Source organism: Passer montanus, unplaced genomic scaffold (genome assembly GCF_014805655.1).
Source record: "Passer montanus isolate IOZ18808 unplaced genomic scaffold, ASM1480565v1 scaffold10, whole genome shotgun sequence".
Classification (NCBI taxonomy): Eukaryota; Metazoa; Chordata; class Aves; order Passeriformes; family Passeridae; genus Passer; species Passer montanus.
Window position 1 is genome coordinate 29203973 of NW_024356505.1, and position 60948 is coordinate 29264920.

At 43.3% G+C, this 60948-nt stretch overlaps 2 protein-coding genes across 3 annotated transcripts; one reads left to right on the forward strand and one right to left on the reverse strand.

The window, feature by feature from the left end:
* Positions 1-23476: 23476 nt before the first annotated feature.
* Positions 23477-43353, reverse strand: MAP3K8 (mitogen-activated protein kinase kinase kinase 8). 2 transcript variants are annotated; one of them, XM_039712985.1, is made up of 8 exons: positions 40367-43353; positions 38968-39328; positions 35658-35822; positions 33937-34198; positions 31287-31393; positions 27363-27515; positions 26485-26731; positions 23477-24886 (listed from the first exon to the last, which is right to left on the reverse strand). In XM_039712985.1, the coding sequence occupies exons 1-8, from the start codon at positions 40414-40416 to the stop codon at positions 24753-24755; spliced, it is 1479 nt and encodes a 492-aa protein (XP_039568919.1). In that variant the 5' UTR covers positions 40417-43353; the 3' UTR covers positions 23477-24752. The 2 variants fall into 2 exon arrangements, with proteins under 2 accessions (XP_039568919.1, XP_039568922.1); XM_039712988.1 differs by lacking the exon at positions 40367-43353 and adding an exon at positions 40202-40342.
* Positions 43354-48479: 5126 nt separating this feature from the next.
* On the forward strand, positions 48480-60000 carry LOC120502447 (mitochondrial poly(A) polymerase). Its single transcript, XM_039709892.1, has 8 exons — positions 48480-48648; positions 49209-49442; positions 49761-49985; positions 53049-53260; positions 55524-55750; positions 57191-57283; positions 57382-57455; positions 59115-60000. The coding sequence occupies exons 2-8, from the start codon at positions 49335-49337 to the stop codon at positions 59451-59453; spliced, it is 1278 nt and encodes a 425-aa protein (XP_039565826.1). The 5' UTR covers positions 48480-48648; positions 49209-49334; the 3' UTR covers positions 59454-60000.
* The last annotated feature ends 948 nt before the right edge of the window (positions 60001-60948 follow it).

Sequence of the window (60948 nt, forward strand, 5' to 3'; positions counted from 1 at the left end):
GTGATGCAGAACTGGTCAAGCTGCCTTTGTGGGATCCATCCCAGTGAGATCCTATGGAAAATAGCCTTGAGGAATCCCAGCTCAACACAGGCAAAAGCTCAACTAGAACTGGCTACTGCTGTGGAAGATAATGGAAGTGTTTTTATAAATACATTAACACCAAAAGGAGGGCCAAGGAAAATCTCCATCCTTTATTGGAGTGATGGGGAACATTGTCACCAGGGCTGCTCCCATTCCCTCAGTCTTTAACAGAAAGACTGTTTATTCTCAGGGCAACAACCCCCTGAGCTGCTGGACAGAGACAGGGAGCAGAATAGATCCCCTCCAATCCAGGAGGAAACTGTTAGTGACCACTGGGGTGCTTAGACCCCCACAGGTCTATGAGGCTGGATGGGGTTCCCCTGAAGGTGCTGAAGGGGTTGGTCAAAGAGCAGAAGAGCTTGCCAAGCCACTCTCCATCATTTATCATCAGTCCTGGTTAACTGTGAAGGTTCCAAACAACTGGAGGCTAGCCAGCATGACCACCATGTACAGAAGAATTGAAAAGAGGATCTATGGAGCTACAGACCTATCACCCTGGCCTCTGTGCCAGGCAAGGTTATGGAACAGGTTATCTTGAGTGCCATCACATGGCATGTACAGGACAACCAGGGTTTAGGAAAGGCAGATCCTGCTTGACTGTCCTGATCTCCTTTTGTGACAAAGTGAGCTGGTCATGAAAGGGCTAGTGGGCAGGGAAAAGGCTGTGGATGCATCTACCTGGACTTTAGTAAAGCTTTCAATACTGTCTCCTACAGCATTCTCCTAGAGAAGCTGGCAGCCATGGCCTGGGCAGTGCACTCTGTGCTGCATTAAAACTGTCTGGGTGGCAAGGCCCCAGGAGTGTTTGTGAATAATGCCACATCCAGTTGGCAGCTGGTCACCAGTGGTGTTCCCCAGGGCTTGGTGCTGGGGCCAGTCCTGTTAATCAGTGATCTGGACAAGAAGCTTAAGGGCACCCTCAGTCTGTTTGTGAATGATAGCTGGTTGGGTGGGAGTGCTGATCTGCTGGAGGGCAGGAAGGCTCTGCAGAGGGATCTGGACAGGCTGGATCCATGGGGTGAGGCCAGTGGTATGAAGTTCAACAAGGCCAAGTGCTGGACCCTGCACATGGGTCACAGCAACCCCTGCAGTGCTACAGGTTGGGCTGAAAATTGGCACAGAGGGAAAAGCCCTGGGGGTGCTGGCTGACAGATGGTGTCATGAACTGAACATGAGCTGCCAGTGTGTCCAGGTGGCCAGATGGCATCCTGGCCTGTGTTAGAAATACAGCATGGCCAGCAGGACTAGGGAGTGATTGTCCCTCTGTGCTTGGCACTGGTGAGATGCCCAAGTGCTGTGACCAGTTCTGGGCCCCTCATTTCATTGAGGTGCTGGAGTCCAGAGAAGGACAGTGAAGCTCGTGAAAGGTCTAGAGAATTACTCATATGAGGAGTGCCTGAGGGAGCTGGGGGTGCTTAGGCTGGAGAAAAGGAGGCCCAGGGGTGATTTTTCACTCTCTACAACTGCCTGAAAGGAGATTGTGGCCAAGTAGGGGTTGGCCTCTTCTTGCAGGTAACTATTGGCAGGATGAGAGGACATAGTGTTAGGATGGGTCTAAGTAGGTTTAAATTGGGCATTAGGAGGAATTTTTTTCCCTGAAAAGGTTGTTAAGCATTGAAACAAGCTGTCCATAGAGGCAGTGCACTCACCGTCCCTGGAGGTGCTCAGAGAACAACTGGATGTGACACTCAATGCCATGGTCTGTTTGACGAGGTGATGATCAAAGGTTGGACCCAAGGATATTGGAGACCTTTTCCAATATTAGTGATTCTAAGATCCCATTGTCTGCAGTCTTTCATGGATGGGAGACTACCACAGAAAATTCTAATGTGCGCAAGGGACTCGGCATAGAAAATTTAAATATCTCCTCCATGGTCACATATCAAATCAAGGAGAGCCCCTTGGGCCCCAGGTGTGTATTTTTGCCAGTGCTGCCTGTATCCTGACATGGAAACACAGCTAAAAATAAGGAGGGTGGTGCCCTGTGGGGCTTTTTCTCCATACATGCAATCAGATATGCCTTTTATCCCTCTCAGCCCACTTCAGACAGCACATTAAGCACCCTTCTGTCTGGTGTCTGTCCCACCACACCTCCAGCCCGGGAGCCAGTGGAGAAAGGCTCCCCTGCCCTCAAACGCCCCTTGGAAAAGGGCTGGGGAAAGGGAGGGAGGAGTGCTGGGGCAGAACAGAGACAGAGCGATGCTCAGAAATCCCCAAGCAGAATGCAAAGAGGAGGATGATGCCTGATGGATGTGGGGACAGCATGGTGGCACTCACAAAACACAGAGCAAGCGCAGAGCTGGACATGCAGAAATGGGCCTGGTCAGGGCTGAGGTGCTGCCAAGCCAGGAGCCAGGCCTGCCCCCTCCAGCGCCAGCAGGAGCCCAGGGAACACCAAGCTTCCTGACTTGGAGACTACACAGACTATGCAGGCTACGCATAGTCACTATAACTTATATATAATATGTATAACTTACATTATATATATACACACACACACATATATTATATGTATTGTATATATATATTCTATATTCTATGTTCTATGTTCTATGTTCTATGTTCTATGTTCTATGTTATATGTTATATGTTATATGTTATATATCATATATCATATATTAGATATTAGATATTAGATATTATATATTAGATATTAGATATTATACATTAGATATTAGATATTGGATATTATATATTATACATTAGATATTAGATATTGGATATTATATATTATAAATTAGATGTTAGATATATTTATTATATATAATATATTGTATATTTTGTATTATATATATAACATATATAATATGCATAACGTATATAATTTATAACTAACTATGCAGACGGGGCATAATGGGGCAGTTCTCCAGCCTCTGACAGCTTAAGGCACACAGACTTCACAGCGGTGGTTTCATCTCATAGCCATCCAGACTAGATTATTTTTAAATAAAAACAAAATTTTCATAAGTATTTGCTGACTCCAACAGGTAGGGAGTGTAAAAAAACCCAAGCTATTGCAGAATTTGGGATAATTTGCAAGCTTTAGTGTTGCAAGAATATAAATAGAGAAGTGCTGTTATTTAAGGAGGAAGGAAAGTTGTATAAAATGTTTTAGAGGATGGTTTAAATGTCTTTACATATAAGAACTAATTTCCCTGTCTGAGGATTTTCACTTTAGAGTCACACCAGACAGAAAGGGTTTTTTTTAGGTATGTATTAGATTATCAGTTACTAAGGTTTCTTTTAGCCCCCAAATAAATTATTTTATGTTAGACATTTGTAAGCTTTCTAAGATTTTAATTTTTTAATGAAAGCATTATCAGTGTTTAGTCTTGTAAATGCTTGTATATGGAAGACACACACAACATCCTTGCAAAACCAGTTCCCAAACCCAGATTCCCTGGCTGGTTCACTCGCCTGTGCAGAAAATGTCAATAGGTATTCCCACAAGATCCAGCATGAAAACCACCAGAGAGTCTCCCAACCCCCCCAATGCCAGCTCTTCCCACTTCAATCCCACACAAAAATCTTAATGATAAATGTGTTATTTTATTATTATTTTCACTTAGTCTTCAACAGAAATAACACTTTGTGCTCAAACAATGGAAAAAACCTGACCACCTTCCCCCAGCTCACAGGAAATACAGTGTAAAAGATTCATCAAGGTGAAGTTTCTGAAAACTTTAATGGATTTAAGACCTGCTTCTAAAATCAGCTGCTAATGACAGACTTAGAGACCCCTAAACCAAGTTACAAAATCATAGTTAAAAAATTATTAATAGTGAAAAAAATACCAGAAAACTGCAAGTGACTGAGGACTCTTTTCAGTGGAAACCACTGAAGCTAAAGCTTTGCTAAGATGCCAGTGATAAGTGGTTTGTGTACAAGTTTTATCAAGATACATGGTCCAGGCTTGTAGAAGACAGGGCCAATGGCTTGTACATCAAGGAAATGACGTTGTACACTGATTATTATTTTTATATGTCTTGTTGTTGCTATTGAAACATGAAAGCACTTATCTTTATGTAGTTTCCTCTATCTGTATCAACTAGCTGTAAACTCTGTTTGATTTTCCAGGTCCTTTTACAGTGAAATGTTATTTAAAAAGGACTGTAGTGTATAGAGAGCAGAGCAGCCAAAGGGCAGTTTTAGATTCGCAGGCTGAAGAAAGCTGTAGCATGGTCAGGCAGGGAGGAACTTACTGGGCATTTTTCTATAAATGAATAAAAACTTTGAGAGAAGTTAGCTGATCTTTTTCTTGCTGTATTATTTCTCTTCACCTGGAACAGGCATCCTTTGCCAGCAGCAAAGCAAAGCTGTTTGCAGAAAACAGCTCTGCTCAGTCTTCCTGATCCTGTCTGCAGAGGAAGGAGGGAGGCAGCAGGATGTGTTGCACATGTGTTGAAGTCCTTGCATTGTTGTCCAGGAAGTGATATGAACTTCTGGGAAATCCATAGTTCCTCTTTAATATGTCAGCAGGTCAACAGTGTTGTGCAGGCTATATCTGGCTGTGCAAGCAAGGTGATGTTTATATGGTGGGAGAGTGATAACAACACCTGGATAAGTTCTGATTCCTTCTGGAAATATCATCTTTCCATATGAATGTAAGCACAGGTGTTGACTTAACTTATCCTTACTGGCATGCTTTTGTTACAGGACACCAATTCACTCAGCAAATTCAACCTGTAAGTGTGGGATGTCTTCATCTTTGCTCAAAACCCAGTACAGCACTTTTCCTTTGTAACACATTTTCAGCTTGAGAACAAGTGCTCTTAAAATTCTGTCCTCAACAAATGCTAGAGAAGTCTTTGAAAGTTTGAAAGTCCGAAATGATGCAACATTTTTTCTCCTTTTCTCTGCCTGGAAGGCAGACTTGGCTGCAGCAGGGTTTTGAGGGGGGCCTCCAGGAAGTCCCTGGGTGCTGCCCTCCCTCCCTCCCAGCACCCCCACATGGAGTGGGTGGCTCACAGTGAATGTCAAGGACCTGCTAAAGGGCAGGTGAGGTCAGGGACTGTGTGGGCCACTAGTGGGAGAGGTCAGAATAACTCCTTATGCTGCTTTTTGTCCTTTCAGTCCTCTCCTAGGGCGTATGCTCTAAAAACCCATTATATCACAGCACAAGGAAGTGCTGCCACCCTGTGAGATGCCAGCACAGCTCAGGCCTTCAAGCAGAAGGAGTAATTGAATTATTTTTCATTGCCACGTGACAAGAGCCAGGGGCAGCCCAGCAGTCTTCCCAACAAGAATTGGATCAATATTCAAGAAAGACTTGAAAAATTATTTTTTCTGATTACAATGTATTCAGAAACAGCTGGAATTGGCAAGGGAAAGGTATTTTCTCATATCTTGAGGTTATTTGCCAAATGTTGAAGGAGGGATCCTGTATAATATTCAGTCTGTAGGTTTTCTCCTGTGCCTTTCAGAACGAACACACCACATTCAAGGTTTTGATCCCTTTGGCCAAAACTGCAATAATCAACATTTGTGTTTTGAGACGTTTCAGTGATAAATGGGTTGGGGTTGGGGGTCGAAGCTACCTTTTTACGTTCATCCTGCACTGCTGGCTTGGAATGCACAGGAAAACCTCTGCACCTATTGGGCTTTTTTCTGGCCATGAACATATTTCCTAAATACTACTTTGATGCAGTGACACAAGCTAAGAATAATCCCAAAGTACTAGTTTTATAGTTTTAGCTAAGATTAAAGCATAAATAAATTAAACCCATCACTGCGAACTGGGAATGAACTTTTTTACAGTTCTGTAGCTCTCTGTAGCTCTCCTTATTTTCAAAGGCCACTTCCTTCAGTTTATTTATTTTTATGCCACCTTTTGTGGCTTTGTCCCTTGCACTCCACCCTGAGTGATCTCACTAGAAATTCCAGGTATGTCTCAACATCAAATTTGGAAATTCTCCCAAGTCTCCAAAAAACCTTCTCCCTGCCCTACTTCCCCAATCACTTTCCATTTGATGATAAAATGTGGTTCTGTCAGTGTTCTTTCCAGTGCTGTCCCCAGGCACCAGAAACATGCTGTGGCCAGTCTGATCTCAGCCTACAAGAGCAAATGTCTGCTTCCCCCTGTGCTGTGCAGAGAGAACCAGCTGGGGCTGAGTCACGCCTGGTGAAACTCTGGGCGGTGTTACTATAGGGGAAAAGTCACTTGGAGGAAAGTGAGACCAAAAACTCAAGGGAGAAGTAAAATGCTCCCTATCAGCAGAGGTGCAGAGAGTAGAAAGTGCCGGATGGGTTTTGGATGGTTGGGCAGTGTGGTGAATCAGCACCAGAACTGTGCCTGGAAACCTCTCAGTGCCCCCCAGCACCAGCACCAGTGGGAGCTCAGAGATGCACTTGGGAACACCATGGGGAAGTGGATGAAGGAAGAGACTGGAATGCAAGAAGAGAGGTTTCAAAAGAAAATGGAATTGGGGTCTAAAATGGGATGGAAAGTAAGCCACAGTTTTCAGGGTGTCCATCCACAGCACACTGAGCCTGCAGGGCTGGGGTTGGAAGAAGCAGCAGTGCTGCAGAAAGCTCTCCAGTTCCTATCCTTGCTGTTCATTCTCATATTCATTCAATTTTATTGTGATGGCATTTAAAAATCACATCTACTCCCAGGCAAGAGTGAGACACTGCAAGGGGATGGGGACAAGTGCCAGGAGCAGGGCCAAGACCCCTCATTCGAGCCTCGTAGCAGGGCTGTGCTCACACTCACTTTGTGAACTGCACCAGGTGAGGCAGCAAGGAAGGGCATAACAATGATGCTTTTATTGAAGGTTTTGTATTTTTTTTTTTTTTTTCATTTTGGGAGTCTAGATCCTCTTGCTCCTACTGCACAGTTATCTTGGGTCATCTCTTAAGAGTTTTCTGTTTAATAAAGTTCACTTGTAGTGGATTAAATTTACGTCACTGGAGAGTTGAAAAGTGTTTATTGTTTTCTAATCAACAGCTTAAAGCGTTCTTTTTGCATAGATATTTATGTGCTTTGCAGTTCATCTTTCCTCTTTGGGTCACATTAATTCTCGCATCTGAAGTTTGTTCGATATTTTGTGGCAGTAACGCACATAAAGTGCTTGTCACACCAAATTGCCAGGATATTTATATTCCTAATTTAATCCGTGAAACACAAAGGAGACCATGCTGCTTTGGGGGTTCGAACGGAGCACTCGGTAACCCTTGATTCGTGTCCCCCGGCTGCCACAGCCGCAGCTCAGCCAGCGGAGCAGAGCGCGACAATGTGCCAGCTGCAGCCCGCGGTGGCAGCGCGGAACCCCCGAGTCCCCGGCAGCCGTGCAGGCTCAGGCACAGCCTGGGGGCACGGCATTCCCGGGGGAAAGCAGCAGCAGGGCCAAGCCGCCCGCCCCGCAGTGCCGGTCCCGCAGTGCCGCTCGCACCGTGCCGGTCCCGAGCGCTCCGGCAAGGACATCGCTAGATGGCGACAGAAGTCCTAAAACCGAGTCCCGTCTCCGGAGGGCTCGCCCAGGGCTGCGGGTCAGGTTTAGCCGGAGCCTAAAGGGGCAGCAGCTGCAGCCGGGGCTGCTGAGGGGTCTCCTTGGCTCTGGGCATCTCCCCTACTGTGCCTTTGCTCCCAGGCATGCACCCAGCACTCCGGGCTGGAGATACACGGGCAGCTGGAGGGCCTCTCGTGTGCCAGCGAGGCAATGCAAGGTAATCACTGATCACATCCCACTACAGCTGCTGCTGCTCCTGAGCTTGGCTGAGTAACCTGAGCTTGGTCAACAGAGCAGAACAATAATGCTGAGGTGCCCAGGGTGGCATCTGCCGTGTCACTTGGGAGTGCCAGTCGTGGGGCTCACCAATCAGCCTTCCCCACAGTGCATCTCCATTCTGTGCTCAGGCTTAGGCTCAGTTTAATTCCATGCAAAAAGGGTGAGGAGAAAACAAAATAATAAAAAAGGTCAAAAGAGAAGAAGCCAAGAAAAATTAAATTTAACTTTATATAAGATAAAAGCCACCTTCAGGGAAGTATCTTGCCATTCTGGGTGTTAAACCACTCTCTGAGGAAGCTGTGGGAAGCATATCTCCTTATTATATGCTGTAAACATGATTATTTTGCTTTTCTGTATAAATGAACCCTGTGATTCATTGCTGTCACACAACTTGCTGAGACTTTCAGTTCCAATTGAATTTTTAAAAAATGGGTGGAGCAAATTGTTGGTGTTTTCTGACCCATGAGGCAAAACTGTAAAGTCACAAAAGAACCCTTTTGAAATTTTTGAAAGAGCATCAGAATATTACAGAAGTAATTATATTACTGCTGCTTGCTGTGCCCTGCAATGGGACCAGAAGTGGTATCTGTAAGTGATGGCAGGTCACCCCCTCACAGCAGGACCTGTTGAGGCACTGGAACTTGACCCCAGCTCCTCCAGCCATCTGTAAGAGATGGCATGTCACCACCTCACAGCAGGGACAGCAGGACCTATTGAGGCACTGGAACTTGACCCCAGCTCCTCCAGCCTCCACAGCAAATCATCTTCAACATGACATTCACGGGCCTGCAGGGACGTGTTTTGACAGCCTGTATATGTGCCCTTGCTCCAGATTTCCCTAGGAAGCTCAGGAAAGGTCTGCCCCCTTAAGAGCAGATTGTCCCTTCCTGGCAGTCACGGTGGAATGTGGGGACAGGGAGGGTCTGGTGGCCTCTGCAGCATGGAAACGAGTCCTTTCAGTGCCAGGGTGAAAACAAGGACAAAAGCAATTTCCCAGGGGCTTCATGTTCTTGTACCACCTTCTAAGTGCCCTGTCTGTTTTATCCTGAATCCTCACATCACACAGGTGGGTCTGGATGAAATTGGACCCAGTGAGCTAGACAGATAGAAGAGACCATGGTCTAGATGACAGTTCCAGGTCTCAGATAATTCCAGATCTCAGCCAGAGAGTGTATCTGCCTAGGCTTCCAAGTTTTTATCTTCTCAATGGCTTTATGAGCAGGAAAGTGCAGGAGAAGAGACCATGGTCTAGATGACAATTTCAGGTCTCAGATAAGTTCCAGGTCTCAGCCAGAGAGTGTATCTGCTTAGGCTTCCAAGTTTTTATCTTCTCAATGGCTTTATGAGCAGGAAAGTGCAGATGGACACCAAGGTTTGGGGAGCAGAAGGGACCCACCAGTGTTCTGAGAACCTGCTGCAGAGGAGGGAGTTTTACCAGCTGCTGAACCACCCTTTCAGCCATGGCTGGGACATTTTCAGGAGAAAGAGTCTTTGGTGGCACTGAGAACAGAGAAGAATTGCCCCTGCAAAAGTGGCTCAAGCACTGCAAGGCCCAGTAGGCAGGGCACTGCCCTGCAGGAAATGCATCAGGGAGCATCTGCTGTGCTGGGGCAGACAGCCTGGCATGTGCCCCATTGCCAGGCTGGTATCAACATGGCTTTTTTTTTGTCAGGATGGTGCTCACAGGTGACAGCCCAAATAGTTGCTCTGTTTTTCCCCAGAAGTGGAAACCCAAACCACATACTCCCCCACCCTCAGTCACTGTTCATAAGCCAGGTGTTTTTTTAGAAAACATGTTGTTGGGCTGTTTGAGAGAATTTTATGGGGTTTTCTGGTAATGTTTTTCACCTCCTGTGGTAATTCAGGTGTGTTAGTACCCACCAAGCATCTAACTGTGACATAGTTAAATGCTGGAAATCCTGGAACATCCCAGAAGCCATTAAAAGCACATTTCTGTGTTTGTAAGGTGGTTTATAAAAAAAGAATGCAATCATGTTGTGTCATTCCTGACCTGCTCCTCAAACTGGTAATGGGAGCTGAAACAACCTGAGAACGGGAGCAGGAACAACCTGAGAGGGGAGTGAGAAGAGGCACAGTGCAGTGGTGGGAGGGCTGGGTGCAGCAGAAGAGCCCTTGGTGGGCAGCACTGAGGAGACAGAGGGCAGAACCCTCAGGGTGCATCTGGTGTGGGTGAAAGGGCAGAATGTTACCCCAAAAGGCAAGGGCTGATGCATCAAAAACTCATCCACTGTCTGGGATGGGTTCCTGCCAGGACCAAGGATGTGCATCCCATGGCTCTAGAGGGTTGTCTGAGGAAAGTTGGAATTGCACCACCTGCTTTTCATAGCAGTGGAAACCGCTCAGAAAGCCCTGCTTACCCTGGCAGCACTCAGGAAAAAGTGTTCTGCCAAAACCAGGGGCTTGGGGTCAAGTGCCCCCTGCCTGGTGCCAAGGCAAGATCCTGAGAATTCCTCCCTGAAGGACATGTGTACCTGGGGAAAAGGGAAAAGGAAACTCCCTCAAGCTCCCAAGCTGTGTTTTTGCCATTCACAGTCAATGTCAGTCACTCAGATAATCTCTGCATCTAGGTGGGCACTCCCCAGCCAGACTGGAGGCAAGTAACCTGTCTCTCACTCCATACGCTGGCAGAAATAACTGCAGTGACACCAGCCTGCTCCCTTCAGGCTCCACCGAAAGCTCAGGCCTATCCAGGAAGTTTTAGGGTTTTTTTCCATTGGTAGTTCAAAGGAGTGAACGTAATTCTCTTTCTCTCGTCACTAGCATTTTCGTGTGTGCCAGAGCTTCTGGTTTCCAGTTACCACTGAAAGCAGAAGTGAAAAACAGAAAGAAAAGCTTTTCTCAGGGTATTTTAGGTTCAAGTGAAGTCAGAAGGCTTTAGAAAAAAAACAGGGGCACTATGAGATAATTTGGTTTGTTCTTAGCTAAAGGCAAATCAAACTTTGACACTTGCCTATCCCGTGGACTAGCCACAAATTCTCCTCCCTCTCAAATACCTGCTCTGTATCAGCACCCACAGCTCAATCCCAGTTTTGCCTAACAGGTGTTTATGAATAATAATATTCTGCTCTTCAGCCAGAATTTCTGTCTGAAGGTCTCAAAAGAACTGCAAAATTTACATTTTGCTAAAGTAACAGCTGAGTAATAACAGAGTCACTCTTTTGTACAGATTTGTGTTAGCCACCCAGAGCTGCAGTGGCAGAGATGAAAACAATGCTGAAGTGCCTCAGCTAGAGGCACAGCTGTGCTTCAGCAGTTCACCCAGCTCTCCTCCCAGTCGTTCTCCCAGTTGTCCTCCTATTAGAGACCAAAGATGCACAGGGGGACCAAGCCTTGACAGAGCCTCTGGTAACTTCAGTCACTCAAATATTATGGGAAGTGTTGGAATAGATCAGACAGAAAGGCTCTGATTTTTGCTGTTCCTCTAAATCAGCTCAGTGTAAAACACTGCCATGCAGTGACAATGGCCAGGACCCAGAAATCAAAGATGGACAAAGAGGTTTCATGAAAAAAAGCCCAAAAGAACAACTGGTCAGGATGGAGACATGATACGCAGACCCATGTGTCTGCCTGCACACTTCTTGTGAGGGAGGAATGACAAGTTTCTGTGCAGAGCAAACATATTTGGCAAGAGGAATGACACCCACGAGAAGATTTGAAAGTGCAAATATCATCTGAGAGCAGTGAAAGCCTGAGGGTTTTCTTTGTTAGACCAAATGACTCTTCATACTGGAGTAGGTCAGCACAACTACAGCAGACTCACAGCAAAGAAGTTTAGGTGATGCCCAGTGGAGTTTTCTGGGCACAGAAAGGAGTGTGAAGCCCTGACTGCAAAGTGAAAACAAATTGATATTTCAATACTTCATGCTGTAATGACATTTTGGCAATGTGAGAACTTAAAAGACATTCACAACATGAAATCTGTGTAGCTGAAAGACTAAACTTTAGAGGCTGGATCTGCTCTAGCTGATCCTAGCTGATCCTTGATACTTTAAGTTAAAAAAAAAAAGAAAACAAAAAAAGAGAAAACTTTGAAACTTAGATCTGGACAGGGAATTATTCTTGCAGCCTCTGACATATCATCAGAGGAACTTTCCATTCAGCTCCAAATTTAAATTGCTGAAAAACTTAATTTGCTCTGCCTACTCTTATTAGACAGGAAGAGCATAGTAAGATAGAAGAGTAAGATATACAAGAAGTATAGAGGGTGAGAGAACGTGCATCAAGGAGAAAGGAAGTAGTCATGCTGATAAGGACAACTATTAAGGAAATGGTACAGAAAATGAGAGAATTGTGCCTGTTTCCATTAAGAAATAGGAAAGAAAGAAAGAAAGAAAGAAAGAAAGAAAGAAAGAAAGAAAGAAAGAAAGAAAGAAAGAAAGAAAGAAAGAAAGAAAGAAAGAAAGAAAGAAAGAAAGAAAGAAAGAAAGAAAGAAAGAAAGAAAGAAAGAAAGAAAGAAAGAAAGAAAGAAAGAAAGAAAGAAAGAAAGAGAAAGAAAGAATCAGTCATACATGTATGCAGCCAGCCCAGGTAATAAAACAGAGTATCTTGATCTTCCAGTGAAAGGTGTGAAATCAGCTAGTGCAGAGATATCAGCAGCAGAAATCTGACTTGAAGCTGTAGGGTCAATATTGAGCAGGGAAGAGAATAGTACAGAGGAAAGGACAGAAATATTTCCTCACTTTGGGAATGGGAAAGAAAGTTATTTTGGTGTGTATAAAATCAGTTTGTTGCACTGGTCATAAAGAAGTTCTAGCAGGGCAGTATTAGGAATCTGTTATAAATTTCTTAAGGTTAAATTTGCTTTGTGACAGAACTCTCTCAAGAAGGGTCAACAATGACAATTTTGGAGACCAGCAGGTTTTTTTCCCTTTGTACTGGATGTGCCTGGGAGCAGGCATGTGACATCCGTCCCTGCTGTAGAACCAGACATGTCACTGCCACAATTCACCCCTTCTTCTGGGGGAATCTGTTGCATGCCCAAGAGGTGTCTCTTTGGATTCATGCTCACAGATCATGTAGAAGAGAAAAAACACAGAGCCCTTGGTAGCCAGAGCAGCAGAGAACGGGCTGTGGGCTGGCAGGACAATTCTCCATCTATTCTCTATCTTCTCTATGGAAGTGTTGACAAGCTTAGAGGCTATATGCTATCCGAACCTCCAGCAGGCAGAACATGCAGAGGCTGTTTGGAGAAACACCCCTTCAGAGAAATAAGAAGGTGTGGAAAGATTCCAACCCTAATGGGATGAGTTGGTAGCTGAGTGAGAGTTTCTGGTGTAAGCAGGAGCCTACAGAGGCAAGGAAAAGGCAGATGAGTTCATGCCTTGGGCACCTCTCAGTGCAAAGGGAAAGTGAGAGAGGTCGTGAGGCATGCAAGATCAGTCAAAGAATAAACAAAACAAACAGCAAAGTATGGGTTAAATGAAGTGGAGAAAGAAGTCCCTGGTGGGAACTCTTCCTCTTTTGTGCAAGGGCTGCTGTGTGGTGCAGCAGTGCCGGGGGTGTTGCACAAAACCAGCACTACTGCACAGACATTTACCCTGACAGTATTTTGACTACATCCTCTTAGTTGCTCTGCAGTTCTAGATTTCCTCCAGTTTCTAGGGAAGTCTGATCATAAAGAAAAAATAGACATCATTTAGACATGATCAAGGGCTGGCATCAGCTGATCAGGTTGGACATCAGTTCCTATGTCCAGGATCTGGCTTCAGACACCTTCCTCCTTTGAGCTCTCAGGAAATCCCCAGGCTATAAGGGTTGAAAATAAAACTAGCCTAGATTTACCAGAGTACAGAAGGACACTTGAAAATATAATATGAAAAAAAAACCTTTTCTCTGCATTCAGCTAAGTCTGAAAGTGGTTTTTAAAGCAAACTTTCCTCACTGTCACCTCATTTCTTCATTCATCTTATACATAAGAAAACATCAGCCCGAAAGAAACTTTTCCAAGAAAATTGTCAAGAAGGTGCAAAATGGAAGAAGCTCCTTGCTGAGGGGTCACCTCCGTTTCTTCCTTCATGTGGGCTCACATAGTCCAAGAAAGGTTGGTGGTCAGGATAAGCAAGTCACAGGGAAGGTGGGCAGGGGAGCATTAACATTTTGGAGCCCATGAGTGCTCACTCCAGCTGCTGCAAGCACACCAAAACCATTGGGGCATCAAGCAGCAGCCCGGGAGAGAAGGCAAAGTCTGGATCTCATTGCTCCATACAGGAGAAGGATAACAGCAGATGGGATCTGGGACTTCAAAGACACGAGACAGGTGAAGCCATAGACAGGGATGTGGCTCCTAGAGTGGCCAGCACCATGCTGGGAGGAGCATGGAGTGGATCTGACACAGGCACCTCCTCAATCCTTCCAACAGAGCACTTCCCAGTGCTCATCAGCAGAGGCAGGAGAGGACCTTGTGCTGCTCCTGCCCCAGCCCAGGGGTGCTCACAGTGCCCACACTGCCCAGCCCTGCTCAGTGCAGGTCCTCCTGCATTCCTGTGCCTCTGCAGAGATCCACGTAACTCATGTCCATGAGGCCAGTTCTTACAGCTGGGATCCCTCAGCTGTGGCATTTGGGTTTTCTTGTATTTCTGAACTACTTAATCCAGTGCTGTCCTTCCCTCCTCTGCTCTGGGGGCAGGGAGATGAAGGAGTTTCTGTGAGGTATCTTTTAGCTTGTCTTATGCAATAGGTTAGACAAAATGATAACTATTCCTTTCATCTTTTAGGGTTCTGAACCATTTCTTGTCTATCTCACACAACTATTCCATTCCTTTTGCCCCCTGCTAGAGCTTTCTCTTCTGTCCAAACTGCAGCAAGGCCTGATCCCCAGGACATCTCCACCAACCCTCAAGGACTCCCCAAATCCTTGTGAGGAAAACACTTCAGAGGCTGGGGATCCACATGGGGGGGAGGCACAAGACAAGGAATGTGCCATTGTTGAAATATCCAGCCCAAACTGGGGAGAGCTACATTCCCCCTGCAGTCCTGAGGGCCAGAGCTTCCCTCTCCATGGGGGAGACCTTTCAGCAAGCAGGACAGAGGCAGGAAGATGTCCTGTTCCTGGCAGCAGGCCTGTGCAGCCAGTGGTGTGACACAGGGAGCCAGGGATGCCCCAGGAGCGAGCCTGTGGGAGCTGTGGAGATGAGCCTGCCTGCACCACCTGGGATGGGAAGCTGTGTGAAGCTCACCCCCAGCAGCAGCAGCACTCCTCCTTCAGTGCTGCCTGCTGACCCAGGCGGGCTCTGGGGGGTTCTGAGGTGCCTGCCCAGGACTGTGCTGCCAGTGCTGGGGAGGAGGTCATTGTGAGGGAGCTGCTGTCCCTGGGTGGCTCAGGGCTCAGGGGGCTGAGGCACAGGAGGAGCTCAGCATGGCTGGGCTGGGGCAGGCTCACTGCAAGCAGGCACTGAGCCTGCTCTGCTGCCTAGAGAGCTCCATACAGACTGGTGAGATGTGGGCAGGGGCAAGGCAAGGGACATGAAAGCATCACCCTAGGAAAGGCTTTTGTGCAGGGTAGCACAAACTGCACTGTTCCCTTCCTTAGAGAAAACAAGGGCTTTAAAGCGAGGAACACCAGCCTGCTCAGCATGGCACAGAGACCTGCTAGCTAGTGTCCTGAAAAGTGAGCAGTGCTAATTAAAGGCTTACTTCAAATAAAAAATAAACTTATGTGGCTATTATTAGTAAATGCAGCAGGCAAATAAACAGACTCAGCCTACATCCTGTGTCTCTGGTCAGCTTCTGCATCCCCATTTCCCTTTGGTGCATGCATCACCCGATGGCTCTGACTCACATGCTGGCACTGGAACAGCTTTGGATGTACTGTCTCGTGTCCTGAGAGGAAATGAGGTGGAGACACTGACATGGCTTGGAAAGTGGAAATAGTCTTTAATCATTCTGCTCTGTATTCCAGCCATGTGCTGGTGCCCCCACAGGAGACACGCTGGGAGGCACACAGCACCAGCTGGAGGGTAGCACAGCACCTGATCCCAAAACCATTGGCTTCCCAAAGTGCTTGACACCCAAGCCAGCCCAGCACTGCCAGAGCAGCTGTCTCAGGGCAAGCACAGGGCACAGGTCACTCCTGCCCTTCAGCACATTTTGGCACACAGTGCACCTATGCCAAGCGCTGTACCTCTACCTAGGGCTTGTATCCTTCCAGGCTTTCTGCCTGCCTCCTCTCCCAGGAAAACCCTGCAGGGGCTGGCAGGAGAGAGGAGAGTGGCTTTCATACCACAGAGCTATGATGTGGGATTTTCTGCTCAGAAAGGCACTGAGGTCCTGGCTGTGCCTCTCCCTGTGACTTTAGGGGAAGAGGGGACAGAAGGTGACAGAGTCAGGCAGAGGAAAGCGTGGGGGAGCAATGCCCCACAGCACATCAAAACTTTCCTGAGTGGGGGAAACAAGTCTCCTTCTGTAGCTTCATCCAGGCACAAGCAAAGTCCTGGTAGAATTGAAGGGACAGAGTATAAAAAACACTATGTCTTGAGAGGGTGAAATTTATAAAATCCATTCCTGAGATCTTGCAAGATCAGGTAGGAAGCTGAGGAAATCAAGCACAGAAGAGGAAGGATCCCAATGCTCTGGGGCATCAGACAGAGGCAAATGCTGAAGGGAGACAAGGTTTGCCTTTTTGTTCTGCTTTTTTTGTGTGCCAGCCTCTACTCTGTCTCCAAAACATGGGCCAATGGGCAACAGGGTACATGGTAGCCCAGCTTCTTTCTGCTTCCCCTCAGGGTCCAGGTCCTCATGGATCAGGAAGTATCTCTAGTCCAAGCCCTGCTCCACATGGGGCAGACTGCAAGGTCACACTCAGTTATTTGGGCTATTCCATTCAAGCTTTGAAATATATCCCCATGTCTGTAAAAATAAATTTCCAAACTTAAAGTGACCATATAAATTAGGCTTGAATTTGTGTCTGCAATCTTATGCACAGAGTTGTTTGCTTGTACTTTCAAAACTCTGTTCTGAAACTGTTATGTCACTGTCAGTGCATGACTCCAGCTGAATAATCCCTCAAGGGACTTGGGAGAGGAGCACCCGTCCACCCGGGAATGTTCAGGAGACGACTCATCCTCAGCAGGCCCATATTTAAGAGCTGGACATGTTTCCCTGGTGTCTAACCTCTGCCTCATTTCTTAATCTTTCAGGGGCAGAGGTGTTCGTGCTGGGACAACGTTTACAAATACAACACCATGAGTATCATTTCAGAGAAGATGATCTGTCTTCATGGCTTCTGGTACTAATCACTCCTGTGAGAAGCTTGATTCTGACATGATGACTTTTCTTATCCAGTTCAGTAAAACACTTCCTAAACATGAATAAGAGCCTTTCTGATCAGAAAGGTGCAATGAAATCCTGTAACCAGAAGTATTGCAAAATCTGGAATGGTATCTACTGACATGCAAAGGCTGGGCATGCAAAACATTAGAGATTAAGGGAAGGCAAAATTCCAGCAGACAACAGCTGGAGTTAGCTGAAGTTTGCAAGGAGCTGAAGTTTGGAAGGAACACTGTATTTCCTTGCATAGATACAGAATTTTCCTCCTTTCCCAGGTAGCTAAATGATGAAAGGTCTCTATTGCTGCCTGTCTCCAGCAGCCTTCCTAACATGCTGGTTTGGTTTCCCATGTAACCTAACAAGTGGTCTGGAGGAAAAAAATAGAAGTGGCTCTTGCCCAAGACCTGCCTAAGGAGGGGTTTGCTGGGTGGTCCCTCCTGCCCTCTGGTATGCCAGAACAAGGAGTGTGCAGGGACAGGCACGTGCACTGATTCTGGCTCCAGGACTCTGAATGTGCAATGCTGCCCCAGCAACCACCTGACAAATTAGCTTTGGAAGTCATCCCCCCTTCACCATGGAAGAGGGAATGCTTCTAGCCCCATTTACAAGTTTCATGGGTGCAGAAAGAAATACCACACCTCTTTTGAGATATGTGTGCTCAGAGACACACCCTGAGGCCTCCTCCTTCCAGGTAATTTCTGAGTTCTTATCACATCTGCACTTACCCACACATACTACAGAGAAGGTCAAGAGAAGATGCCACAGTTAATACTAAAGTCTTGCTGCTGCTGGGAAGTACAACCTAACTGGGGTACTGCTTGCCTAAAACAGTGCAGAAAGGGAGACAGATCTTCCCGAACATTTTTGACATTATTTGGCTTATTTCCCTTCCTGGAAATGTTGCTCTTTTGGCAAAATGAGTTGCTGATATGTTGTAGCCAAAGATGTTTTCATATTTCTAAGGAAGAACCAAGTTAACCTCAAAAGGTACTTGTTGCTTGCTTTAAAATATCCGTTCTTATGCAGAAAATGGTCTGATTTTCCCTGAGACAACCCAGTGTGTACTTGGAAATGCCATGGTGTTTGGCCAGCCCTGCCTGAGACAGTGATATCTGCTCTTCTGCTCTTTCAAAACCACCTACACCCAAACCCACAAGGATGCAGGAACGTGTCCCTCCTCAGAGGGTCTGCAGGGTGGGCAGGGAGCCAGTTAGACCAGGCATCCCATGGGGTCTTTGCACCACTTTTCAAACACATCCCTTGCTGGGAGCCTTTGCTGGCTTCTCACCATCTCTGTGTGCCAGAAAGTGCAGCCATGGTCCTCACAGTGCCCAGCCCCGGAGTCCCAGTGCTCCCAGGGCTCCAGATCGTCCTTGGGCCAGCAGCATGTGGGGATGGCAGCACAGTGTCACTGGGCTGCTGCCATCCTTGGGCCATGGCCGTGCTTCTGGCTCTGCTCAGGACATTCAGGCTCTGTGGCAGGAGCTCAGTGGGAGAAGGATCCAGGGGTCCCTAGGCACCCCTATCTCTGCCACTTCTGGCAGATGCCATCCCAGGGGCTGGTGGCCCAGTGCAGAGGCAGATCCATGTGCCAGCCTCCCCCAAGTCCCTCTGCATCTGTGCCAGAGGGCCACCAGGCTGGCTGGCAGTGCAGGAGGTGCAGTGCAGGCAGTGACTTGTGGGGAGCAGACAGGGTGACAGGGCTGCAGACAGCACTGTGAGGGGGGAGGGAAGCTGCTTGGCTGATGGGGACACCAGGTCAGCCTTGGAAACTGTCAGTGTGCACAAAACTAAGGAGAGACAGTTAATTTGTTGGAGGGGATCTCTGTCCCACTTGGTGAATAGAGGCTTGTGAAGGAGCATCTGCAGGGATGGTGGGACACAGGCACAGGCTCTGCTCGGGGTCAGCACTCAATGGGCTCACCTGTAGCAGGGCCACATGCAGCAGCTCCTACTCACTTGCCATTTGAACAGGCAAGAGAGGACTTGACAAAGGGAAAAGACCTACATTGGAAATTCACACAGGTTTTGTAGACTTCCTCTTTGGGCAAACTGTGTTTGCTTTTCTCCTTTTTTTTTTTTTTTTTTTTAAACGGGGGAGGTGTTCTTGTTTCAGTTGGAACAGAATTATTTTTCTTAGAATAAAACTGGTACTGCTAAGGTCTTCTTAGTGCCATGTTTTGGATTTAAAATGAAACTTCTGCTGATAACACACTGATGTTTTGGCTGTTGCTGGGTAGTGCCTACACAAAGTCAAGGACTTTCCAGTGTCTCATGCTCTGCCAGTGAGGAGGAGCACAAAAAGCTGGGAGGAAGCTCAGCCAGGCGAGCTGACCCAAACCGGGCCAAGGGATGCTCCACACCACAGAAAACCATGCTTAGTGTATAAACTGGGGAAGAGAGCTGCTCAGGTGTAAATTGCTGCTCAGAGATAGACTGGGCATTGGCCAGCATGTGGTGAACAATTGAATTATGCATCACTCCTTTTTTCTTCATTTTTTATTTTCTTTTTTTTTAAATTTTAATTGCAATTGTTACTATTATTATTATCACATTTTACTTTTTTTCAGTTATTAAACTGTTCTTGTCTCAAGCCACAAGTTTTGTTTTCTTTTCCTTTTTCTTTTCTGAGTCCCTTGTGTTCTTCCTTTCCCTCCAGGGATGGGGAGGGGCTGAGCAAGCAGCTGCACAATGCTTGGGTGCCAGCTGTGGTTAAACAATCAGGGAAGGGGGAGAAAAGTTGACCTTGGCTTACTGTGAGAGGCAGAGAAGAAGGCAACCCTTTGCCATGCCAGCAGCCTTGATAAGCCCCTGGGCTGAGCACTTCACCTCTGGAGGCCTGAAGGACACGTTCCTGCCACCCTGTCCTCCTGGGCTGCACGTTCACCCCGTGGAGTCCCTCCCTGCCTTCTCTCATTTCCATCTCTCATCCTTCTTTGGCTGCATGACACTTCAGCATGTGACTTGCTATGAACACCAGGAAGGATTTAAACTCTGCAAACATCACTCATTATTTGACTTTTTCATAGTGACAAAGCTGTGCTCAATGTCACAGCCTGCAAGTGGGGCGTGGTCTCTGCAGGGACACTGTGGTAGCATCCCTCCTCTGACAATGGCTCCTGCAGGAACAGGGCTCACACTCGAGACCAGATTTGAGGCTGCCATTGCATGGAGCTTTGATGAGATCAGGTGCAGCCATTTTCTCTTGCACACCTCACTCTGGGAGCATCCTCCCCCTCACAGGCTCTCTCTGGACCAACCCCCCTGTCCCTGGACAGGCTCAGGCTGTCCCTGTGGCCGGGCTAGCTCCGTGCTCAGGTGCCACGTGCACGGAGCTTGTGGAGGTGTTGGGTGCAGGTGAGCAAAGCTGTCACAGCCGCTCGCCTCCCTCCTGGTGAGTCACCACGCCCCAGTATCTGTCAGTGTGGCTGTGTCTGGTGACCAGCCCGAAGCAGCATGCGTGCACCCATGGCACTGTAACCAGCCACTCCCAAAGTCTGGCTGGAATTTTTTTTGGGCGTTGCTGAGTTCAGTCAGCACACGATTTATAAAGACTTGTTTTCACCTCGCCCGAATTGTTAGCTTTGGATGGTAACAGTTTTAGAAATGGACCTTGCTGGCCCTTTCCTGTAAGAAAAGAAAAAGCTTTTTGGTCTCCAAAGAGTGGTTTGGTGCCCTTGTGTTGGGAAGTTGCAAAGTCCCCGGGCATGGGATGCAAAGCAAAGCATAGGAAGCAAAGGAAGCCCTCATGGTGTCTGAGCCTGCCTGGGAAGCAGCTAGTAGAGCCCCAAGGGAAGCTGCTCCCAGCCATGCAAATATTCCCAGTTTTGGCCATGCACTGAACCAGGCATCTTCCTATGTCCCAGTCCTTCCCAGACAGCCAATCTGGCCCTGGCTGTAGCAGGGTCACACCTCCAGTGGCTCTTCCCCAGCTGCTTCTTTGCTTCTGCCAATTAGCCAGAGCAATGGACTGTTTTCCCCAGGGTCCCAACAAAGGGACTAATGCTTGGCCAGGAGCCTCATTCCCCATTCCCGTCTGCTCTGCACACAGGGAGGGCTGGCAAAGTGCTCTGTACTTCTCCTGCAGCTTCTGTCAAACTTCCAAACATCAGGAAGTCTTGCTGAGGAGTGTCACAGTGATCTCAGTCCCAGGGTCACAGGCTGAGATAAGAAACCTGCTAAGCCCAGGAGAATAAAAGGCACATTTGACTCCCTAATTTCATCAGTGGTGTGATTTACCCTCAGCAGGCAACCAAATCCTGTACAGCCACTCACTCACTCCCTTCTGGTGGGGTGAAGGAGAGGACTGAAATGGTACACGTGAGAAAACTCATGAATTAGATAAACACAGTCCAAAGGGTAAAACAAATGCTCTGCACACAAGCAAAGCAAAACAAGGAATTCATTTACCACTTTCTGTGGGCTGAAAGGTGCTCAGCCATCTCCAGGACAACAGAGCTCCACTGTATATGTGACTGTGACTTGGGAAGAAAAACACCATCACTCAGAATATTTCCCCTTCTGCCCCCAGCTTTATACCCTGAGATTGGCATTGTATGGTCTGGAATATCCTTTGTCCCAGCTGTGTCCCCTCCCAGCTCCTGCTGCACCCCCAGCCTCCTCCCTGGCAAGACACTGTGAGAAGCAGAAAAGGCCTTGACACTGTGAGCCCCACTCAGCAATAACAGAAACATCCCTTGTTATCAACACCGTTCCCAGCACAGTGCTGGAACAGCCCTGAGCTGGTTACTGTGAAGAAAATTATCTCTACCCCAGACAAAACCAGCACAATCAGTTATTGTGAGCAGTGGGTTTCCCTGTGCACTTGTGTTTTCCTTTGCAGTTTAGCATGAGTCTCTTAGTAGTCCCTCAAGAGAAAATGAAACTACACACCTGGAATCAACATAAACAGAGGAAAACCCATTGCAAAATCCCGTGGCTCAGCACTGACCAGCCAAACCCTGGGAACTGCACTACTAGCACAGGGTTTTCCCACCACCCATTTTCATTCCCTCCCCCTCACCTCCAGCCTCAGTTGCTGTGAGTACACAGCTGCTCAGGCAACCAGATTAGAGGAGCAATCTTCCCCCTCCCAGGATATTTCTAACCCAGTTCATTTCCCTGACCTCATTCTCCAGGTGCTGGTATAAACAAGAGGACCTACACAATGCAGGGATCACTACTGTGGGATATGCTTGAGGGATGTGGGATGTTTGGGATGTGATGTATTGCTCCAGAGAGAAATTCCTGCTATGCTGCAGCCTAAGGCTCACCTGAGAAATAGTCCCCAGCTATTAGAAAGCTGACAGAGCTGGAAGCAATGCTTGGTGTTCAGCATACCTGAACAGCTGCTTGTTGGTTGTGTACCAGTCCTCTGAAGTGATAATTATCCCAAAGCCCTCGTACTGTTCAGACATGTGGATGTATCTATAAAGAGCTATTGGTTCACTCAGCCAAACCTCATTACTTATGTCTGGTAATACATAACCTGGATAACCTGATCACTTACTACTTTCTTAGTAAGAATATACATAACAGCCATAACCAAACCCAAACATGAAATAGTGAGCCTATATTAAGTAGTGTCTCCATATGCAGATTTACATGCTGAAATATTTAGCTGGGTAGGGGAAAGGAGGACTGCATTACAGAAAAAAATAGAAAAAGTCAGTGTAACATTTTTTAAGCAAAGGTAAAAGACCCCTAGCAGGCTGCAATTTTGCCATAGATCTCATTGTTGAAGTATAGCATTTGCATAACCCTTAGCCAGGTGAGAATAAATACCTTAATTTTATAGAAGGGAAACTGGGGGAGAGATTATAAACCCACCTCCAGTTATGTGAAAAGCTGCTTCCTACTAATTCTATTAATCTTCTTAAAGATCAAAAGCTATCAGCAAAAGATCATAAAACTGAACACAGGTCTCTGAAACCAAAGGTGACCATCCAAACCATTAGGTCACATTTTCCTTAAGTCAGCCACAGGGAAAGTCTGATCCCTGAATATCCTGATCACTACAGTCAGTATAAATACTAAGAGGGCTCCCTCACACAGCTCTCCTCCAAGTGCTAGAGCAAGTGGGTTATTCCCAAAGCATATTTTGCAGCAACTAACATCAGGACTGAAGTGCTCCATGCTGCACACAACTACTGTGCACCATCCAGGCAGTCCATAAGGAATGTTGGCATGTGAGAAGGAGATTTTGCCAGAAATACTTACCATCTGTTACTAGAGTATAAAATCCATCAGCAACCACCTTCACCCTACTTCCCAACAAGTGGGATGGTGCCTGTAGTGTACCTGGGCCATGGTAGGGGGTGCTGGCCCAAATGCAGCTGCAGCCCCATGCTGTGTTTGAGGATGAAGGAAGAATGACCACATCTCAAGGCACTGAGCTGGATTTATTCATTTGACCATATCAGTATCAAACTAGAAATCATCTGTTTAAGATCACGTGTTAGAGAGGAGCAGCATTAAATAACAGACATGAAAAAGAGACTGTGCTTCAGAAAAGATTCAGTGTACAACATACACAGTATGCCATTTAACACAAATGCTTATAAAGAGTCATCCTAAGCATCAGAAAGAGTTTTATAAAAGTTTACGTTCTCATCCCATGGGATGTACAGAACTATGCAGTTTACATAGTTTTACTATCATCCAAAACATCATGTTTCAAATGTATGAGGCACAGCAAGAACAATATAATTCCATTTCCATAGGAACATAAACACTGCTTGTCACTAATGACACACTTTCCAAACCGTAGCACTCACAGCAATTATACATGTGTACAATTTTAAAGTATTAAAAAGCAAGAATTTGGAGCCTGCCCACTGTTACCAATAGGGAATAACATTTGATCTACTCTTGAAAACTATCATAGATACCCTTGCAGTAGTTGTAACATAGGAAGGAGTTGAAGTCACTGTCATACTTTGCCAGGGCCAACTTGCTGTGCAAATCCCAAAACTAACTGATACTGCCAATGAAAAATTCCCTTGACCCACAGAGAAGGGGACAGTCTCCTTCTTAGCTCCCACTGCCCAGGGAAGATGCAAAGTTAAAACACACCTGCAAACAAGTGATAATCCACAGACATTCTCAATTTTCATTAAGAATGGCTAGAGGCTGACTAAATCTTAAAGACCAAGAATGACCAAGTCTTAAAGACAGAAAAAGACTGAACCAGTCTTCAACTGGTTAAATTAAGGACTTCTTTTTTTTTTTTTTTTTGGGATGGGGGATTGCAGGAAGGTTTCTTCTAAGGACAGCTCAGAGAGACTGAATCTTACAGCCCACATGCTAAATTATATTATATTTTTTCCTGACATTATTTGCAAGCATATATTATAAGTTTTACAAAAGTGCAAGGCCCAGCACAGGAAGATATCCTGGATTAAGACATTCCCAGCAGCAGTGTTCTCTTTGCCATCTTCTTGTTGGTCCACCAGCAGACACAAAAACATCACTGCTTGGGATCAGCTTATCAGAGCCCGTAAGGGTTTAGCTTAATCATCTGTGCAATTAAACACTATTCACATTTGACAGCCTATAATGGCAATAGTTTTATGTACAAATTGGAAAATCAAGTCTTAAAATCAAGTTTTAAGAGGTAGAGGTCCATTTCTGACTCATCAACATAAAATGTTACTAAGTCAGTCATATTCCAAGGCTGGTGGTCCCCTAACAATATTGAAGTAACCAGCTAGAGCTCCAAGGTCTATGTAGAGTGATCTTTGTCTCTTTAGCAGGTCTGACTCTTCCATGCTCCCATTACACAATGAGGAATCTAAAAAGAAAATAGAGAAACCATGTAATTTCTGCAAAAATAGCTGTACCAGTTAGTTTTCGTATTTGTCAATATTACTGGAATATTTTGCCTATTATTTGATATTATTAATCTGTGGTTTAGAATTTTTTTCGGTACAACATAAGTCAAACCTCAAATAAAATAAAAACCAACAAACCAACCACAGCTCTAGGACAAAGAAAGGGAAGCAGTTTGCAACTGCAAGTGTGTTCAATTACTTTAAAAAAAGTCTCCATCAGCTGGGACAGTTAGGCAGAGCTTTCTCATCCTCTGAGCTATAGGAGACTGGTGCAAGAAAAAAACCTGCTAACTTTCTGCCACCTGAGAATTCTGCTTTCTCATAGCGAAATTTTCATCTAAACACAGGACATCATCTTTGTCTGGGTGTTAACAGAGAACAAATACACGACCCTCTGTTTCAGATTTTTTATTCCTTTTAAATCAAGGTCTGAAAAGACAGATTGGGTTTGCAATGGCAGAATTCCCCTGAATACTTGTATAATGAGTGTCTTGGAAACTCAAGCACCTACAATAAAGTCCAAGTTTATTGGTCCAATATTCTCTTTATTTTCAAAAGAACTGATTCAGATGGTCTGAGCTGGTCAAAGATTTTGCACCCCCAAGGCAAAATCCAGAAGATACAAAGTCATTCTAAATCCAAAAACTGTGACTGATTTTTCCAGTGAATTTGTTGCAACTCAAAAGAATTGATTCAGATGGTCTAAGCTGGTCAAAGATTTTGCACCCCCAAGGTAAAATCCAGAAGGTACAAAGTCATTCTAAATCCAAAAACTGTGACTGATTTTTCCAGTGAATTTGTTGCAACAATTGTGCATTATAGTGCCCAAAACTTAGCACAGATATCTTTTGAAATATTTGTCCAAATTAGATAAACCACTTGTCTGGGAAGGGCCTTTAAATGCCTTTTGTCAGAACCATTCTAATGTATTTGGTAAGTAGAAGAAAAGCATTTTGAAGCCTGTTGGCAGTTTGTTGGCACTAAATCTCGCTTGGGCTTGAAAGGGTAGTTTCCTACCTAGATCATGTATTATCCTTCATTAAGTACTTACTAATGCACAAGGACAACAGCATTCTATCCCACAGTCATTTCTGGTTTTAAAACAAAATGTTTGAGTTACTCCCGACACTCAGCAACATCAGTTATGGTTGCGTGTGTTTTTCCTTAAAAAGGCAAAAAGTGTTGGATTTTGGTGGTTGTTGGACTTTGTCGTTATTTACAAATCAAGAGTGTCTATAAAACTTCTCTAAAACAGTGTCAAATTGAGTCCATTTGGGACAGTAATCTATAATTCATTAAGTGCCCTGAATGATTGCCATGGCTTTTCCAAGAGCCAGTCCTTCAGGAGCAGAGAAGTCAGGCTAGGTTCCTCCCCACTGAAGTCAATGGGCGTTTTACAGATCACTCCATGACCTCGGGGTCTGATCTCATCTGATTGGGATTTTCACCGCTCACTTTCCAGATGTGCTGTGAGTTTTGTTGGTTCCTTACCACTCATTCAAATCAAGATCTGACACCAAGTAAAGTCTACGAAGTCCAAGGCAGGTGATCCCATTACCTGTGATGTTTTCTGGCAGCTGCAGATCCTTCCTGGCGAGCAGTCTTTTCCTTTCAAACAGCGCCGAGTCCAGACTCTGGCACCGCGGCTGCTCCTCGGGGGGTGGGTGTAAGGCCTCGTGTTTCAGCAGGTCTGCTGCAGACAGCCTGTGATTAGGATTCCTGTCCAGGGCTGCTTCTAGCAACTCTCTCATGGAAGTGCTGCAGTCCTCAGCAATATCCTCTAAGGGGGGAGCTTGTTTGTGTATCTGTCAGAATGAAAAAAGACCATGGAAACAGTTATTCCAAAAACAGTGAAAGAGGAAGTCATGGATAACCACATGAGTGGTCTGGGAATTCCCCAACTAGGACTCATCACCTTCCTAAGTAAGGCTGATCAACTAGAACAGAGCATGCAATTACACAATATTCAGTTTTTTAAAATCAGATTTTATAATAAATTTAAAAACTCAAAGAAACTTCAAGTAAGCTAAACTTCAATGCAATGCAAATTCACCAGATTTCTATACCACACTGGAGGAGTCAGAGAATCAAATCTGCCAGGCTCCAGTTTTTATCTGCAACTTCTAAGGAAAACAGACAAGTAGAAGACAGATGGGGTTGTTTCAATCAAGTCTCACACTGATCTAACCCTGTCCTTCCAGCAAACCCAAAGCCTGTAAATTGAAACACAAATCACAGAGACAACTCCAGCTCAGTCTCTGTCTTCCCCTAAGAGATCAAAACCCACTCTTCTCTCCCTCCCACCCCTGAAGCAAAAAGGATGATATCATCTCTCTGACAAAGATTTTGATAGTTTTTGTATGACTGGAGCTTTCCCAGCAAGAGTACAGGAAAGCCTCCAACTGATACTGAGCTGGCTCTGCAAAGGACACTCACAATATAGAGGTAGGAGGGATATGCAGAACGAGGGTATCTGTTCACCCAGGGCGGGATGCCCGTTTGCATATGAATAATAGTAGCTCCCATGCTGTAGATGTCTGCTTTTGTTGTGTGGCCTCTGCAAAGGATAACTTCAGGGCTCATGTAAATCTGTAAAAAAGAGTTTAAAAAAAAAAAAAAGATTACTCAACAGGGGAAAACAACAACCAAAGATGACTTAATGGCATTCTGTGATCCTGGAAACCCCGCTCTGAAGGGATGCATAGCAGTGTATCTGCAAGCACCATTTGGGAATTCAGATTGTTCTGCTCTGCATATGAGTACAGCCAAAGAGACAGTACCTGGACAAACTCATATTCCAGGCTTGCCCTCCTCAGACAGGCTGTAGGTCAGTGGCTATGGGCCTTAGCTGAGCTGTGAGAGGCTGAGGTTCAAGCCATGGCTTTGCCTGGTTCAGATCCCTGTTACACAGAATACTACACAACCCTTCTGAGCAGAACTGACAAATATATACCTTCCTCTCTTCTTTACTCTTCTTACCCCCTCCTTCTTATCCACTAACCTGCACAATAGAGCATTATCCTGAGAAATGGGATGATGAGGAACAAGCCAGGTCTAGGCAATGCATAAAAGTTACGTGCCCTTTCCACCAGATGACCCCCAGAGCAGCTATGAAGACCAGAATCCCTCTTCTAACCTTTTTCCAAACAAAAAACTCTAATTTTTCTTGTTGGAAACCGAAATAGTTTCCATCCAAACATTTCACTGAAACATTTGAATTTGCCAAGAGTCTAAAGAAGGATCTTGGAAGCTCCTGCCAGCAACAGGCAGCTCAGAGTGCAGCTGGAGCAGAACTAGACAGGCAGGATGCAGGAGGCACACCCTGCACAGCTCAACCACTGCCACTGGCCTGGGGAGCAGGTTTCAACACCACATGGGCACAGCCCACAGCACACTGGGTTAGCAAGCTACCATATTTGCTTCTGGTTCCTACTTTTCCCTCACCCAATTTCCCTCTAAAGGATTCAAACAAATTTTAATTAGTTCAAGTCATTCTGACACAAAGAATCACATTAAAAGACATTAAATGACACAAGGGCAGGAAGTTAAGTCATCACCACATGGTTTGACTGCTTATTACCACAGATTGAGAATGTCTGTAGGACTCACCAAATTCCAAGGAAAACTTTCCAGTAAATTACATTCCCTATCTGCAAATAGAACTTGTGATTGGAAGTGTGTACAAAGCCTCAGCAGGTGTCTGCAGCTGCTACTGACTTATCCATTGCTTTCCTCAGGGCTAAGAGAGAATCAGTGCATCTGCACCCTCCACCTTTAAGTCTCACAAGGAGAAAATAACAAAAAGTCTAATTTTGCAAAAATAAGTCTTTGGCAAATACAGTGCAACTTCAGTGAAATCTACATAAGCAGGTAGCAGCTGCCTTCAAAAAAGAATGCTGGTACAATAACCTGTCTGCAGCTAAGGTGAGAAAATAGTCAAGATGCACCTTGACTGCACCATGACAGAAATCAAAAATGAGCTCCAAAGCTCTGATTTCAGACTGGCCTAAGAGTCTGTTGTCACCAAAGCAGACAGCTCAAGCCATGGAAAACTTCCCTCTCTCATTCCTTTTGACTGGTGGGCTGGCACTTGCCTGCCAGTCAGACCAGTCACAGCCCAGCAAAAAACCAGTCCTTTCTTCATGCTGCACTAGTTTTAGTTTAGCATTCCTGAAAATGAATCATACCTTCCACACTCAATAAACTTTAACAGACAACTTTTTACCCTCAAATGGTTGTAACTGAAGCTTACATATTTTAACAAAGTGACAGAAGCATAACAGAAAGTGTAGCAACTGCCTAGAAAAAGTATTTCCTGCAGAGCAGTTTCATAACAACCACAGTTTAATGTTCTGTATGACTTGTACACAAAAGCAGTAACACCAGTTCTTTTTCACACTACAGCATCTAAATAAAATTTAACTATCTTTCAATCCTGTTGCCCAGAATTGTAACTACTCATTTTTTATCAACACAAAGAAGATTCACTACATTCAGACTTCCTGTGCTATAGAAGTGAATAGAAATCCTAACTCCCAGCTAACATGCACAGGACAAAGGTTACTCCACCTGCCACTTCCCACAAGGACACGAGTCCCTGCCAATACCAGATGCAAGAGAAACCAGCCAGCTCACTGTCACAATGCAGTGACAGAGCTCCAACCAGGGGTTTCACAATTACATTCAGGAACAGCAGGACAACTGCACCACTGCTTAAGGCTGCATAATACAGGGTGCAAAACTCAAGAGGACTTTGGAGAGTTAAGATCTTACTTTGAAAATAAAAATAATCAAGAAAGCCAGACTACAGAAGGTCTTTGTGGGTGACAGGATTAGGTACCGTGAAAAACCTATAGAAGCAGAAAAACCTACATTAGCTGTAAGTCTTTCACTGGTATCTCAAAATCTCCTTTCCCAGTGCTGTCTTTCCAACCTAATTTCTGGCTGCAATGCTGCAGCAGGATTGCTGCTCACCTGAGACAGCAAACACCAAACATGGCCATATTTCAGGGTTGGGGGATTATCAGCTTTATGAGAACAGGACTGCAGATGTTAAAGCATGTGGAATTTTCCTCCTATTAAATGAAGAACTAAGTGTTTGCCACTTGGCAAACACTGAAGTGTTTTCACTTTTCACTTGTTCTTACTAACACAACCTTAGCCCGTCCTTCAAGACCCAGAAGTAGATCCTGTCTAGTCTGCTCCATAATCATGGAAATGTCCTGTTTACACATATCTCCATCACTGGGAAATACCCTACCAACTCATAGCCACCACTGTTCTTATTAACAGCACACAAAACCCCCTTGAACAAGCAAAAAGCCCCAAACCAAAGTAAAAACCCCACAAAGCTCATGCATGAAGTGCCAGAAAGCATGCTGCTTCCAGTTCAACAAGCATTTTAAGCTGTTAACTGCCCTGACCAGAAAGACAGTGAAAACAAATATTCAAGTGCTTTCTCAATCATCTTGGAAAAAAAATAAACAAGCCTGACCTTCTGTGAAATCTTGATTTATCCTCCCCTTCTAAAAAGTGAAATGTTTTTTGACAGTTACACAGGGATTTCCTCTTTACACATGTGGAAGACTATTAAAAGGGTAAGTGCCAACATCTCAGCTAAAGCATTTCCTGTAAACAATCTCCTCCAGCAACAGAGAGCACAAATGCCACATCTGCAGCAGCTATCCAAGCTAATTGTTGGTGCTTGGTAGTTTGCTAAAACTCCAGCCCTGGAAGCACCTCGGCAGGAATGCAGCCCAAGTGGTGTGCAGAATCTCAAAGTCACTGAGACCATTTAAAAGGACCCCTCCTCCATCACTGTAACGTCTAAGCAATTTTACCAGATAATCATGAACCTTGCCATGCACAACCTCTGAGGAACCAAAGGGTTACATGTAGATGGGGAACAGAGCTTAGAAGGGCTAAGAGATGAAACCCAGACACCTGTAATTGCTGTGGTTTTGAAGGAGGAATCCAAGTACAGTGTTGAACAGGTCACCCCAGTCCATAGTGAGTATCTCAGAGGAAATCTTTGCTAGAGCAAAGAACAAATTCCTGTTTGAAGTGTCTCTGATCAGCAGCTGAAACACTGCAAACAACCCTCCTCAGAGTACTGTTTGACTTCAGTGAACAATTGCTAACAAATGAGATTGCAGAGAAAGTGACATGGCTTTCAAAGCATTCCATTCAGCAAGTTGAAAACAAAAATATAATTGAGACTCTATTAATGTTTGTTAAGTTTTTTATAGGTTTCATACTATTTTACCCATGCTTTTAACCCTCCAACTTCAAATTTGAGCCCAAACACCACAACCATAGGACTAATGCAATATAAGGGCTTTTGTCCCTTCAGCTTCTTACCTCTGTTCCTCTAAGATCTTTGGGATAGTAAATGTCTTCAGTCATTTGAACACTTAGGCCAAAATCCACCAAAACAGCCTTAGTTGACATAAAGACAATGTTGCTTGCTAAAAGAAAACCAAAAATTACATAATTTAAGTGTCTGGCATGTTTGGTATTTATTTTACAACATTCCTGTTTCATTCAGACGCCTTCCTGAAAGGGGAGAGAGATTAGCACAACTACTCTCTACAGTCCATATCCCTCTAGCCAAAATAGGTCTGGTAATGATTTGGTTCAATTTTAAATTGTATCTTAAAAAACAAACTGGTCTGATTTATGTCGAAGAACCAATGTTTTGTCATTTTCTTAGCTTAAAATTTAAAAAAAGACAAGGAGATTAAATAGCTGAGGGTAGAGGAGGAAGGTAGAAGACTGCTAGACACCACAGCACAGCGCTCTGAAGATGTTCAAGGGTCTCCAAGGTGGAGATCTCATGCTGTGCAGCTCTGGCTAGAAACAGCACAACTGTTGCTCGCCAAGAAGTTTTTCTAGAGTCACAATTTAAGTGAAGGCAGAAACAGAGACTACCTAGGGCCCCTCCATAGCAGCCACACCAGTCACCTGCACTGGTCCATGAGGGCAGCTCAGCATGACAACACAGGACAGACTGTGGCTGTAAAATTAATAGAAGACTGAGCATTTCAAACTCCCTCAGAACTGCAGCAGTATCTAGGAGCTCAATTTACTTTCCTTCGTAAAATTCTGCCTAAGGCACAACTTTGTACTCAGAGGCTTTGTTTGCAGCTGTATTTCTGATCAAATATTTAAGAATGTAGTGCTCGGTGTGAGCCTTTAGAAATTCTTGTTCGCTGTTTCAGAAGATGGGGTAAAATGAAGTCTCCAACTTACACAACAGAAACACATTTCCCTTACAGGAAACTGTGGGCCATTTTCTGTCTTGGCAGTGCCTACCATGACCTCCCAGTGGGAGGGCAGACTTGGTTTCAGCAGTACTGATTCCTGGAGCAATGCTTCACACAGCTGCCTCCTCACCAGCACTACAGACTATGTAATTCTGTCATTTTAGGGATAACTTAGAAGATATGGATTTGAAACACCCCATCATCCAAAGGGCCACACTGCCACAGTGCAGCAGGATCTGTTTCCTGCTTGGGAACATACCCAGCCCCAGCTGCAGCTGATTTTGGACTGAAGCTCCCCCGACCAAACAGCCTGATGGTTTAACTGCTCTCCAACCAAGGAGGCAGCACTGAACACCTCCCAAGAACCAGACTGTCTTCCTCCCCTTCCTTGTTCAGGGCATTCTTTTACTCTCAATAAAATTCTCATCTTCTGTATCAGCAGAACAGACTCAAATGCAACTCAAAAGAGTGAGGAAAAAAAATCAGAGGTTTTGGGAAAGAGTCTTTTCTACTGATTCCACCTGGGGAGGGAAAACACACACTGCTCCCTGCATGGAGGCTGCCTTGCCAGGCAGTGGGCATGGCTCCAGCCCAGGCCTGGAGTACCCAGCTCACCCCAGCACCAAACAGGCAGGAGCATGGTCAGGGCTCACCCCAGGCCCCTCTGGGCAACCACATCTGCCCCAGGCAATCTCTGCCCTGCATCCACCAACACAGGGAAAGGCTGGAAAAAGCAAAACACACTCATATCCACCACATTCACAATGGGCTGGCTCTCCTATTCACTGCCTAGATGTAGTAGACTTTGGGCTGGTTTGGTTTTTAGACCATTTAATGTCTTTGTTATTGCCAATTAAAGTAAACCCATAGGAAAGACTCTCACTATAAATGAGAAAGAAAAATTAATGGAAAAAATAAGCAGTTTTGTAGCTGTCATAACCTCAAAGGCTTAAATCTAAAGTACTGACACATACTAAACTTAAAAATAAAAACAAAAACAAAACAAAAATGCAAAATTGAGATTAAAATTTAGCAATTCCTAATAGTTTATTTCTGTGAACTATTGCAATGCTTCAGTCTGAATATTTCTACTTTAAACCCTCAAGTTTAGCTAAATAAACTCAGATGCATCTATCTGCAGGCCAAGGTGGTACTGGGAGAAACAGCATTGAATACTAATTTAAATGCAACACATTAAAATTGAATTTTAAAGCATTTCAGTACTAGTGTATTTAATTTGGACTTAACATCAATGTTTGCTTATTTATAGATATTAATATCCAGAGTTTTTAAAAGCAAACATGTATTAAACTTATTAAAAGAAAAAAAAAGCATAAATTATGTATTTACTTCCTAAGTGTCTCAAACTGAGAAACAGTGGTGTAGAAATGTAAAACCTAAAAGAAGGTGCAAGTTGAAGGTGAGCATGGAAACATTCAGGATGAATTTATATTCTGGCTGAACACAGACTGATAGCTTCACTCTTTAGGTTTTTATTTAAATTGAGTTGCTCTTGAATGGCATAGGATCTGACTTTCTAATTACCCTCTCTGCTGGAGTGAAATGATAAATAGTGTAAGTAACTATTACCTCCAGAACCTGACCTTGCTATTTGTTAAGCATTATCCATCCCTCCCACTCAGAGATGTAAGGCTGTGTGCCCCAGCTCAGTCCCAGGGACTCCTCCACGAGGGCCCCAGCCCAGCCAGGACCAGAAAGCACCCCAAGGAATCACACAGACGTACGTTTGATGTCATGGTGGATAATCCTCTTTGAGTGGAGAAAGTCAAGTCCTTTCAGAATATGCTTTGTCACCCAAATTATTTCAAACTCTCTCATAGGCCCACAGCTCTCCAGCTTTTCCATGACAGATCCTCCCTCTCCAGCTTCCATGAAGAGATGGATCGTCTCATCCCACAAAATAGCGCCGTATAATTCAGCAATGTTTTCATGACGGAAACATGCCTGTATTTCAACATCTGATGGTTTGAACTGCTCCACTGGGACCTAGGACATTGAAACAAAACCACAGTTATCCATAACAAAAACAAGTTAGCCACGTGCACACTAATTATCCTATAGCTTAACAGAAAAGAAGGAAGTAGAGCACTTGTTAAAATACTGAGCTTTACTTTGCTCAAAGTAACTTTTCTTCCTTTGCAGCTGAGAGACATCCTGTTAAAAGCTGAGAGACATTTTGGAATCATGCCCAAATAAAAAGTGCAATCTTCCAGAAAAAGCAATGTAGCAAGTTATTCCCGTCAAAATCCAGTGATTACGCAAAAGCTTTATGCAAACTTCCTGGTGAAGGAGATAAAATTCCCACTGCTTTTTCCATTAGCTTTGTGCACTCATCTGCACTACCAGAACTACACACCCACCTGACAGGTGGATCAGTGCTTGCAGTGCTCAGGCCCATTACTGACCTCAATTCAGTCCTTATCAGCCCTGGTTTATGGCTTACAAGAAATGAAAGCAGCTTTGAAGGGAGCGCCAGCAGCACGATATTTCTTTAAAAAGTACTGATGGCAGATTGCTGAGACAATAAAAGCAGTGTTTGCTTACATACAGAAAAGCTACTACTGCTCTGTTAGTTTTCTTCCCTTGGACTCGTGGTGTCTGTGAACCAAATAAGAGGGTTGTTTATTTAAATGAGAAATACTGTTTGTATTTTCAGAAATATTAGGATACTTTAATTCTGCAGTGGGTTATGCAGGAGCAGCTAACAATCTGTCCCCACGTGGACACACAAGCTGCAGGGGAAGGACAAACAGCTGCCTGCCCAACTCTTTGACACACAGAATTAATACAGGTACTTATTTAGGATGGGATATATGGGGATATAAACCAATGTCCCAACTGAACTTTTACTGGCCCTGCTCAATACAAAATAGTATGTTAAAAGGTACAGCTGGAAGAAAATGTTGGCTTGCACAAAAGTTGGGCAGCACTCAGCAGCTCTTTTGAGGCGTCTCACAATCTTAACACAGTCAGTGCCTAAAACACAGTAAGAGTTGCACATACTGAGTTCTCAGGGACTTTAATGGCACTGGAGGAAGAAAACTGAAGTCTGAGCACCTCAGTTAAAGGACAAGAGCTTAAATCTTCTGCAGCAGCAGGATTTTACTACCCCCTCCAGCAGGGACAGGATCTCACTCTGATATTTTACCCTGGGAAAAAAACCCTGCTGTTTCAGCAGGACAAGTAGAAAATCCACTCTGCACAACAGGCCATGTGCCAGTTCCACACACTTCTAGATACTTTCAAAATGCTGAAACAATTGCAGCTTTAGAGTGAAAAAATTTAAACAAGCTAACAGAAGTGTACATTTTCCCCACCTTGTTTAGGCCAACAAAATCAAGATGATCATCAGCCAACAGTGGAATTTGATGCAGATATCTTTGAAAATAGACTGTACGTAGTTATACAATATTTGTTCAGAGATAAAACTACTGAACTAACATACCAATTTGCATGCCATTCGTTTCTTGGTTTCTCTGTCTTGGGCTAAGTACACTTTCCCAAAAGCTCCCCGAGGAATAAAATCAGAACCAATATTCCTGTAAGTCAACTTCCATGGAAACAGGAGCACATCCGAGTCAATCTGATAGCGCCCATTCTTGGGTGTGATCTGTGGAGTTAAATAAATAACAAAAAATCACAGTGAAGTTAAAACCACTAAAATCTAATTAGTTTTACACATATAGTGGGAAAACCCCCATATCACTAATGTGTATGATGCACAAGATCTGCTTAGCAGTCTTTATTTAGTAACACCAAATGGGAACAGCATGTGAGGTGTGGCATTCATTCACAGCCTAGGCATCCACGTTTCTCTCCAGTGACTAACTTATGAAGTGTAAGTTGCAATTAATTGTCTTGAAACAACAACAACAGCAGCTGGGTTAATGAAATTACCCACCTCTTGTTATTAGATTTACCTGCACATGTTTGTCCTTCCTGTAATCTGTTAACTTGTTATGCCACATACCTGTTACTCATAGGTTATCTTATACAATGTGAGCAAGAGTTTCAGCATTTCCTAATATCACATGTACTGCAAGGAGTTTAATTTCCCATCTTGTATTGGAGTTTCTGCTGCTTAGTAAAAGGTCAAATAAGCCTGCCTTGATTTTACCAGCCACTTTCCTCTAGTTTTATACCATAGTTTAAAAAAGAAGAGAGGGAGTAACATTGCCTCCTCAAGGTGGGTAATGCTGGGAGCTTTGCTTCTTCTGTATCACCAACTAGGCAAGGAGGGGATTCAGGGCACTTAAGTCAGTATCTTGCTCTAAATCTTTTCCCCAAACAGTTCCCTCCCTCTGCACGTGACAGAGAGAGACCAAACACCCAGCTACAGCCATGTGAGTATTGCTTGGTCCCTGATGTTGCTTCTTCAGTCTCTCAGCTACAAAATTAATAATAGTTCCTATGAATATGCTTCTAGTTATTTCAGTATCTAGAATATCATTAATCTCCTTACTGCTACTTTATCAAGATTCTTGAAGAGATGTTAAATCACATGAAGGTACTTCTCATTTCATGTCTGTCACAGGGCCTCAAACACTCAGCTCTTCAGCTACTCTTTTTAAGATAACAGCATATCAGGAAGATTTATTTGGTTTAGATTTCTTTTTAAGATGTAACATGTAATCTTTCAGTCTTAATCTACCTTCATGCTTTTCAATTAGGAAAGCACCTTCTTGACTGCTAAAATTGTCATTTGTGATTTGTGCTACATGAAACAAATTAATTCTAAGTTCCTAAATCTGGCCAAGGGTGCATGGGGGCTGTCCTTCAATAAAAAGTATTCTGCTTAGGATAGAAAATTAATTCTAAGTTCCTAAATCTGGAACTTTGGCCAAGGGTTGTCAGCATGGGGGCTGTCCTTCAATAAAAAGTATTCTGCTTAGGATAGAGAGAACAAGCCTTCCCTCTACTTATTAGAGTCAGGGTAAAGCAATCTGTACATGTCTAACAATCTGTACATCTTGCTTGCCTACTTCTGCACTTCAAAGGGCTGAGACTAATCCATAGGAGTTACACCTTATCCTGGAAAGGAAGAGACGCTGAGCAGAGTTGATTTGGAGAGCAAGACACTGACAACCACCACACTACTCATGTTTTCTGGAGGCTTTTAGGACTAGCTCCTAGCCTGACCCTGTGAACATTTGTCTGTGGCTGAAATGCATCTTTCAGTTCAGTTTTAACTAAAAGAAATCCAGCTTGTGCACTTCAAGACCCTTTGTGATGCAAGCCACAGTGCAGCCAGTGAGGGTCACCAGGCAGTCAGAAATACCCCTGACCCCAACCAAAATGCTGTAGCAGTGCCCCTGTGAAATGCATGCACAGGTAATACCCTGCTCCAACCCTCAGTTGCATAATGGGATCACGTGCACCTAATAGTACTGGGTTCATACCAATTGTATGCATCTGTAGAAACAATGTGCAAGCAAAACAACCACGAGTATGTAGAACAGTGTCTACCCTAAGCATAGGAAACATTTAATATTACTAAGTGTCATTTCAGTGTTACCGAGTTGAAAAGTGATTGTTTTGCAAAACTGCAGTGCGCCCTCCGAATCAGAATAAAGCAATACCCTGTGGTATTTCACACCTGAGTAACCAGTAAGCCTCAAGCAACCAGTTCACATATAAAATATATTATATGCAGCATATTTAAGATTATAGATGTAGAGCATCTTAAGAAAATACAGCAGCAACACTGCTTATTCTATGCATGAATACAATTCCATTGCAACACTGATTGTTTCCAGAGCAACTGATCTTAAATGAAAGTTTAATGACACTAATATCCAGAGATGCTTGTAGAACACAAACAATTTTAGGGAAAAAAAAACCAACATCTCAAAACAACACATCTATATACTTGAATTTAGCAGTGTGAGATATTACATAATATTGTAACTCTTAAAATCACATCTGATAGTATGTGCTTTTTCTCCTTACATTACTACTACTGACATTTTGTGCAGATAGAGCAAATTTAGGAACTATATTGTTAGATCCTAGATCTTTATTTCTGGGAGTTTGCACAATGAATGTTTTACTGCATGAACACAAGGCACTAGAAGACTCTTACTGTCTCCCAGACCTGTAAACAATCCTAGTTCATAGAATCATAGATAGGCTTTGGTTGGAAGGGGTCTTAAAGGTCATCTAGTTGTAACTCCCCTACTAAGGGAAGGGAAGTCACTCACTAGGTCAGGTTGCTCAGGGCCCCTTCCAGCCTTGCCTTGAACACTTCCAGGGATGGGGTATCCACAGTTTCTCTGAACAGTCTGTTCCAGGGCCTTACCATCCTCAGAGTAAAGAAATCTCTACAATTTTATTAAAAATCATTCCCCCTTGTCCTATCACTACACACCCTTCTAAAAAGTCACTCTCTCTCTTTTTTATGTAAGTTGTGCATTTTATAAGCCCCATTTAAGTACTGAAAGGACAAAATGAGTTATAGATTTTGCTTTTTAAATGCTTGTCTCAAGTTTGTATTCAACAGTGGGAAATGTTTTCTAACCCCCAGGGATATTAGGAGACAACAGAGTGGATCCTTCTGAACAGCAGACCTTTCTCCATTAGCTGCCTGAGTCTGCAGGGGCTAGACTCGATAGGCTCAGAGACCCCTTCCAGCCCCAGGGTTGCACAGGAAATCACAGCTTGTTACTTCTGGAACTAAGCTTTATTTAGAATCATTAAAAACTTCTAATTCCTATGGTCTATGAAATGCCAAGTAAAAGGAAAACAGCTGTACATACCATATTCAGGAGGATTCCAGATTCCTGTTGTCTGCATCCTTTAAATTGTTTTGCAGTGTTAGACACCTGATTGGCAAAAGCAAGCAGGTCTTCCACAGTCCCATATTTGACAGAGGACATCAAAGAGACCTCCCCTTCACAAAACAGTAATGATTCTGCACGTTCATCATTTTGATTTGCCTCTTCACACATGGTAATTAAGCTGTCTTCATAGACTGCGATGTCTTCGCCTGGATAATGGTTTTCCATGATGGCTATCACCTCAGACATATTCAGATCAGCTAGCAACAAGTCAATCTCTTCTTTGCTATCACTACCTGTGCTCATATACTCCATTACTGTCCACTTTGCAAAATCACTCCTGGAAAAAAAAAAAAGAAACAAACTTGAAAACATTTTTCAACTAAATTTATTTTAGCAAAGTAAGAAAGAAAAGGAGTTATCAGAAGTGATGAGCAGCTCATCATTATACAGATTTAGCATTAATAACTTGTATTATGACAAAAATCATAATTAGGAACCTGGGTGAAGACAAAATGGAGACGTATTTGCTAATGAAATTTATTTAGAAGTTACTAGCTAACCTCCGCTGTCACTCACTCTCAGAATTTTTTATGCTAAAACTTTCCTAAGAGGAACAGGTACATACACCACTATGATAGATATGCAAAAATGAAGGAGCACCCTCAATACAAACACAGGAATACATTGTTTGGAAAAGAATGACAAAGAGAGATATTAACATTCTCAGTTAGTTTATGGCTAAGTTTGTATTGACAATTTATGTGATGTATCCAGAAAGAAGGAAAGGTCACAAAGCAAGGTCATTCCATAGTAACAGGCATCTGTTAGTATCATTGTACAAAGCACAAGTGTCATCACCTGAGATACAAAATCCATATTTCTTTTTGCAATCAACTGGTCAGAACTAGACTTGAACTGAAATTTTCACCCTTACTTTCAGAAGAAAGTCAGAAACTGAGCTATCATAAAAGCAACGAGCTTTTGAAGTGGTTTCCAACAGTTTGTTCTATTCCCACTAATCCTAACAATAACTTTTTAAGTTACTATTGCAACTAGTTTGCTGGAATGGATTTACAAGCTGGGTTCAACTTCCCAAAAAGTCTCTTTCTATTCCAGAGCATTACATATTCAACTTAAAAACGTATGCATTGTCAGTCATTAAAATACTGACACAAATACTTTCCAACACATAAATGTCTAGAGCACTTACCTTGTATTTAACCTGATTACATCACTCAAAACCATTTAAAAAGGTCTCAATAGAATCCCTGAAGTCATCACGTTTTTCTGAACACGTATTTACCACTGATGATAATTTCACAGTGTTCTGTGGCAGTCTATTAAAAAAAGCAAAACAAATAAAGCCATTGCATACCAGCTCAAGCAGAAGGACTGGTTTGTACTCATATAGATCATTTGCTTCATGGAAAGAAGAGCTAGTAATCACCAGGCTGAGACAACAGGGGATTTTTCTGCAGAAAAAAATGACAACTCAATAAAGAATCAAGCTACTGTATCATCCAGATTTCCAAGTAGTAGTGAAAAAATAGTTTTTCCATGGTTAGGTCTCGAGTTTTATTCTCTTTGTCTCATGCTTGCTTAAGCAAAAAGTAGGACCTCCTTTTCCTTTAGCAGAACTGACTACAGCATGCCCTCTTTAGAGAGCTCTCACTTCCCTTTTTCATAATCCACTGCACCATCTATTTTGGGCAAAAGATAACAACTAGGCAAAAAGAAGCTTTAAAAAAAAAAGAGAAAACGAAAAGCAGCAAACAAAACCTTATCTCAAGGACAGGCAGCAGACTCGGTCCCCTGAGGCCATGGAGCAATGTGCTTACCCAGGTACAGTTTCTGGTTATGATCACTATCTTTCTTACCCTCACCACAAGGACGTAGAAGCTTTGTGGCACATATTTCTCATTGGTTAGAGTATTTACGTCAGCTCTAATGTGAAGAAAACCAAGTAAAATGACGTGTCTGAGTTGGCAAAGAAGTCAGACCACGTGCTGAAAATTCAAAAGGCAGGATCGGACAGCAGATTCAGCATCAGAAAAGGGAAATGGAGTGTCTGTTCCTTTTCAACTCAGACCTAAACCCTGGCAGTGATGGTGGCAGAGCAGTGCTCTGCCAGCCCCCATTCCCCAGGACAGGCACAGTGACTTTCACCAGCACTCTACACCAGTGCACCCATCCCTAACCAACCCACACCCCAGCATCAGGGCAGCCAGGTTGGAAACTTTGTGGTCACTAGCACTGCTTGATGGGGGAGGCCCCAGGCTTTGTACCCTGGGTGCTCAGAGAGATCACAAAAAGGAAAAAATGCTGTGGGTGTTTTCTAGCCCCTATCACCTCAACTTGCTCCATGACCAAGCTATAGGCTGTTAACAAAGCCTGAATGCAGTTAATTTTTAATATAAATCAGATTTCTATTTTTTCCCAGAGAAGGACTTATATTAATTACTTTGTTGGTTTTTGGGGTCCTTTTTTTGGTCTGGGTTTTTGGAGGGTTTTTTTTGGTGCTGAATTAGTGGGGTTCAAAAGAAAAGAAACAGTGCTGTTACAAAAGGAACCAAGAGACCTCGTGTGTAAAGTTACAAACTAGTCCTGAGGGATTTTCTGAAGAAAAACATGAGCCTCCAGATGCTCTGGTCTTTTGTGGATAAAGACAAATGTGTGCCACAGTAAAACTTATTTACTCTCTGAGAGCATTTTCATGCACAAAGCATCTGTACAGATTAGACCAAATGTAGCTTTCTGGAAGTGCCAGCTCTGCTTCATTCCTCAAAATGTTCCCAAACTGGAGCACAATACTAATAATACTCTTGGCAGTTTCACAACTACCCAAAAAGTTCTGAATAACATGAAGAAGTGACCATAACCTGCATATTCTCAGTTCTTTTAGTGCTTGAGAAAAGCTGCAAACCCTCTACTTTTACAATTGCCTGAAAGAAAGAGGTAGTGAGGTGGGAGCTGGTCTCTTATCTCAAATAACAAATGATGGAACAAGGGAGAATGGCTTCAAGTTGTGCCAGGAGAGGTTGGATATTAGGAAAAATTTCTTCACTGAAAGAGTTGTCAAACACTGGAACAGGCTGCCTAGGGAAGTGGTGGAATTACCACCCCAGGGGGGATTTAAAAGACATACACGTAGATGTGACTCGGTTTAGTGGTGGGCTTGATAGTGCTGGGTTGGACTTGATAATTTTACAGATCTTTTCCAACTTAAATGGTTTTATTCTTCCCTATATCTAGCAAATTCTAATCACTAAATGTTTACACAATAAAAGCAGTGTCTAGACTATAAAAGTGGATTTTTAAAATTATGCAGCAATTTAGTACTACCCTTACAGACAAAAAAAAAGTTCCATTTTCTAATGGGGAATTCACTCCTCCTATTTATCCCTAAAATCCTGTACTAGTATCAGTGATGGGCACTCATGTGGTATTCTAAATCATCCTATATAATCTTGATTCATGAAGAAATGATAACACTAACTATGCTTTACTTAGGTTCTCAGCTAAAAAACTGAGTTCACCTGCAGTGTAAAAATTAAACTGCATGCAAATACTTAAGTCAGTTGCTAAAGCACAAGACTCTTTCTCCAGTTTTGCCAATATTTCAACATCATCACATGAGTAATTTGTAAGTCAAAGGTTTATTTCTCTATTCTCTGCGTAGCTTTTCAACCCCTTTTGCCTAAGAAGTGTGCTGCCAGAGACCACTCTTATATCCATCATATTAAATAAGAGTAACTAGATACCAGACTTCTGAGCCCCTGTGAGACTTTTTGTATCTCAAGGGTCAACGATGGAAAAAGTTGAACAAAATCTACAATAAAAATAAAATTTAAAAACCAAGACCACACAGACAAATAACCTGAGCACCCCTTGCCCCCCCAAAAAAGCTAGCCACAAACTGCATAGACTGGCTCAGCACAATCCTACACCCATAATAAAGATCTCTTTTGCTGCTTTTAGAGAATAATTTTCTGGTCTAAGTGACAAGTGACGGCCCACTAGAAATGCAAAAAAGTCCATATTTCCTTTTAAGAAAACTTATCGGCAGAACTTGAAAAACACAATCCCTCTGGAAAAGGAAAAAAAAAAAGAAAGAAAAAAAAAATAACCACTTCTACCGTAAAGGAACAAGAAACAGCAACAATTTCAATAACATTTGACATATTCACTTGGAATACGAAAACCCGCGACTCTCCCAGCGCTGGCAGCAGCAGAGCCCAGCCCCAGCCCGTCCTGCCCTGCAGCCCCGGGGCCGGCGCAGGTGCCGCAGCCCCGGCTGCTCCCGCGGAGGCCGAGGGCAGCCGCTCGCCGCTCGCCGCCTCCGTCCCGCTCCGCTCCGCGCCCTGCCCCNGGTGCCGCGGGCTGCGGGCGGGGAAGGGCGCAGGTAGCAGCGCCCGCCCCGCGCCGAGGGCGGGGGAGCGGGGCGGCCCCGGCGCCGCTTTCTATTTCGGTTTCCCGGCAGGAGCAGGCGCCGCGCTGTGCCAGCCCGGCCCCAAGCCCGGCCAGAGAGCGCCTCCTGCTCCGGCCGCGGCACGGCCCGGCGGCAGTGGCTCGTCCCGCGGTGGCGTCGGGAAACCCCTTTCCTACCGCCTCGTGTTCCCGTGCGCACCTAGAGGGCGTCCACCAGCGTCCTACCAGCCTAAACACGATCTGAATCAAAGTTCAGCTGACACGCGGGTGGAATTTAGGACAACAACGTGAAGAATTTGTTAGTGGCGGTAGTATTAAAATACTCTGGGACGCACTAATGTGAGTTGGGTAATTGCTAAAATTGGGTACGACTACTTTTTATTTCTTATCCATAAGGAAGTAATTCTTGCAAAACTGTGCTGCCCAATAGCTCCCCTTCGGTCAGTTCGTTTTTAAGGAGACAAGTAGCACAAAAAACAGCTAACACAGTTAACAAAACCAGCTGCTAGGAGCTGATAGGTTGAATCTGTCTCAAGGTGTCAAGAGACCAAGATTTGGTTCATTATCTGCAGTGTAATGACTATTTGCTTACTGAAGTCAATGGCAAAACCATCGTTATAAAGTTTCAGGACAAACATTCACCTTAGGCTCCAGTGTTTATTAGTAGCTCATACAACTCCTTTTCTCTTTATATTGTCAAGATACCCTGACTCCCTTGTTTAAATGGTTTATGTTTGCTGCCTCTCCTGGCACATTCACAATTGGCCAAAGTATGTCACAAATGACATTCTGAAATGTGCAAGGGTTTAGACTCAATATAGATTTTTTTTTTTCCTTAGCATTATAACTATGTATATGGAACTCTGCTACCAAGATTAACCTTTGCTCATACACAGTTTCTTTTCTAGATTATACAGATGTTAAACACATTGGCAAGCCTCCATAAGGAAAGAGGTGTCTTCTTTGTTGAGTTTGACTTTGTTCAATTGCACCACCCAGTGCATTTGCTAAAAAAAAAAAACCACAAAAAAACACCAAACAAAACAAATAAACAAACAAAAAAACCCACAAAAAAAAACCTGTGGGGAAAAAAAGGCAAGAAAACTGAAGATGATTATAGAAAGAAAAAAAGAGAAGAAGGAGTGAAGAATAAATTAGGCTATAGGAGAGGCCAGACCAAGGAGAGGGCGGAATTGGCAGCACCTTGAAAGTGGGAGGTTAAGGAGGCTGAGTAACACTTCCTTAACGTGCAGCAGCTCTCACGCCAGGGTACTTTGGGTATCCTCTTTCAGAAACTTGCTTGTGCTATTAGTTTTTCCAAACCCACAATTAATTTTAATGAAACCCTTTTCTATTTTTAGACTAGCTTCAAAGAGGGAAAGAGGAGGAGGTCCTCTCTCCACATCAATAAATTTAGGCAGGACAAGTCTTAGGATTCCAGAGGAAACCTGCCATGGAGAGATGGAGGAAACACAAGTTTGTACTCCATGGCATGCACAAGCCAGGGAGTACATTTTAAAGCAATCTACTCTCTGTCTTAATTATCATCCTAGAATACAAAACCAAAATAATTAGGTCATAGCAATTACTTACAGACCCTGATTTACTGGGAGGCTGCCACAAATATATACAGCACTGCACTGAAGACCTACTAACACACAAAGTGTCCTACCATATGCTACAGATGTGCCCACAAGTTTTACATTAATGTTTTTAAAAACCAAAGAAAATGATGTTTTCTTCAGTACGTGCCTGGGAAACCATGCTGCAGACCAATGACTGCTTGCTGGGTGCCCTGCAGCTCCCTGCCCCAACCACCTCATTTCTGATCCCACATGCTGCCCTCACTGCAGTATCTCTGCCTTCACAGCCCTGGCCCAGGACCAGCCAAACAGAATCACAAAATCAGCGAAAAGAAAAGAAAAGAAAAGACCTCTGAGATCATCAAGTCCAACCTATAACCAAGCACTACCATGTTGACTAGACCAAGTGCCATGTCCAGATTTTCCTTAAATACCTCCAGGGACGGCAACTCCACCATCTCCCTGGGCAGCCCATTACAATGTCTAATACTTGCTTCTGTGAATAAATTCTTCCTAATGTCCTAAAACTACTCTGCCCCATCTTAAGACTACGTCCTCTCTCCTGTCACTGGTTACTTGAGGGAAGAGGCTGACCCTCACCTGGCTACAGCCTCCTTTTCTTCAAGCTAAACAACCCAGTCCCCTCACCCATTCCTCAAATGGCTCATTCTGCAGAAGCTTTCTCAGCTCTGTTGCCCTTCTCTGGACTCACTCCAGCACCTCAATGTCCTTCCTGAACTGAGCGGCCCAGAAATGGACACACTCAAGCTGTGGCCTCACCAGTGCCAAGTACACTTCCCTAGCCCCACTGGACAACATTGCTGATACAGGCCAAAGGTTTCACTTCCCTTTTTTAAGTCAGTCTGCCAAAACCTACACTAGACCCCCATCACCTTGGCCATCTGACCACCCTCATCCTCCTGCCCCTGGCTGGCAGGGCTCACGCAGGGATTGCCGGCCAGCCCTGGCCTGGGCTGCTGGGTGCTGCCTCACACAGGAGGCAGCTGCTCACACCCATGCCTCAAGCCTGGCCTGGGAAGCTCACAAAATCACAGAATGTGCTCAGTTGAAAAGGACCCACAAGGATCATTGAAGTCCAACTCCTGGCCCTCTACCAAAAATCACACCATGAGCCTGAAAGTGTTGTCCGAAAGCTTTTTGAACTCTCAAGCTTCCTGCTGGGACCACTTCCTTGGAGAGCCTGTTCCAGTGCCCAACCACCCTCTGGGTGAAGAAACTTTTCCTAATATTCATCCCAAACCTCCCCTGAAACTTCAGGCCATTTCCTCGGGTTCTGTCACCGGACACCACAGACATCATGCCCACCCCTCCCCTTCTCATGAGGGAGCTCTTGACTTCTATGAGGTCTCCAGGTTGAACAGTCCAAGTGACCTCAACTGCTCCTTTTAACTCCTCCCCTCAAGGCCCTTCATCATCTTCGTTGCCCTCCTTCGGATGCTCACTAAAAGCTTTATATCCTTCTTACATTGTGGTGCCCAAAACCGCACACAGGACTCAAGGTGTGGCCGCCCCAGGGCAGAGCAGAGCGGGACACTCCCCTCCCTTGCCCTGCTGGCCATGCTGTGCCTGATGCCCCCCAGGACAGGGTTGGCCCTCCTGGCCCCAGGGCACACTGCTGGGAGCTGTTTGTTCCGTCGGCCCGGCGCAGGCAGCTGCCCGCACCCCGGGCTGGCCGCTCCGCTCCGCTCCGCCGCGCTGCAGTCGCCGCGGGCCTCGGTGCCGCACGGGCGTGGGGAGGGCAGCGGCCGGAGTCCCGCTCGGCAGCCCCGCAGGGCCCGGGCAGCGGGGCGGCCTGTGCCGTCCGGGGCTGCAGCCCTGGAGGCCAGAGTCCGCTGTCAGTGCCCGGGACGCGGTTGTTAAACGCAGACACCAGCTAGCGGTGAATGAAGCGGCGGGGCTCATCCCGAGACCCCCTCAAAAAGCCAGAGGAAGCGTGTGAGTGAGGCTGGGTCTTTAGTACAGCCGAGAACTAGTGAGGGGTGTCTGTTGCTGCTGTGCATCAGTGCCATGCTCAGACTGTGCAAAGGACAGCAGAGCCAGAAGTTGTGAGATCCCATCATCTCTGTAGTGACTAAGCATGTACGGTGGTAAATCAGGCAAAAATCACAGCCGTTCTGGCCCGATGCATGTCCATGTCACCCGTCCATGGGGCTTTGCTGCATCTTGGTCACTTCATCCTTCTGTTTCCATGGAAACGGTGGTATTTATCTTCTTCATAAAGCGCTTCCTTAGTTTTCTGATTAAAAATGCTTTATAAAACTAGGCTGTTGAAAGAGCTATCATGGTTATTATTTACAACAGTAAATGATGCTGTGAGAGCTCAGTAAAGTTATAAAATGAAAGATTTTTAAAAAAGACATACTATCAAGTAATACTAACAACTGTCATGTAATGATACTTAAAGGTTTTGTTGAGGCCACAATATCCCGTGGGTTTTTCAAAACCAAAAACATAATAAAGCGCTCTCTGCTGAATATCCCTGTGGCAGATGGTAGCTGCTGGGAAATGCTCCCCAGCTTCCCAATCCGAATGACAAAAAGGGAATATTAACAGGCAACAGCTTCACAGGCTCTGCTGATGTGGTGTGGTCAGTGGATTAGTGTGAAAGCTGTGCAGGGAAGGGAGCATGGCTTCAGATTTAGGAGCTGGCCCCTTTGCTTGTATGCAAACAGGAAAAACTTCCATGTTTCTGGATGCTCAGCATGTCTCATGTGAATTCTGGAGGCTGTCAGCAGCAGTACAGCTTGCCAGTGGTGGGAGCTGGCCCCTTTGCGTGTATGCAAACAGGAAAACTTCCATGTTTCTGGAGGCTCAGCATGTCTCCTGTGAATTCTGGAGGCTGTCAGCAGCAGTACAGCTTGCCAGTGGTGTGATGAGATATGACTGGTCTGTGGGTTTATTGTACTGCAGTAGATGAAAGTGTATTATTAAGTGAAAAACTTGAGTGGGTGTTTACTGTAAAGGAAGGTGCTGAGTTGTAAAAATAGCAAGTGTTGAATTGTTCCAAAGTGCTGGTTTTATGGTAGTTAAGAGAGACTTTCATTGCAGTGAAGCTTGCCAAAGGTCTAGACCTGCCTCACAGCCTAGCTGGCATTTCCTAACTCTTATGTGTGTGCTACATGTTTTGATGGTGAGCAGCAAATTAAGCAACAAAAGATTCCTTGTATTATGAAGCTTCCTGTGCACCAAAGAAAGTCAGTTTCGTTTTCTTCCTACCTTTCCCACTCCTTGTTATTGCAGATGTATGCATTTGTGAGAGTAATACACTTACATTTCTTTCTTTCATTCATTCTTCATCGTCCTTCATTCATTCTTCATTCTTTTCATCATGGAGAGCCAGGACAAACCTTTGTTCAGTTGTTCAATCCAGAGGAAGAGATTAAGTGTACTAAACCCAGCCATACATCTTCCTGTTTACATAGAAAAGCCTTGATGTTTGTTTCTTCTCACAGATGCTGAAGTCAGTACCAGAAAGAAGACATTTGCTGAAGTCCAAACAGAACGACTGGATCAAGCTGAACGGACTGTTTTAATTAAGTGCCCATCAAGACTTAATGAAAAAAAATTATTGCAGTACTTAGCCAGTCATGGAAAAGTTAAGAGTCATTTCTTTTTTGAAAATCGTGTAAGTAATTAATGATGTCAACTAAAATCTACACTTAGATGAAAATAAATACCAGAAAGAAAATTTGGTTAAGGACTCATACATAAGTTAAGCAAATTATATACACTTAGTGTATTAAATCTGTTTTTATCTGTGCTAATGTTCACAAGTTGCTGAGCACTTGATTTTTATTCTTAAGTCAGCTAAGCAACACCTCTGAGAATTAGCCAGCAACCTGTTTTGCACTAAATCTTTGAAACTTTCACATAGCACCATTCATTGTTCTGACAATAGAGATAGCTCTTTTTTTATGTTTCTTGAGTATTTCAGTTGTGAAGATGAATATAGTTCAGAACTTTTATGTTTAGTGCTTGCTTCCAAGAATAGCACATCTTAAAACTTTTAATCTCTTATGGAAAAGCATCTAAAGTGTTTTGAGATATGGAACCTAGCATTTGGCTTCAGGGCTGTCATATTAATCTGTCTCAGGAGCCCCAGGAACATCTGAGTAATATCAGCACAATGAGTTCAAGCCTTGTATGCCTTTATCTCACCCTGTATTTCCATTCTTAATGTTTTAGGGCATCAGTGCTTTAATAGAGTTTTCAGAAAAGAGCAGTATAGCCTCGTTGCAGGATGCTGTTGGGATCCCAAGTGCTTCAGAGCATCATGTTGTCCCATTTAAATCAAGACTTTTTACTTTCACCATGAAAAACCCAGTGAGTCAACATGTTGAAGAGACACCACTTCACCTCTCTCCTCAGTGTCACATTCCAGTAAAAGATCTAATTGAAAAGCTTTGTCTTGCAGACAGTGTAAGTAGAGGTTTCTAGATCTCTCTTAATTAAAAATAAGACATGTTCATTTCAGATTTGCAAGTGGTCAAACTTATAAAGCTATTTATTTTTATTAAAATGGTAACATATCAGCATTTTATGTGAGTGGTTCTCCTACATGGAAGTAAATAAATGAAATTATTAATTTTAATTATGAAAACAATTTCTCTGTATGAAAGAAACCTTTTTGAAGTTTTGAAAAATAACCTTCTAATTGCATTGATTTTAAATAGATGAAAATGTATGTTAATAGAAGATGGGTCATTGTATTTTTACAGTGTTTATTTTCTGAACTAGATAAGCAGTCAGATGTACATTCTGCTGAATGAGTATCAGCTTACAGAAGAAAACATCAAGCTGCGATTTCTGGCCTGTTCTTTGGTTCGGGATTTTGCACGTGCATATTTCCCTGACAGCACAGTAAAGCCTTTTGGCTCTTCAGTCAACACGTTTGGCAAGCTGGGATCTGATGTGGACATGTTTTTGGACTTCCGTGATACAGGAAAGCACGCTACAAAAATGGTAAGATTGTGCTGTGCATCTTCAGTTTGTTGGATTTCTTCAACAGAGCAGCTGATTTGCTGTTTCACACACAGGAATCAGTTTATTTTTATTCAGGTTTTAAGTGGGTTCATACTATAGAGTGTGAACAAATTTATTTGAATGTTTGGATCTGAAGACTTTCAAAAACTGAATGCGACGTGGACGAGATGTTCTTTGCAATAGGAAGAAAATGATTTGGTGTTTACATGAAGTTTGCACTATTAGGGCGAATTTCACTATGAAGAAAACCCTCATCCTCCAAAATTGTTTCAGCAAAGTCTTCTGAAAACACCTTCCCATTCTATTGTCATGTTTTCTTCCCTGTAGCTTCTGTGCTTCAGCCATGCTCTGTTAAAACTTGACTTGGTTTTTTAGGGTCCTCCATGTCCTAAAGGAAAGTAAATTTGTGCATGTGCACATCTGCATTTTGGGAGGATTGTCACGTTCTTTTCCTTACCTTAAAGAGATGACTTTATGCTCCAGGAAAAGTTACTGAATTATATACTGGGGTGTATGTATATTTATAGGCACATATTGAGTGTGTGTAGGTGTGAAAGCTGAGGACGTGGAATAGTCATGGTGAATGCTTACAGGTCACAGATTCTGAATGAATAGTCAAGTAAGTGATTCTCGTGGTGTGAAAACTTTTCTTTTTACTTGTGTGGTGATGGTTTGGGAAAAACTGTTGGTAAAAGCTGTTAGAAAAAACTGTTGAAGTTTGGGAAAAAAGTTAAAGCCCATTGTCTTTTAAGTTTTCCTTAGAAGACAATGAGCTTAAACTTTTCAAGATTGAAAATTCTCTCAGCTTTTCTGTACAATTTGTATATTGCTGTGTAAGTCACTTTTAAAGAAATAATCCTTCAAATGTTTATAGTTTTTAGTATTACTGCAGTGATAAATCACAATGAAAGCAAATATGTCAGCTGAAGAGAAGGATCATCATGTGTGTGTGAAGTGTTAAAATCTTTATGTTTAATCAGTGAAGTTGCCTCTTAAATTTTGAAGGAATAACTTCAAGTATTTTCTTCAAATTTTCTTTCAAGTATAAAATGTCTATTTTCAAAGCATATTTGGTAGCTAGCTGTTTTCTTTAATATGTATCTTTTGTGGAGATAGAAGTTCTATTGTGAAATGTAGAGTATTTGATGATGAGTGAGTTTCCTGGCAGCTGTGATTACCTGTGGCTGGCTCAGAGACTTATTGCTCGGAGACAGAGGGGAGCTAGCTTTAGTTACAGGGTGATTTAGCAGCAGTGGAAGAGATGTGTTCTGATTTCTTCTTTTCTGTAGCCTTTCAGGAGGTGCCAGCAATGAGGAGGATCAGGCATTTCAGCACCTATTTACATGAAATAACTGGTTTTGAGTCTTATGGCAGACTTATTACTAATTGCAATTTAAGAAAAGGGGCAGGAGTGGGAACATTCTTTACCAAGAGTGAATGCTAGACCACAGATAGGGCATTCTTAACCTCTGGGCTGTTTGGGAGATTAGCGAATGACTTTAAGCAGGGCTCTGTGATACTTTAGAGTAGCAGTTCTTGTTAAACTGTTATGCTTCTTCCTTAGGTTACTGTATCAGTTTACTGAAAAGTAACTGTTCATTTTTAATAATAGTAATAGTTTCATATTTGCTATTTCCATCTACATGACAAGAATTGGGGAAGAACCACAGGGTTGGGGCAAGAGTATCAGTACTTCATACCCCCTAGCTAGCACCAAAGCTGTATATGAAGGTTCATGTAGTTGTTAGTTGCTTAGAATGTCTACTTATAAAACAGACTTCACTCAGTTTTTGAGAAACAGTGAGGTGCTGTCTGGAAAGGCCCATTGTGGTTTTTGTCACAAATATAAATATCAACACCAGCCCACCTACAGGTCAGCTGAGTACCCATCTTTATCTTTCCTGTTAACTGCCTCATGTTGATAGTTACAGCTCCTTTCACTCAGAGCCAGCCCCACTGCAGCATGCAGCCCCACAGCCAGATGGGATTAGGGACTGCTGTCCTGGCATGTTCCACCACACGTGCTGCTGACTGGAGAGCTGCTCCAGGAGGAGCAGGAACAGTCACCTCAGAGAGACTCAGAAATTCAGCCCCTGAACTGACCTCATGGGAAGGGCTGCAAGGTCCGTAACTTCTGAGTTGTTTCACCTGGCTGAGGTCACTAATTTGTGGACAACAAAAGTAATGTACTCGGTATCTCAGTTACTGTTACATCACTGTAATTTTATTTGTACAGCATGCATTCACCCATGACATGTTCCAAGGGGGAGGATAAGTCAGTGTCAAGTATAGGATTAGCAAAAAAAACTAGATGATGTCTAAAAAACACAAGACTATAAAGGAAACAGAGGTTTCACAGGTATTTCATTGAGGTAAAAACTACAAATATAACAAATCAAAATACGAAGACCTACAGAGAAGTTAATTTCTGATGTTAGAATATATCTTCACAATATTTTTGTCTTTCAAGGAAACTGTATATGATATAAAGTAATTTTTTAAAGTGTTACATAATCATATCTTAATTTGAAATGATTTAAATAATTTGCATGCTAAATTTTTTAAGTTTTTTAAATGAAAAAGACATTTTTCCTTACACTGCAACTTGATTTACTAATAATGTGTTGTTCTTTGAGGATTTGACATGGAATTACCAATAGTTTGAAATTATTGGTTGTGTTACCCCTCTGTAATTGTATTCTCCTCTGTGCAGTCAGAGCATTTATGCTCTCCAGGTAATTCCAGAATTACATTTTTTAGCTAGTAATGAGATGTAATACTATTACACTTCTGTTTGAACATGTAGGTTTATAGTAAGTTGATCACTCTTAGCCTGGAAAAATTGAATTACCAGAAAAGAGTATAAAAGAGAAAGCAATATGGTTTTACCTATTTTAAGTTCTGTGGACTGCTTTGAATAATTCTTGTCTTTCAGTTCTAGCTGTACAAACTCCTTTGCAAATTGCGGTGGTCTTTCAGAAGTATTTTTAAATGTCACTTTTGTTTGAGAGCTAACAGCTTGCTTTTAAAATTCTGTGTTAGAAAAAAGGTCCCTTTGAAATGGAGTATCAGATGAAAAGATTGCCATCGGAAAGATTGGCAACTCAGAGGATTCTTTCTGTGATTGGTGACTGCCTTGATAATTTTGGTCCTGGGTGTGTGAATGTACAGAAGATTCTCAATGCCCGCTGCCCTCTGGTGAAATTTTCCCATCAGCCGACAGGGTTCCAATGTGATCTGTCAGTGAGCAACAGGTGAGACCTGGTTTTAAAGTTTGCAGAGAATTCTGATGTACTTAAAGTGTTCTGAAAACCTGTAATGTCACTTGTTTTCTGTGTTCTTAACAAATGTGAATGTTGGCTCTCAAAGTCAAAAGGATATTTTTTGACTTCTAGAGGTTAGAATTTGATGCCCTTAAGTTGTCTTTCTCTAGCATTGGAAATACTTGCTAGCTGAAGGTGAAGACTCAAAAACCAGTCTGTGGAAGAAGGTTGGCTTATACAACAGGAAAGAAAGCAGTCAGTGTTCATTAGTCATTGCTTCCCTTCCGTGTATGCGCAGCCTTTCTTGATTGCTTTCAGATTAAGCAGCTCCAGAATGTTAATTTTTAGGGATTTTGTTCTAGTTATTTTGGTGTCCTTCCCTTCTTCTTAGGGGCCTGCATACCCGTGTTTGCTGGGAATCTGCCCTGGATGCCGAGGGAATTCCTGCGGGAAGGGAGGGCAGGCAGCCTGCGGCGTTCCCGCGTGCGCAGCGCTGCCCGCTAGGGGGCGCCGGCGGCCCGGGAACGGCCTCGGGGCCCGCGGGTGCCAGCCCGGCCGGGAATGGCCTCGGGGCCCGCGGGTGCCAGGCCGGCCCGGGAATGGCCTCGGGGCCCGCGGGTGACAGCCCGGCCCGGGGACAGCCCCTCTGTGCTGCTGCGTCCGCCAGAATAGCCCTCATGGCCGTGCCGCCCCTCTGTGCTGCTGCGTCCGCCAGAATAGCCCTCCTCACTCCAGCAAACAGCGCTGGCATGAGTGTACCCAGCCGAAAATTAGTTACTGACCCTTTTCACTGTTGTTGAGGAATATAAAAATATCAGTGATTTTTCTTCAGGATAAAGTGACAGGACATGAGGGAATGGCCTGAAGATGTGTCCGGGGCAATCCAGGTTGGATATTAGGAAGAGGTTTTTCAGAGGCTGGTTGAGCCCTGGAATGGGCTCTCCGGGGAAGTGGTCACAGCACCAGCCTGACCGAGTTCAAGAAGCTTTTTGACAATGCTCTCAGCACAGTCTGTGACTCCTGGGGCTGTCCTGTGCAGGGCCAGGAGTTGGACTTTGATGATCTCTGTGGGTCCCTTCCAACTCAGATTATTTGATGTTTCTGTGATACGAGTTTTAGTGCAGTTTTGTGACTTGTCTGCATCAGACACAATCAGGTCAGATACATTCAGTTTTCTGAATTACCCAAAGTTCTGTTTCAGAATATGCAGGAGTTGTTAAGGCAATACAGAACAAGTTTCTTACAGTGAAATTACTTCTCTATATGCTGCCTCAGTGAAAGTCAGCATGTAGTTCTGTACAAGCTTCCTTGTAACTCACTGATTGTAGTTTGGCTGGTTGGGACTGCATGTCTTGTCGTTATCATTTTACTAGAAAGAGATCTCTCTGGACACCATAAAACATCTCACAGCTGAAATTTAAGAAGCCTAGGTGTTACAAAATTTTGACCTAGTAAATGTCCTCAAAAGGCTATGCTGAATTTTTAGAACACCTTTTAGCACTTGAGGCTAAAACTGAACCAAAGCAAATTTTGCTCTCATACTGTACTTCCATTTTTTTTCTACTTTTTTTGCTCTCCCATTTGTACAATACATGAATGGTTGTGTAACAGTGTGATAAAGGAGATCAAAAACTGATCCATCTGAAAACCTTTATCCTTCCAGATTAGTTGTTTTTTTCAGCTGGACTAAGCAGTAATCATTTGAAAATTACCAAACTGACTTGTTTTGAGGATTTCATTGTGTCTCTGAACTTAGATTATTTTTCAGTGCAGCATTTTACTACCTTTTAGATAAAAGCAGTAAAGGAAGTTCTAGTTGTATTTTATTATATGTTAGGATAGAGATATTATCTAACCTACCAAAGGCAATTGTAGCTGAATTATGTTTTTTCACCTCAGTTCTGCATAGTTTGACTCCACAGTACTTGATGGTGTTTTCTTTAATTTGGGTTTTTTTTTCCTCCCACTGTGATGCGGATTGAGGGAACAGGAAACAGTGCAAATGCATATTATTTACCCAGAACTGTATAATTCTTGCTATGTATGAAAAACTACCAGGTATTTAATATTTAATCCTTGATAATTCCAGGCATTCCTACCCAAACCATTATACTATTCTATGATTCTCTTCTATTTTTTAAAATGTATAATTTTTTTTAATCAAAGTCTCCTTCTCTTATAATAAATACTGAATACTGCATCTGGTACTTCCTGATTTTCTCATCATTTGCACGTCATGCCATTTCCCCTTCAGCATTGCAATCAGGAGCTCAGAGCTGTTGTACATCTACGGCAGTCTGGATCCGCGCGTGCGGGCGCTCGTGTTCACCGTGCGCTGCTGGGCCCGCGTTCACGGGCTCACCAACAGTGCTCCTGGGACCTGGATTACAAACTTCTCCCTGACCATGATGGTCATGTTTTTTCTGCAGAGGAGATCGCCACCTATCATTCCAACACTAGACCAGCTTAAAGAGCTGGCAGGTAAGCACAGATGTTTGTGTTCATTGCAGTTGATTGTTTATTGCACATTTGTTTTGTCTAAAATGATCAACAAACCCAAGCAATTTCTTTATGCTCTTGAATACTAATGAATATTATTTGTATTTTAAGTTTGAGGGAATACACAAGTTTTACATGCTTTTTTCAGTGAAAATAACGCATCTATAAAGGCAAAATAAATCCCTTTTCAATACAACACTAATATGATTTAGAGGGGTTAGACTTATTCTGTCCTTTACATAATGAAATGTAATTTACTTTTTCAGTGCTCCTGTGCTGATTTTTTTTTAAATTTTGTTATTTAGAAGACTTGTAGGGTCTTGAACATTTCTGGAGTTAAGGATTTTGTGCAGACTTAACTGCAGGATTTAGAGGGGTTAGACTTATTCTGTCCCTTAGATAATGAAATGTAATTTACTTGTTCAGTGCTCCTGTGCTGAATTTTTTTTATTTTGTTATTTAGAATACTTGTAGGGTCTTGAACATTTCTGGAGTTAAGGATTTTGTGCAGACTTAACTGCACAGAATATGATGATATGATGTGTATTGTTTTATAGCTACCAAATACTATAAAGAAAGGCTGTGTTTTCTCCTCCTCATTTGTAATATCCTTGAGACCGTTCAGGCCCTTTGCAAGTAATTCTTGTATCTCCACAAACAAGCTGTTCTGGAGGTTTCTCACACAGCATTCAGGGTGTGCTATCTTCAGTGAATCGTATGAAAGCATAGAGAATGACACCCCAAGTTCTTGATTCCTTACTCATGTGTTCTGCTTATTGACATGATTCCTTGGAAGCTTTGAGTGCTTGAAGTGGAGGAAAAGGTCTGCGTTCAGTTGCTTTAAAATAATTTTAAACATTTCCACCAGAATTCTGTAGAAATATTTATACATAAAACATGTGTTCTAATATTTACAAGAGTGTTCCTGATTCTGTGAAGTTTTTCAGAAAAAGACAGTGAATGCTCTGGATATGATTTTTTTAAACCCTCATGTAGGTGTAACCTCAAGGAGTTGTGCTGTTAAGTGTGAAATGCAGCCCTCTATGCAGAGATACTCTGCTTGTTACTTAGAAGAAGTTTTCAGAGATACGAAGATGTCATTTATCTTAGTCCTGTAGGATTTTAAAAGTGTGCCATTTGCTCATGATGCTTTTCCTTTGCCCATCTATGGACCTCTTTCTTTTAAATCACTTAATTTGAATCTTAACCTAAAAGTTCACTTGTGAATTCCTAATTTGATTTGAGTTTGTTATCTGAATTTTATAAATACAATGGTATTTTACTGTTGAAGTCCACTTGTGAGTTCCTAATTTGATTTGTGTAGTATGGTAGCATTGATTTGAGTTTGTTATCTGAATTTTATAAATACAATGGTATTTTACTGTTTATTACTTCAAAATATGCCCACAATTTTTCTTTCAGGTGAAAAAGACAAGCATATAATCGGAGGATATGATTGCTCATTTGTTAGTGATTTAAGGAAAATTAAACCTACAAAAAACACAGAAACACTTGGTAGGTAGATCTTCATAAATGTTGTCTATTTTATGACCATATTGAAAACAAGCTTTTCCTTGATGTTACTGATGGCTCTTGTTTTTCTTTCCCCTTAGATGTATTGTTGGGCGAGTTTTTTGAATATTTTGGAAACTTTGACTTCAGAAAGAATTCCTTAAATCTTCGAAAGGTAAATGGATTTTAATTGGTCATCATTATCAATTGAATCTCTCTGTCTGCCATTTGACAAACTGCATATGCTAAGCAACAATTTCTGTCACCCTTAATTATACATAAAAAAACTATTTATGTGGAAACAGAGTTATTTCTGTGCATGAGGAGTGCTTTCCTCTTGGAGCCCAGTAACTTAAAATACCATTAAGAACATTTGTAGTGTCATTACTTGGGTATGCTGGAAAGCACAAACTGATGCAAAGCTAGTGTGATTTTAATGAAAAGCCCTGTAATAAAAGTAGCAGTTTTAAAAAGTCAAAGCTCCTTTGCTTCTGTGGGAGTAAAACTTTTCAAATGTCATGATGTCTGTCATAGTAAAGTCTGTGACAAATCCTGTTAGCTGGCATGATTCGTGTTTAAAGTTTGGAGTTCAGACCCAACCAGAGCCTACATTAAAACTTACAGCTGAGTTTTGGGTATGCTTTTGCCACTGCAGTTTCCTACTGCAGTTTGTATCAGCTACAGTAACTGTACTGCAGCTCAGTGAGCATGCCATAGCATGATCTGTGCTAGCACTTCAGTTTGCTTTATATGCTTTAGTCATCCTATTGATCTGTGTGTGCATGCAGGTGTAATAGAAATACATGAAAATGTAACCTCCATAACGCACACCTCTTCCTGCTGGGCTGCTTCCAGAGTGGGGGTTCAGTGCCACGTTGCTGTGTGGATGCTCATTTGTTCTCTTTCCTATTTGGGCATTGTAGATTACTGGCTAAAGGGCCCTTTTTGCAGATTGGTCCTAGAAACTGATTTATTTAGGTGGAGAACTTCAGCAAAAACACATTTGGAGCCTGAGCTAGTCAAGGGAGGTATCTGGGCTGCTGCTGTTCCTCTGGCAGTGCTCTTGGCCCTGGGGCAAGTGTATGTAACATGGACATAGACACTTCCTGGACCAGCAGGAGCTGGTGGATTCCTGCTAGAGCTTGTGGCAGAGGTTCTGCTATGCAGAGCCAGTCAGCTAAGAAACACTGATAAGCGCTGAGATGGAAGTGCATTTAAATAACAAACGACATAGTTGTCAGCTATTTGTGTTGTGCTATACCAGGTGCCTCACAATGGACCATGACCTGAATAGCTCTGTGCTTAAAAGACAGACCAAACTAGGAGGAATTTCAGCCAACAAAGCAATCTTGTTCACTTACACCAGCACTGTGATCTCTTTGAACAGTGTGGGAGGAACGGTTTGAACAGTTTAAGTGCATGCAGTATTTTATCAAACTGAGCTGTGCAGGTTAATATGACACACTGATGCTGTCCATAACAAGTGGAGATGCAGAGTAGGAGGTTGCAGTAGGTGAGGTCTGAGGTTTGTTGGACAGCAAATGGGAGAATGGCCAAAAAGATAGGTTAAGCTGTAGTTGTGAGTTCTTTTCCTTGAAGGATATCTAAGTTGAATGTGGCAAAGAAAACCACCACTGAGAGAATCAGAGAACAGGAATAATACAGTCAAGTTGACAGGAAAATTAACTTGATTAATAATGACTGGTGTTTTATAAAATGTTCTCCAATAGGTCAAAACACTTTTAATTCTAATGTAATAATTCAAGTGATTCGTTATTTGTTCAGCCTATAATGTACATATGCAACTTTGCTTTTTTCTTTATACTGTCTGCAGGGAAAGGAAGTAAATAAGCCTGAGTCGTCTCCTCTTTATATCTGGAATCCCTTTGAACAAGACCTTAATATCAGCAAGAATGTTAATCAGCCACAGCTGGAGAAATTTATAGCTATGGCCAGAGAAAGTGCCTGGATTTTACAGAAGGAAGACAAAACTCAGCAAATGATCAATAAAGAACCTTGGGGACTGGCAGCTCTACTGATACCATTTGGAAAAAATAATTCTAGCAAGATGAAGAATAGGATGAAAGGAATAGGAAGTGAAACAATCAGAAGCCTTTTGGACTCTTTAAAGTTAAATAATGCAAGCAGTCAACAGAAAGCAGTGGGAAAATGACTTTAAGCACAGAAGCACAATAGCTAATATTCTGTTTTAGGAATTGAATGTGACACGCAGTCCAAAGAACATTAATTTTAATATTTTTATTATGGGGAATAGAGAATCAAGCAATCTCTGTTTTTCATCCTAATGATTTTTTGTACAGATCTGCGTTCTTTCTGTACATTTTTCTCGTCCTTACTCCTCACTTTTCCATCTGTTTTATGAATGAAGAGTATTCAAATGTAAGTTTTACAGATGCACTTTGGAAGTAGCCTCTAGTTGGGCACTCTTCTGTAAAAAAGGCTGACGGGAGCAGTATGGGAAAAAGCCTTTGGGAATTCTCTTGGCTGGCATACAAATGATATGCTAATTAAAAGCTCAAGAAACAACCACCTTTCCATGAAACCACAGTCTGAAAGAAGATAAATGTGTTGGAACCATTGTTTCCAATCCAGTGGTGTTTTGGAAGCCAGTAAAACCGAAGTGCATGTATCTATTTTTGCAGTTGTTTTCCATTCGTGTAGATAGTGCCAAGACAAAATAAAGAGAATGGAATTAGATAGTCGGGTGTGCAGTTTCATAAAGCATTGCACCACCACAGCTCTCCAAGGATAGTGCCACTGGTTTGTGTTGGAAATTGGGTTTGCTCTTGTGTTTACCACCTGATTTAAAATGTCTTTAGTTAACTCGCCTTTGTTTTCTCTACCCAGGACTGGTCTCCACCCACACTTGTTTCTTATTTTGCTTTCAGCTTCACTTTAAACCTGTATTTCAGGTTCAGGCAGGGGTTCTTGGATGCCCTTCTTGCTTCATCACTCTCCCCAAAGCTGCTGCCTACCAGGTGACATCAAAGCATTCCTGCAGAGGGATCTGTCCTATGCAGAGATCCAGAGAATCACCCCAGTCTTGCCTCGGTTTTCACATATTCAGGAGAACAGTGACTGGCCCCCTTCCGGATCAGCTGGGCCAGCAGAGTCAGTGCTTTTTATTGACTTGAAACATTGAGTGCTCTCTGCATCTACTCAAAAAGAAGTCTTTTCAGAGGAGGAGGGAGAGGGGAGGGAAAGGTGGAAATGGGAGATGGAGAGCAGGCAAATATCAAACTTTAAAAGTACATTTGTGGGTATTTCACCTGTCTAGTTTGAGAGCCACTCACACATTAGACTAAATGGTAGCACTGTTAGCAACTCCACAGAGTGTTTTCTTTATTCTCAACAGAAATTCCTTAAAGGAAATGGCTGTATTCAGAGATAATCATATAGATGAAACATTAATTTTATAATTACTGTTTCATTTTCAGTTCTTTTAGACTCTTTAATGTTGCACTGGTATGTGATCTTGTGTAGACTTTTTTTCTAATGGTGTGGTCTAAACAATATATAAGTGTGTTTTCTCTTTTCTCTGATATATTATTCATTGGAAATACTGTGGGCAATAATAATGCATACTTCCAAATACTTGTAAAAACTGGGCAAGGAAAAGTATCTTCTAGCAGTTGACAAATGAAAGG

Excerpts from the sequence above, each read along its gene's own strand:
- LOC120502447 (XM_039709892.1), top strand. The coding sequence starts at position 49,335 with ATGAAAAACCCAGTGAGTCAACATGTTGAAGAGACACCACTTCACCTC. Across the intron at positions 55,751-57,190 it reads CCAGCTTAAAGAGCTGGCAG|GTGAAAAAGACAAGCATATA; the intron begins GTAAGCACAGAT and ends TTTTTCTTTCAG. Across the intron at positions 57,284-57,381 it reads AAAAAACACAGAAACACTTG|ATGTATTGTTGGGCGAGTTT; the intron begins GTAGGTAGATCT and ends CTTTCCCCTTAG.
- MAP3K8 (XM_039712985.1), bottom strand. The coding sequence starts at position 40,416 with ATGAAGCAAATGATCTATATGAGTACAAACCAGTCCTTCTGCTTGAGC. Across the intron at positions 31,394-33,936 it reads TATCCACCATGACATCAAAC|CAAGCAACATTGTCTTTATG; the intron begins GTACGTCTGTGT and ends GTTTTCTTTTAG. Across the intron at positions 26,732-27,362 it reads ATCCCTCCTACCTCTATATT|ATACACAAACAAGCTCCCCC; the intron begins GTGAGTGTCCTT and ends TCATTCTGACAG.